Here is a 72,089-nt window from a genome sequence, read left to right as displayed (position 1 = left end):
CAGTTCCAGGAATTCATGGCAGGAATCGACGTAGAAGATTCAACCTTCTACAAACCAATCAAGAAGAACCGTATGGATTTTTTTGGTCAAAAACCAGCCTCTATAATTTTTTCCAAACAGAAGGTATTGCAGGATGAATGTCAACTATTCTCCAAACTGTTCATTTCATGCCAAAGCAGAGAATGTGACCTGAAGTAGTTCTTTGGTCATGAGAACCACCCTGCTCTGAGTGATGGGGGAAAGATTCACAGCTGCCAGAAATCCCAGCTTGCTGGCATACTCGAGTCGCTTGTTGCAATCCCTGACACTGAGCCTGAGGCAGATATCATCATTATTGATGGTTCAGCACTGGTATAAAGTCTTCCACCACGAGGCTCCAAGAGCTTTGAAGACTATGCAGTACGGGATTTCCTTCCCATGATCGAGGCATACTCTACCAAGTACAAGAGGACTGACATTGTGTTTGATGTCTACCCGCCCATGAGCCTAAAGGTTGAAACCAGGTCAAGGCGAGGACGTGGAGTCAGACGTAGGGTGACCAACAAGGGCAAAATTCCATCAAACTGGCAGAGCTTTCTCAGAGACAATGACAACAACACTGAACTCTTCCACTACCTCGCTGACAAAATTGCACAGATGTCAGCGCAAAATGTGGTTATTGTGACCAAAGAAGAAAACGCTCTAATGGCGCGTATCGTGGTTCTAGGGCCAGGAACAACCAGGCTGAGTCGGGCGTATGCTAAACTAGAGAGAGAATCGCTGGCAAGGGGGCTACAACTACAACAAGATGAACATATTTGACCGTGATTTAATTGTAATACACGTTTCAAAATGATGCCGAAGTAACAACATACTGATACCGGTTAGTAAAAACCATAAATCCATGCTTTGATGAGTCTGCAGACAGACGGCAGGCAAAAAACCTTTTAAAAATGCGTGTTTTCTAAATGGAGATTGGCTAAGCTAACGTTGTAAATGCTCCGACCGTCCACACTCACAACAACGGCCTATACAGACATAAATAAATCAGCGACTGTATTCGCCATGACACAGACAGTATGTGGTTTGTACTTGTTTAACTTTTGTCTAGTTTCTGAACAGATATGAGGAGCTGTGAGCTCTGAGTGCTAACAGCTAACGGCTGTGTTGTTTTTCTGGGGCTCTCATTGAAGATGACGTCACGGCTCCGCCTAAACTGTGTTACTATAGATACTACCCCAGTTCCTAAACTGTAATGGAGATGCGCCATAAAGTGATCCAGTCCTAACGAGGCCTAGCCATACCGAGCGAGGCTGAGCGAGGCCGTGTAGTGGAAATGCGCCATAAGAGGCTCAAATAACCTCAGCTCAGTGAGGTTAAGGCACAACCTGATATGATCATTATAGTTATAAAAAAATAAGATAATAAATGAACAGGTATAAAACAGGGTATCCGCTAGGATTTTTTCTCGCCGGTCAAATGTCCGGCAGAATTAATTTTACCGGACAAGTTTGAAACTTACCGGTCATGCTTCAATAATAAGAATAAGAATTGTGTAGCAGAGTTTCCGTTAGCAGGTAATTACCGGACTAAGACCGGATATGCTGATGTTGAAAACTCAGTTAATGGGAGTCATTTTTATATTGCTTCAGTTTATAATCGTAAAAGATTGAAAAATTCAGATTCATTTTTCAATAAATGATTCCAAAAACAATATAATTATTACATTCAAAGAAACTACTTGTAGTAGAAGAAGTACATTATTCAAACGTTTAAATTAATTTTGAATAATAACACGGGAGAAACGGATCCTCTCTTTTCCTCTCTCCCTCTCTCTCCTAACAGCCCGTCAGTTTCTCATGCAGCATGCTAAACAGTGGGCGGGGCTTCAGGTGATTATGCAGCAGCTGATCTGATCTCCCTATCACGTCCGGTTACACTTCACTCGCGTTTATCATATCGATCAGATCCAGCTCTCCTGATCGGCCTTTATAGAGAGCACAGATCAAGTTATTAAGAGTGAATATAAGCCGATAATGATCGGCGGCTAATCGATCGGAGCATCGGACATTTTGACTGGCAGGTTTTGAATTTACCGGTTTTTATTAAATTTGACCAGCTAAAAAACGGTAATTACCGGCTAACGGAAACCCTGGTATAAAATACTATGACAGTAACAAAAAAGTTGTTAAAAATGTAAATGTTAGTTGTTACAAATTTGAATTGTACAGTTTAAAAGGGAGTGATTTGTCAAATATCCATAAAGAAAAAGAAATGTGCTTACAGCTCTGTTTCATATGGGTGTTGTATGGGAGATGTATCTTAATTTTGCTCTCAAAGTGCACCAGATTGATGCTTTTAACTTCAACATTTAAAAAAAAAAATCTTCCTGGGGGAGCATGCCCCCGGACCCCCCAAGAGGATGTAAGGTCCACCCCCACTTAAATTTGCACAGAATGAAAAAAAGGCGAAATGAATGGGCTGTGATTTTACTTTTTTTAGGCAGAGGTTGAATTCAATAATTTGTACGGGCCCTCGGAGGATGTTTTAAACATTGAAATGGCCCTTGAGAGGAAAAAGGTTCCAAACCCCTGCTGTAAATAATAATAAAAAACCCTTAATTTATAACATCTATTTCTCCTATTGATCTGAGTATATTATAAAGAACAGCCAGTTAATTGAAGCATTATAGCACAGGCCTTTGTCAGATGGTATATTACGCTGTTTTTTTCTGCTTGGAATAGTTCTCTCTTTTTTCACCATACATGTGCTGCATCCCTGTATGTGATATATAACAACTAAGACCTAAAACGCAAATTTGTGGAACAGATTTGTTTAATCGATCTACGCGTTTTTTCCTTTTCCATCTTAGTCTGTAAGGGGCGATGCCTTTCAGTCATACTAAAGTGGTGATACCTTGTCAAGATATTGTTGTCATAGAAACAATAAAGAACCCAGCTGGGAACATCTTCTTGATGAAACATTGGGAGGAGGCTCCTTTATGCCAGAGAAAGACACACAGTGGACACAGGGCCTTCATCATTTGTGAGAAATCCATCCTTTGAGGGCCTTAATTGCTGCTGGACCTTTGGATCTGTTATATGTAACAGTAACGTATACATCTTTAAGAGACAACTGCATTTTAACTTTGTCTTCATCTGCCTCGAATGCGTCCACCAGATTCACTACGTCTTTAATTCGTTTTTTTAAAGATTGCATACTATCCGCCCAATACATAAAAGGTTTATACAAGAAAAGCAGGACTCTGGAGCTCAGAACACTCAAAATGAAAAGCATATGACATAATGTTTCTGGCTTTTTGTAAAGAGATAATCTACTGCAGGGGGGTGCAAACTGTTTTTACTGACAGCCACATACAGAAAAACATACCAAGGGCTGGGCTGCTCACTAAAGGTGAAGTATATTACGTCATAAGTTAAGTTATAAGTCAAATGTAGGCAAATTATGCTTGATACTTGAATATGCTTTAAGAAAAATAACCTACATCACAGCTCACCATAGGTTCCATGTATTCTGTTACAAACAGTGTTAGCTGCTCATTCTTTACAACAGAAGCCTCAGATTGCTATATATATATATTAATAAGGGGAAATGTGAAGGGTATATTTCAAGCTTACAATGTAAATAAGTTATTGGGATTTTTCTTTTCAACTAAGATTTGTTAGAAAATGTTTTCGGCTTTGAATGACTTAACATAACAACTAGGGCCGGGACTCGATTAAAAAAATTAATCTAATTAATTAGAGGTTTTGTAATTAATTAATCGAAATTAATCACATTTTTTATCACATATAAATATTTGACCTGAGAACAGTGAGAAGATGTCAATAAAGTGTGCCGTCACACAGAGGTAATTTGAATTGCTTACCGAGATCCAATGATCCCCAGTCAGGGCAACACATTCGGCTTTCTCCAATAAATTCTCTTTATCTTCCTTTTCATTGTCATAAAGCTGCTGGATTCTTTTTGTCACTGTCTTTCTGCATGGCAGCTCATATGTTGTGTCAGACGATGCAATCTGTAGTACCTTTTGCAAACCCTTATCTTCTACCATTCCAAGTGGTCTACAGTCGAGTGCAATCCAGTAAGCTGGTTATTTTTTCAGACTTGGACTTAGTTATCCTGGCCCTGAAACCAGTCATCTGGTTGAGTGTGGGTTGGGTGTGGGTCATACTTGTCAACCCTCCCGATTTTCGCGGGAGACTCCCGATTTCATTGCCCTCTCCCGGTTTCCTCCCGGGGTCATATTTCTCCCGATTTCCCAATTTTGCATTTTTAAATGCTCCCGATTTCTGAGGGCAAGTATGGTGTGGGTCCTTGTACTCGTAGTCGGGCTAACGTCCACGCTAGCTTCCACGCTAGCTGCTATATGTTTTGCATTGAGGTGATACTTGAGGCTTGATGTGCTGCGGAATATGCGAATTCCTTTATGCATAATTTGCATACAACCGTGCTCTTATCGACGCTTCCATCCGTCCGTTTTTTTAAACAAAATGTCCCATCCACGGGGCCAACCAAAGCGGTCTCATCAGCTTCTTCGTTCATGTTTGACTATTGTTCACTGTGGTTTGTTGTTGTCTGAAGTCATGAACGTTAGTTGGTGCTCCAGTATAATCGGTACGCCTGAAACTCATCCAGTGAGAAACGTTCCGCAGGGCAAAAATAAGTGCGATTAAAATGCGTTAATTTTTTTAACGCGTTAATGTTTGTGTAATGAATTAATCTTAATTAACGCGTTAAATGTCCCAGCCCTAATAACAACATATATATTTCAGAAGTACAATATGAGAAAATCACACATTTCATGTGTGGGCCATATGCCATTATACTTTTAGAATCTGCTGAGGGCCAATTCAAAATAGACAATGGGCCGCAGTTGGCCCCCGGGCCGTAGTTTGGACACCCCTGATCTACTGATATGGTAAAGAAAGCTTAGTGAATTGATTAGTTATGTTCCACCATTTAAAAATAAACTTCCATGTGGTCTATTGCCACTACTACTGTCTTCCTAACTCATCATTAATTTAGTTTATAATCTGTTCTTCTCAGTTGTTCATGTCCACATTTTAGTAATTATATTTTGTGTGCATCCAGACCCGGTGAGGACACTACCTACTGACTCAGCAATCACTGTAAGTTATATTCTTGTTTAAATAGACTTCTCTGTTTCATTTATTCTAATCTGTATAATTGTTCTGTAGTTATTGTAGCTAAAATGGCGATTTCTGAGAGATTTTAAATCTCAGATCTGCTCAACTCAACCTGTAAGACAGGTCTCAGTGGGTCACGCGCCTCAACCCTGCATTACAATAGGCAGGAACACTCTGCTGATTGCTCGAAGTGCAAAACAGCGTGAGTTAGTAAACCCTCAGCTAAAAATCATTTAAATACCGCATTTAAAATCAGAATAACTCAGTGTGCATCCAGACCCGGTGAGGACACTATCTATACTGACTCAGCAATCACTGTGGCTCTTTCCTGGAGCGTCAGCTTCAGCGTCAGCCGGACGAAGACTGACAAAGACATTGGAGTCCTGTTGGAGTCACGAGGGAGGCAAAGAGGAGGCAAATCCTACTTTGATTGAGCTAAGTATCACTGGTGTTTTCTTTTGTTTTATTCAATTCTCTTTGGTTCTCTAGCCCCTCATGCTATAATCATGTGTATTTTCTCCATTCCTGTTCATGTGTCCTCTTGCAATTATCACTGGCCCCGTGTATCTCCTAATCGATTTAACCGGCCTGCTCTTGTCTATCCCACATGCTCCACTGAGTTCCAACATCTCGTTTCAGGGGGCCTGTGGAACTGCCAGTCAGCTGTTCCTAAGGCTGACTTCATCTCTGGCTACGCTTCCCTGCAGTCTCTGGATTTCCTTGCTCTCACGGAGACCTGGATTACTCCATCCAACAAATCCAACCCAGCAGCTCTCTCCACAGCATATTCCTTCTCCCATACACCCAGACCCTCTGGCAGAGGAGGTGGCACTGGTCTCCTGCTCTCTCCCAACTGGAGCTTTTCCCTCTTCAAGCTACCTAACTTCACTCCTTCCACCTTCGAATTCCATGCCGTCACAGTAACCCATCCTATACAATTAACCATTGTTGTTCTCTACCGTCCACCAGGCGCCTTGGGGGACTTCTTGGAGGAATTAGATAATCTCCTCTCACACATCCCTGAAACTGGCCCTCCCGCTGTATTTCTCTGAGACTTCAACCTCCAGACAGGGAAGATAGATGAACTAACATCTCTGTTAACCACCTTTGCTTTCTCACTGTCTCCATCCCCACCAACTCATAACGCTGGCAATGTCCTTGATCTCATATTCTCAAGGAACTGCACTACTTCTAACCTCTCTGTAAACCCGCTCCACACATCCGATCACTTCTTCATTTCATTCTCTCTACCCCTTTCCAAACATAACAAACTAATCTCTTCTCATCCGGCACCTGTCCGCCGCAACCTTCGTTCCCTCTCCCCCTCTACCTTTGCCTCATCGGTGCTCTCAGCCCTCCCTTCCTCTGATTCGTTCCAACTCCTGCCTCCAAACTCTGCTGCAGAAACTCTCCTCTCTACTCTCTCATCTTCTCTGGACTCTCTCTGTCCTCTCACATTTCGGCCGGCTCGTCAGTCCCCTCCTGCTCCCTGGCTAAATGACGCACTGCGTGCTAATAGAACCATCCTTCGGGCAGCAGAGCGGAAATGATGGAAATCCAAACACCATGACGACCTCCTAACCTATCAGGCTCTCCTCTCCTCTTTCTCTGCTTCGATCTCACAGGCAAAAAGCACTTTATTTCAAGATAAGATCCAATCTTCCTATTCCAATCCTAAAAAACTATTTTTCTATTTTCTCCACCCTCTTGGACCCCCCCAAAGCCCCTTCCCCCTCCTCCCTACTGTCAAGCGACTTTGTTAACCACTTTGAAAAAAAGGTTGATGATATTCGCTCTTCTTTTTCTGACTCACCTTTACTCACCGCTTGGTCACCAGATCCACCGTTCACCCACACACTGACCTCCTTCTCCCCTCTCTCCCCAAGTGAGGTTCTTACCCTCATTACCTCTGCCCGTCCTACGACCTGTCCTCTGGACCCTATCCCCTCAAACCTCCTTCAGACTATCGCTCCTGATATTCTACCGTTTCTCACCCATTTCATCAACACTTCTCTAACTTCTGGTCACTTTCCAAACAGTCTCAAGAAGGCAAGAGTAAACCCTCTCCTAAAGAAACCCACTCTCAACCCGTCTGATGTTAGAAACTACAGGCCTGTCTCTCTCCTCCCGTTCCTGTCTAAAACACTTGAACGTGCTGTCTTTAAACAACTCTCCTGATATCTCCATCAGAACAACCTTCTTGATCCGCACCAGTCTGGTTTCAAGGCAGGTCACTCAACAGAAACTGCTCTCCTTGCTGTCTCTGACAAACTGCACACTGCTAAAGCAGCCTCCCTCTCCTCTGTCATCATCCTTCTGGACCTGTCTGCTGCATTCAACACGGTGAACCATCAGATCCTCCTTGGCACTCTCCAAGAACTTGGAGTTTCAGGCACTGCACTTTCCCTCCTCACCTCATACCTCAAAGACCGCACCTACAGGGTTACTTGGAGAGGGTCCGAGTCCGACCCTTGTCAATTAACTACAGGGGTCCCTCAGGGCTCTGTTCTTGGTCCCTTCCTCTTCTCCTTGTACACAAACTCGCTCGGGTCTGTCATTAGCCCGCATGGTTTTTCATACCACTGCTACGCTGACGACACCCAACTAATTCTGTCCTTTCCCCGCTCAGAGACCCAGGTCGTCGCACGCATCTCTGCTTGCCTAGCAGACATCTCTTGGTGGATGTCTGCTCATCACCTCAAGCTCAACCTTGACAAGACTGAACTGCTTTTCCTTCCGGGAAAAGATTGTCCCACTCTTGACCTAACAATCAACATCGGCACCTCTGTTGTTTCCCCGACTCAGACTGCAAGGAATCTGGGTGTGATCCTAGATAACAAACTGTCCTTCACTGCAAACATTGCTGCTACAACCCGCTGCTGCAGATACACGCTTTAAAACCTCAGGAGGATACGTCCCCAGCTGACCCAGAAATCAGCACAGTTTCTGGTCCAGGCTCTCGTCATCTCACGCCTAGACTACTTCAACTCCTTCCTGGCTGGTCTACCTGCATGTGCCATCCAACCTCTGCAGCTCATCCAGAATGCAGCGGCTCGTCTGGTCTTCAACCTTCCAAAATTCTCCCACACCACGCCGCTCCTCCGCTCCCTTCACTGGCTTCCAGTAACTGCTAGAATCCACTTCAAGACACTGGTACTTGCATACCATGCTGCGAATGGATCTGGCCCTTCCTACATCCAGGACATGGTTAAACCGTACACCCCAGCACGTGCACTCCGCTCTGCATCAGCCAAACAGCTCGCTGCAAACGCACTGCGAGGGGGACCCAAGTTCCCATCAGCAAAAACACGTGGGTTTGCTATCCTGGCTCCAAAATGGTGGAATGAGCTCCCCATTGAAATCAGGACAGCAGAAAGCTTACACATCTTCCGGCGCAGACTGAAAACTCATCTCTTTAGACTCCACTTCGAGCACTTGAAATGTTTGGCTCTATGAAACCTGATGTACTTATAAGATTCTGTTTTCTTCAAGGTTGTATCTTCCTGGTCGAATGCACTTATTGTAAGTCGCTTTGGATAAAAGCGTCAGCTAAATGCAATGTAATGTAATGTAATATTTTCTGATTCTAATATGCTGATATTCAATAATGTTTGCCATCCCTGAATGGGTTATGAACTTTCTGTCATTAACTGATCCTACAGTAAGTGAAGACTTCGTAGTCAATTACATTTGGATGGTTCCTCTAATGTGTGTATATCTTCATTTTCATGTCTTTACTTCATTCTTAGAAACTGATGCTAGGATCTCAAGCATTACACTGGTGCCCAGACGTCACACAGATACTCAAATCCATACTGGGTGATCCTGACTGTGTTGAGTTACCGAGTAGGAGTCGATCATTCACACACACAGAGTAGGAGTCCATCATTCACACACACAGACAAACACACACACTATCTGCTCCCTGGGACCCTTAAGTTTAGAGTTGCAGGGTATATGCCTGCCTATCGATAAACTGTGAGGAGTGAATTTATCAGTTGCACGAGGGAGGGGTCCTCAGGTTTACTTCATTAATATTTAAAGGCACAGCAGACAATTGACTGACCACAAAGTACAGAAGGCAGCAAGGTTTGGCAGACCATTCTCTCAGAGACACATTTACTACTCTCCAGATAAATATGCGATCAATATTATGGTGCTAAACTAGAAGTCTGTACAGAAAAATGAATGTCTACTATTGTGGATGGAAGGATGTTAAAACAATTAGCAGATTGAAAAGTTTTTCTTTGCTAACTGATGAAATTTAGTTCAGCAAAAATAACTCAAAGGTCAGTCGTCCACTTGTTTCATAATCTCTGTTTCTTCTCCTCCTAAAATCCAAACATGAAGTCATAATTCCCTTTTACACAGACTTACAATAACAAAAGATGAAACTTGATTGATCCCCGGTGGAAAATGTACAAGGAATGTACAAGAAGAAACAAGTCAAGAAGGATATTTAGAAAGGGAGTTTATAGGATTGCGGTTTTCCTCAAATATACTTTTTTTCCCTCTTCTCCACGTTACATATTCCTACCAGGTTTCATACACGTCGGACATTTGCAAATCAGCGGGTGGTGTTCTAGGTGGCGCTCTTGATCCATTTGACCATATGTGTAAAAACGCTATTAAATGTACATTTCCAACATATTTGACGCATGTTTAGGCCTTCAACACTGTGATTCATTTTCTGAATAATAATACAAAATAAATCAAATGTATTTAAAAATGTAATACAAATAAGTACTAATACCAATAATAATAATACAATTCCTGAAAATCCAATAGGGTTCTTTGACCTGATTTTGTCAATGGTCGGTTAAACGATTAATCGATTTTAAACCGAAATCGCGATTTGAAATGATGCGATTATCAGATTTTTATAACATTTTTTTTTTTGTTTTGTTCTTCTTGTGTGTCCGTCATCCACACCAATCAGAAGTGCTGTGCTCCACATGTACCAGCCATTGTTAACCAATCAGAAGTGGCCCATGATAGATAGACAGATTGGGAGTGATCTTGGATGCCAATTTGACTTTTGAAAGCCATATTAGAAGCATGACTAGAAAGCTGAAATATAACATTTCCAAATGTAAACATTTTAGGAACTCATTAACCATAGAAGCATCGAAAACCTTTTTGCATGCCATGATACTATCACATTTTCACTACTGTATAACCTGCTCGTCCCAAGCAACTAAGACTGCTATGAGACCACCTGAGGTTCTTTAAAAACAAGCCTTAAAATGTATGGACAGAAAGTCATTAAAACACCATCATTGCAATATACTGTCCATATACAAACTTTTCAGTTTTGATAGTCTTGTCTTTCCCGAGTTCAATTGGTATTCAGAATCATTCACAATTCTACAACAACACCGTTGAGGGGCTTTTTTCAGCTTCGCCGTGAGCAGATTTGCAGAAACTCCAGATCTGCATTAAATGCAGATCTAACCATCCCTCTGAGGCGCATTGCCTTTGGACGATCAGCATTTCCGTTTACGACCATCAAGCACTGGAATACTCTTCCAGTTGAACTTAAAACCTGTACTGATATTAACTTGTTTTCTTATGGTGCAAAAAAAATGATATTAAGCAACCAGTCATGCCAACATTAATTACGCTGTAATCTGAGTTTTTTTTTATTTGAACTGTATGTCATACTATATCTTAGATATTTTATTTAAAGGTGGGGTCAGGGCCGTGGGAAGTAGGGGTGCTGAGGGTGCTGCGGCACCCCCTGGTGGAGGACAGAGGATCTGCACTTCCACAAGATGTACCGGCGGGGATTGTTGTTAGCTTCTGCTGCGCTAACGGATATAAGAAGCTGTTTTTACAATAATGTGGAGAGAGAGTTCTGTCCTGTCAGACTGAGAGGCTCAGTGAGGTAAAGGACTCTGAGGGTTTAGATAGTTCACTTTAGTCTAAGTTATCTCAGTGGGTCTCAAACGTTTTGATCACAATTTATGTAAGCAAATACTTCAAAGGGACACCTTTATAATTATTAGGATAAATAAAAACAGGTTTGAAATCATTCCAATGTATATTATAGGACAGTAAACCAAAAATATTGTTTAAAACTGGAGAGATTTAAAAATATGCATAAATAAATGTTAACTGGTAAAATAAGATATAAATGAACCACAAAAATAAAACAAGTTAGCCTACATTTATTTGTTATTGGCTATGGTAGGTTATTGGTTATGTTCACATACAAACCGATCTTTTTCACATGGGTGTTTAGAGTTGTATCCCCTAGATCAGTCTCTAGTAATTGGGCGCTCAAAGTGCACCAGATTGAAGTATTTTACTTTAAAATGTTAAAAAAATCTTCCCGGGGGGACACCCCCGGACCCCCTTAGAGGATCTGAAGTCCACCCCCCAATTCAACATGTTCATGCAATACTAAATACATTTGAAGCCTTTTTATATAAGCTGTCCACCATATCAATACGTTTCTCTTTTTGTAGTGTATTAGTCTTTTGTAGAGGTTTTTCATTGCCAGCTAAAATCTTGCCTAGGGCAGCAAATTGGTCAAAACCGGCCCTGGTGTCATCCCCACAGCACCCCCCATTTGAAACATGTTCCCACGGCTATGGGTGGGGTAAGTAAGTTTGAGAAACCAGCTCGAGTGCGCTAGAATTTGAAAATACACGACATGACCAATGAGGGCATGAGATAAGTTTGTGCACAGATGGAAGGCTGACAGGCAGGTAGGCCATCCAGTTATTTTAGCCGGGCCGGCTCAGATGATTGGTCGTGCTTTTTACAGTACTACGGCTTCCACAGATGACATTTGTTTATGGATTTTTTGTCAAAGCACTTCAGATATTCATTGCTATCGGGATGTTAAGACCATTCCATGGAATATAACAAAAAGTGTATGTCGAGCCGGTTTCTCAAACTTACCTACCCGACCTTTAATTGTATTTGAAGTGTACTAAGCATTATGTTCGTAACCTGTACAGACCCTCACTGTAGTAAGAAGTCTGGTTCCATTACCTGGCAGCTTGAATGGAATAAAGACAGATTATGTTCATTTCAGTGTGAGAAAGGTAAGAGATAATCTTATGAAAAGCAATTCCAAATCTGTTTATGTTGGAGAGACCAGCAGGGATAACACTTTGTTGTCTGTTCACTTTCTCTTTCATCTGGAATCTTTGACATTTTTCTAAATAAATTATCTGTCTTTGTTCCTATCTTCCCGCATCGTTAAATCCCTCTTCCACATTTATCTTCTCATCTTCCACTCACACTCCTCTCTAAGTGTGTGTGTGTGTGTGTGTGTGTGTGTGTGTGTGTGTGTGTGTGTGTGTGTGTTTGTGTGTGTGTCTTATCAGTGTTTTTAATCTCAACCTTTCTCTCACCACCATCAAATAGTCTTCTGTGAGTGTCTTTGCATCAGTGACACACAATCTGCAATCAATTCGAACAGCAGACTGCCCCCCCTCAACACACACACACACACACACACACACACACACACACACACACACACACACACACACACACACACACACACACACACACACACACACACACACACACACACACACACACACACACACACACACACACACACACACACACACACACACAATTGCAGTCACAGACAAAGATAAACAGTTTCAGTCTCTTATCATCATGCACGCGCACTTTATCTTTATGTACTTTGATGTTTTTGTTCACACCTGGAAGTATATTTTACTACTTTTCATATTGCAAAATGTTTTCCCGTTTACACATGTTAGAAACAATAAAAACCACAAGTGTCCAATCAGTGGCGTTGCGCAATATTTCGGGGCTCCCCCGCAGGTCGGACAATGGGGCCCCGCCCCCTCCCCTAAATCAATAATAGAGTGACATGGGATAGACATCGCGGCAACTTTTTTAAATGTTTATTTTTTCAGGCATCTTTTGTAAACAGTATAGGTCAGTAGGAACTTTCTGTAGAAAGATACATCTGATTTAAACAGTATAGGGTCAGTAGGAACTTTCTGTATAAAGATACATCTGATTTAAACAGTAGGGTCAGTAGGAACTTTCTGTATAATATACATCTGATTTAAACAGTAAGGTCAGTAGGAACTGTATAATAATATCCATCTGATTTAAACATCATTGACAAATACAAACAAGTGGCTGTGTATTTTTTGTAACATGAAGGTATATTGTAGAACGTTATAGCCTATCATCATTGGAGTTCACACAACGGAACGGTTCACATATATATAACATTCTGTATAAAAGAAAGGTAGCCTACAAAAAACAAACAAATAAAACACATCCTATAGGCTACATAGAGGATGCAATCAGGAGCTGCTTTGTAGGCCTATTATGTTATACGAGCGCGTCTCCTGGCATTCTTCTGCGCAAAGTCCTGTATAACAGTCTTTAAATCTATACTGCGCGCGCGTCGGCTCTCAATACTAAGGACTGCTAACCCAGACAGTCTCTCTTGCGACATTGTGCTCCTCAAATATGTCTTTATTAATTTAAGTTTTGAGAAAGATCTCTCAGCACTGGCAACAGTCACGGGTATAGTTAAAAACAATTTCAGTGCTGTGGCAACATCGGGGATACTTGGCAAAATGGACTGATTTTCAATGAGCAGGGTTTGTGCAAGGTCTTTGATTGTTCCACGCTCAATTTTCTTTATGGTAGGCCTAAGAGCATTACGGAGGGACAGGATCTGGAAAGCAAACTCGGCTGACAGGTCGTCTTTATACTGGCCTGATAAAGCACTTGCGGACTCAGACAAATCCTTGTCGGTTGCGCGCAAAAGTTTGCGGGGAAGCAGAAAAGAAAATCGCTGTGCAACTTCGCTCATTCCAACAAATCGATTTTTGAGTTGGGCAACGACAATATCGATATTTGCGTAAAATACGGCCACTCTAAAATGCTCCCCTGGGTCTTGGAGCCGCTGGTCCTCGCAAAGCTCTGAAAAGTGCCTCTTTGTGCGCCTTGCGCGTCTGTCTTTGAAGAGACTGTGGACACCCCATGAGGATGCCAGGTCTTGTGCTTGCGCTTTTAAGCCATCAAACTCTCGGAGTTGGGCAAGTGTATCGGTTGCGTTACCAAGCATTGCTGTCGCCTGTAAGAGGTCCACGTCTTTGCGCTGGAGAGCTTGGGACACAATGTTGACTGTTTCAAGGACCTTGCCCTGTATTACAGTGATTAAAACAAACTCAAAGCTCTCCATGGCTTTTTTCAAGCCAGTCGCCTCGGCACGTTCCTCGCTTTTTTTGGAGAGCAAGTCTATCTTAGTTAGCGCTTGCATAATGTCAGCATAACGGAACCGCAATGATTGGACGGCGTCTTGTCTTGATGCCCATCGTGTCGGGCATAGTCTCTTCAGTGTAGGCTGGCCAGCCTTGGGCACTGAGAGGTGTGTTTCCAAAAGCTCCCATCGTTTGACGCTTCCACTAAAGAATACATATAGCCTTTCAACAGTGTCGTAGAAGTCTTTTATCTCAGGTATATTTTGGCATGCGTCATTGAGTATAAGATTTAAATTGTGCGCAGCACAATGAATGTACACTGCGTTGGGCTCTTTATCCCTTATGCGTTTTTGTACACCGGAGTAGACACCACTCGTATTGCTAGCCCCGTCATATCCCTGTCCGCGGCACTTCCCAAGTAGTATCCCCTTTCTCTCCATCGATTCGAGAATTTCTCTCTCTAGACCTGCAGCAGTTTGGTCTGTGACTGCATGGAAGCCCAAAAAACTTTCATTTATTTTCACCTCTGTAGGGTTTCCATTTTCATCATTTGCTATACTGTAGTAACATATCTGAACACTTGACTCAGTTGGTCTACTTTTGAAATGTCCTGGGTAGTATCCATTATAATCGAATAGAATTCTGCATTCTGTATGTCTGTAATGATTGTGTCCTGCACTTTTTTCGATAGCAATGAAATTATTTTGTTTTGAGTTTGAGGACTTAGGTAGTGCACCTTCTTTTTGCTTTGAATAAACCTTTGCAGAACTGGATCATAACGCGCCATAAGTTCCATGGTAGATAATAAATTACCATTATCTATATCACCTATTTTCTCTCTGTGACCCCGGAAACCAGAGTTGCGAGAGGCCAGTGTTAGTGCAACATCAGTTATTCTGGTTAGGACCTCGGTCCAAAACCCCACCTCTCTCTTAAACTCAGATGCTATTTGCGCGTCAATGGTCAGATTATTTTTCCACGTATCATACACGACACATGCTGCCAAATGAGAGTAGAGTGGGTGAAGGAAACTGTTTTGGTTTTTATGGGTGCAAGTTGGTCAAGGCAGGAGGACAGAATTTTGTTGTAGTACTCAGTGAGATCAGAGGGGCTATGGAGGTCCACAAAGGGAGTGGTGGATATTTTTTCAGAGAGGGAGGATGAGAGCGAGGTAGCTGAGACACAGCTTAATTTACGGAAGTTGATTTTGCGTTTTTGCTTTCGTGGTGGGGTGGGAATGTTGATGGTCATGGTGATGGCTAAGTGGTCGGAGAGGAAGAGGTCTGAGCCAGACAGATGGTGAAGGTTTAGTCCAGTCGAGCAAACAAGGTCCAGAATGTGGCCACGGTTATGGGTCGGGAAGTTGACATGTTGAATGAGGTTGAAGCAGTTAAGCATGTCCGTGAAGTCTGTAGTTATTGTAGAGTCAGTGGAGTCCATGTGGATGTTGAAATCACCAAGTAGGAGGACTGAGGTGGAGAAAGAACAGAGCTGGGTCAGAAATTCAGAGAAATCAGAGAGGAATGATGGGTTTGGTTTGGGAGGGCGGTAGACAACTGCCAGGACTGACTGTGTGTGACCAGAGAGTTTAAAAGCCAGGTATTCAAATGAAGGAGCAGATGAGATGGGGATGAGGCTGGTTTTAATGTCCTGTCGGTGTATTATGGCAATTCCACCACCTTGGCCCTCCGAGCGTGGCTTATTTATGTATGAGTATCCATTGGGTGTAGTGAGGTTGAGTGAGAGATAATCCAGAGGTTGTTGCCAGGTTTCTGTCAGACAGAGAAAGTCCAGTTTATTGTCCAGAATGAATTCGTTGAGAATGTGGCTTTTATTGTTGAGGGACCGGGTATTAAACAGAGTGAGCTTCATATTGCTTTGTGTGGTGAGGATTGACTCAGGTGTCATTGCCAGGGCTTGCAGACAGGGGGTGCGCTCGTCTGTATTGTTGTGATGACGTAGTCGAAAGGTGGGTGTGTGCTCAGCTGACCAGAGTACAGGGATGGAGTGACCTGTGTGAAAGTAAACAAACTTGCGACCGGAGCCTCTATTGATGTATCTGGTTCGTTTTAGAAGTTTGTGGTTTTTGATGACAGAGATGCATAACGGTGTGGAATGGTTGTTGAGTTGTAGAAGTCTCGCAGCAGAGTACCTCAATGCCATGCCAGGCAGGAGAGACGGAGCGTTGAGTGGACAGGTGAGCCGGGCAGCCGCTAGCATTAGCAGCTAGCGGGTATCCTGCAGCTTGATGACTGCAGAGGTGCAGGCAGCTAGCTCCAGGTAGTCCACGGAAGAGGGGTCCAGGCCAGCCAAAGGCAGGACACGTTTTGAGAAGTCCGGGAATGGGGTGGAGGCAGCGTTGGAGGAGCTAGGCAGGTGAAGCCGGGAGGATCAGAAGGAGAGCAGGTGGAGCGGCGAAACAGAGCCTGTGTTTTCAGATAGGAAAACACGGACACTTTCACACATCTCAGTGATCCAGGCAGTGCAAGATTGACATAGATCTTAACCGGACTGGTCGGCCAAAAAGCTGCTAAGAAATGTTGAGGAAAGAGTAGAAAAGAGTAAAAAAATCCAGACAGAGAAGCGGCGAGCAAACGACGCCAGCGTCCTCTCACATCCGGTCTCCCGGATGTGGTGTTGATGGAGACATATCTCTCTCTCATTCCATGGCCTGCATGCATGTACACTAGAGATGAACCAAACATTTATGTGCTTGCATAATATATGAGCAGTACTTCCACACCTGTGTCATCAGACCTCACAATGATGCTGGAATATGACACTGCAAGATGTATGGCATTGAGCTCCTTCCTTGTGTCTGTCTCCTCCTGATCACTGTACAGTGATGTCAAACTGCTGACTCCTGCTGTGCAGATGCTCTTCACCTCCTCCCCTTCGTCGAATCCTGAGTGTAGTCTCTGTGGGGCAGCAGTGACAATGTAGTTGCTCACAAAAATGCAGAGTGCAGTCTTGTTTCCACCCATCCTCAAGTACTTCCTGTAGTTTGGGACATTTGTTTTGCTTTAGGTTATAACACTTGTGTTATTCTTCAGAGATGGGTCCTCATTACAAATCTGCACTTTTGCCTAAACATTTGTTTTTAGGCCTTTCTTAAAGGCTTCAGTGATCTGGGGAGTCCTCAGGTGGTCTGGGGAGTCTTCAGGTGGTCTGGGGAGTCCTAAGGTGGTCTGGGGAGTCCTCAGGTGGTCTGGGGAGTCCTCAGGTGGTCTGGGAGGGAATTCCACAGGTGAGGAGCAGCTGAACAGAAAGCCCGATCCCCCATTGTGCTGAGTTTGGTCCTGGGGGGGGGGGCGAAGCAGATGGTTTGTTGTGGAGCGGAGGTTGCGTGTGGAGGTTTTTGATGTGAGTAGTTATTTTAGGTATGAAGGAGCATTCCCGTGGATGCACTGATGGGTGAGCAGTGAGATCTTGTATTCAATCCTGAATGAGACAGGAAGCCAGTGGAGGGAATGAAGAACAGGTGTGATGTGGTTGTACTTTCTCACCCTCATCAGGATCCTAGCAGCACTGTTCTGTAGGTATTGGAGCTTCTGAAGGCTCCCGCTAGGAGTCCCGATGAGGAGAGCATTACAATAGTCAAGCCTTGAGGAAACGAAGGCATGGACCAGTTGTTCAGCATCTGACAGGAGTTTTGCAATGTTTCTGAGGTGTTAGTAGGAGGTTTTGCACAGGTGTTTGATGTGGGTGTCAAAGGTCAGATGATGGTCAAATCTTACTCCCAGGTTGGTAACTGCTGTGGAGAGGGGTATGTTTTGGCCAGAAAAGGTGATGTGGGTCATGGGGGATGGCTGGACCTGGTTTGGTGTGCCAACTAAAATAGCTTCTGTTTTGGAGCTATTTAGCTGCAGGAAGTTTTGCTGCATCCAAGCCTTTATCTCCTCAATGCAGGTGTTAAAGAATGTTGATGGGAACGGTGATGATGATGGTGACAGTGAGGAAGCATGTGGGATAGGGTCTGTCTTTATATATAGCTGCGTGTCATCAGCGTAGCAATGGAATGATATTCCATGCTGGCTGATGACACGGCCAAGGGGCAGAGTGTACAGGGTGAACAGAGTGGGCCCGAGGACCGACCCTTGAGGGACACCACGGGTGACAGGGTGTGTCTGGGACGTTGCACCTCCCAAGGAGACGTACTCTGTTCTTCCAGACAGGTAGGACTGGAGTCAGCTCAGGGCGGAGTCAGAGAGTCTGATGGTGTGTTTGAGGCACTGAAGGAGGATGTTATGGTCGACAGTGTCGAATGCTGCAGTCAGATCCAGGAGGATGAGGAGAGATGTAGAACCAGTGTCAGCCGCCATCAGCATGTCGTTTGTGACCCTGACCAGAGCTGTTTCAGTGCTATGGGCGGAACGGAAACGGGACTGGAATTTCTCAAAGAGGCCGTTTAGGTGGAGATGGTTCTGAAGCTGGGCGGCAATTACATGTCTAACTTTCTACCAGCATCTCATGCACTCACTGGCTGTGGCACAACAAGTAGTTCGTACAGAATAGGAAAGACAACAGCATTCACCAATCTCAAGACCCACCTCAACGAGCTCAAAGATCTGGCTCATTTTGGACTCTCTGCCAGCTTGGAAGAGTATTTGCCAGTCGCAAGAGAATTGGCGCTTCTGCTATTTGGAAAAAAGGAAATTGGACTGATGTGCACAAACTTGGATGAACTGAGGTTCATAATTGCATCAACAACAGATGCAGCCTCAGAAAAGCTGCCGCCAACAGAGGATGTATTTCAACAACATGTACAAAGAGCAATGTTTCAGACAGCGATATGGTGTCACAGCCCAAACCCAAACCCTTGTTATGGAGTCCTGTTGGCAAGGGGTGGATTGTCGGAGATGGGGCCATTCAACCAGGGGAGAATTGACAGAATGTCAAAATGTTTCCCCTAACGTTTCTGAGGAACCTGACATTCAACATTATGTTCTAGTATCTATATACTTGACCTCTCATTGAATTATTTGATGAATTGTATACTGTACTTTGAATTAAGGTTCAAGTTTCAATAAAACCTGTTCTATTTACACCTATGTTTTAGAGGCTTGCAATTTAGAACTAATACACTTGATTGTATTGGGTTACTCTTATTTGGACTATTTGGTGATGTAGTTCAGCCACCTGGTATTCCCCTCTCCAAATATGATGACCATCAGAGTGAGCATTGTTAACTTATAGGCTATTGTGCCACTTATCCCCCATTCGGAATTTGACTGTCTCAGAGAAGAGGTAGGCCTATGTCTAAAGAAATCTCATTTGCAATAGAACTGTACCAGATATTTCCATACAACTACTGGTTAGTGTTCAATAGCACCCTAGACAAGTCAGTAATGCTATATTTTTTAGGGATTTCTGTTTTTCTGATAAATGAGAGAAAAGGTATTGAGTCCTATGTTCCTATCACCAAAAAGTACAATTTCCGTCTAAACTAAAGCTAAGTTTACAGGACTATAATTCAGTATTTCTTTAGTTAAATAATTGTCTGACTATTTAGTGATGTAGGACAGCCACCTGGTTCATACCTCAGCAAATCTGAAGAGGAAAAGAGTTGTCATTCTCAAGTTATGGGCTTTCTTGTCACCTTTCCCATATTCGGCCTGGTCTAATTTGGCTCTTTTTCAGGGTTTTTGGGTAGTTCTAAAGATGTTTTGCCCCAAAATAAAATTCGACAACAATCAATTTCATTATTGGGAGACCCTAAAGATAAGCAAAATCATTGTTGTCATTTGTTCTACCTCGGATAGGGGTATCTCAAAATCTGAGGGCCCTTCCTGCTGGACTATTAGCTTCGTCTGACTGACTTGCTAATTGTGCGCGCATTTTTTGAAGTAATAATAACAAATCAAAGGCCGGGGTCATTGGCCAAGAAACACACCAATCACCAGTGAGCACACTTCAGGCTGTGTTTTTTATTTATATTCTTTATTTCTGATTTATTTCACACAAAAAACATTTAGTGGAAACGTTTTCACTCATAATATGATAAATAAATATAAAAAACGGCAAAGTGGCAGGGCCTGCCTGGCCTGCGTTAGGGGGGGCTCAGTGACTCATTTCGGGGGGAATGGCCCGCGAATGCCCACCGATGATGCCGACCAAGCATCCCACAGGCCATAAGACTGTTAAACACCTGAACTTTTGAAAGAACATCCATAAACATTCATCTGTTTGCATCTTGTAAATTATTGATTTTTGAACTATTGAATATATTATATTTAATTTACTTGTATATAGACTCTTTTCACTATCTACACCAGGGTTGCCCATCCAGTCTATCACAGGGAGATTCCCAATTGACCGCGAGATGTGTCTAAAAATAGAACAACAATATTCTGTTTTATCGTTTATGTCCTTTAACATAATCTTCCTGTACCAGAATAACACACTTGAACGCATCACAGCTTTGTGATTGGCGTGACCCCATGTGTCGGGGCGTGGCTGGTGAGCAGTGGGCACTAGTTCGCTGACGTTGTCCGTGGCAACAGGAGTGACAGTCACACACAGTGACACACACAAGACCGCAATTATGGCAGAAGTAAAAAAGCCCAAAATATATCATTTTCATTCCGAGAGGGAGGATGATTATTTTTTTATCTATTCCATTTCAAAGTCCATCCGTCTTATCTGCAATGCGAGCGTGGCTTTACCGAAGAAGGGTAATTTAGAGCCGCATTTCAAAACAGTGTACAAACGCAACGAGACGGAATTCCCTCCTAATTCTGCCCTACGCTCCCAAAAGGTGAGGGACCTGAAAGGACAGCTAAATGCACAGCAGTCCATTTTCACCAGGCCCAACAACAAGAGCAAGGCTGCTACCATAGCGTCTTATCGTGTCAGTCACATTCTTGCGAAACACATGAAGTCTTTTCAAGACGGCTAAGTTGTGAAAGAAGCATTCCTGGAGGCTGCCGACGTGCTTTTCGGGGACAGTAAAAGTAAGGCGGACATCATGATTGCTATTAAGGACATGCAATTGTCCCGGAATACCGTTACACGGCGGTGTGAGTTGATTTTGGAGGACGTTGAGGAGCAACTGAAGAGGGACATTAGCGTCTGTGAGTGTTTTCTCTCTCTTTTCTCTCCAGTTTGAGGAGTCGACTGATATGATTGATGTGGCACAATTATGTGTTTTTATCAGAATGGTTTTTTCAGGCATGAGTAATAATAATAATAATAATGCATTTATTTTATAAGGCGCCTTTCAAGGCACTCAAGGTCGCCGTACAACAAGGTTAAAAACAATTTTTACAAACATAGTTAAAAGCAAAACACAGTTTAAAAACATAACTACTAAAAACATACAGCTTGCAGCACAGGTCAGCCATACGCTTGCCTGAACATGTGGGTTTTGAGGTGAGTTTGGAAAGTGGTGATAGTGTCCATGTTTCTAATATCAGGGGGGAGGGAGTTCCAGAGGTGAGGGGCAGAGCGGCTGAAGGCTCTTGACCCCATGGTGGAGAGACGGGCTGGGAAAACTTTGAGAGTGATGGAGGAGGCAGACCTAAGAGACCGGGTGGGAATGTTGACATGGACAAGGTCAGACAGGTATGGGGGGGCGAGGTTATGAATGGCTTTGAAAGTATGAAAGAGGATCTTGTAGTCAATGCGGTGTTTAATGGGAAGCCAGTGGAGTTGGTGTAGTACAGGGGTGATGTGACTGATGACAGGGGTTCTGGTGATGATACGGGCAGCAGCGTTTTGGACCAGTTGGAGTTTGTGTAGGTGTTTGTGGGGGAGACCATAGAGAAGGGAATTGCAATAGTCCAAGCGGGAGGTGACGAGAGAGTGGACCAGGATAGCGGCACTGTGGGGAGTGAGTGAGGGGCGGAGGCGGTTGATGTTTCTGAGATGAAAATAGGCAGACCGGATGGTGTTGTTGATATGGGTGTGGAAGGAGAGGGTGCTGTCGAGGACGACACCCAGACTCTTGACCTGAGGGGAGGGGGAAACCGGGGAGTTGTCGATGGTGAGAGTAAAACTGGGTTGCTTGGTGAGTGTGAGTTTTGAACCAATGAGGACTACCTCAGTTTTATCACTGTTGAGTTTTAGGAAATTTGAGGTGAACCAGGATTTGATTTCCTGTAAACAGGTACAGAGGGAGGGGGGTGGGAAGGTGGAAGAGGGTTTGGAGGAGACGTATAGCTGGGTGTCGTCCGCATAGCAGTGGAAATTGATGTTATGTTTACGGAAAATCTGTCCAAGGGGGAGGAGGTAGATGATGAAGAGGATGGGGCCAAGGACAGAGCCCTGGGGGACACCGGAGGAGATGAGGGAGGGATGGGATGTGAATGATTTTAACTGAATGAACTGAGTACGGCCGGAGAGATATGAGTGAAACCAGTCTAGGGGTGTGTCAGATAAGCCAATGGATGTAAGTCGGTCAAGGAGGGTGGAGTGGGAAATGGTGTCAAAGGCTGCACTTAAATCAAGGAGGATGAGGATGGATAATTGTCCAGAGTCAGCTGCTATCAGGAGGTCGTTTGTGATTTTAATGAGGGCTGTTTCTGTACTGTGACGGGGGCGAAAACCGGACTGGAACTGTTCATAAAGGTTATTGTTGGTGAGGTGTGTCTGAATCTGTGATGCCACTGCTTTTTCTAGTATTTTAGCGAGAAAAGGTAGGTTGGAGATGGGGCGGAGGTTGTTGAAGATGTTGGGATCTAGACCAGGTTTCTTTAATAACGGTGTGACAGCTGCAGTTTTGAGGGCTGAGGGGACAGAACCAGAGGTGAGGGAGGAGTGAATAATGGCAGTTATCAGGGGCAGCAGTGAGGGGAGGGAGGCTATAACCAGGGAGGATGGGAGGGGGTCAAGTTGGCAGGTGGATGGCTTGGAATTCCGGATGATTTTGGATAAATCCGCAGCAGAGGGGAGTTCGAAGCAGGAGAGAGGTAGAGAGAGGGGGGGTGGGGGACAAAAGGAGGTGGACAACTGGACGTGTGAGGGGTCAGTTGCTGGTGAATGGTGTCTATGTTTGTGTTAAAAAATGACATCAGGGAGTTGCAGTGGTCAGTGGAGTAAAAGTGTGGGGGGAGGGAATCAGGGGGGCGGAGTGATTTGTTGACCACTGAGTGCAGGGCCCTGGTGTTTCCAGCACCAGCAGTAATTTTTGCTGTAAAATATTGGGATTTGGCTGAGGAGAGGGCATCTTTGTATATGAGGATGTGGGTATGGTACATTTGTTTGTGTATGGTGAGTCCGGTTTTGCTGAAAAGCCTCTTCAGCTGACGACCTTCGGCTTTCAGCTGACGTAGGTGGGGGGTGAACCAGGGAGCAGAGTGGGGGAATGAAACAGTCCGGGATTTGAGGGGGGCAAGTGAATTTAACAGAGTCTGGAGACCATTGTTATACAAGAGAACCAGCTGTTCCGGGGTACATGGGGGGGTGATGGTGGGAAAACAGTCAATACCAGTTGTGAGGTCGGTTACATTGATGTTTTTGATATTACGGAAGGACATAGTGCGTGACAGTTTGATTTTGGACAGTGACAGACTTAAATTAAATGAAATGAGCATGTGGTCAGAGATGGGGAGACAGACAGCAGAACAGTTTAGGGGAGTGACACCAGCACAACAGACTATGTCCAGAATATGACCTTTCGAATGAGTAGGGAAGTCAACATGTTGTTGAAGACCAAAGCTGTCCAGGCATGAGATGAAGTCCTTAGTGAGAGAAAGATTAATTTTGTCCAAATGAATATTAGCATCACCTAACAGAATGATATTGGATGAGAGTGAACAAATGTGAGTGAGAAGTGTGGTGAATTCATCAGTGAAGTCCTTGTTAGGTTTGGGTGGGCGGTATATAATGACTAAAATAGTTGGAGTAGGTCCATTTAGTTGTATAGCCACGGACTCGAATGAGCGAGACACTGGCACGGTGACAGCTGAGACCTTCCAAGTCTCGCGGTGTAATATCGCGAGACCGCCTCCTCTGCCGGTGAGACGGGGTTGACAGGTGTAAACAAACCCAGGGGGAATTGACTCGTTTAACTGAGAATAATCATCAGGATGTTGCCATGTCTCCGTTAGACAAAGGAAGTCATACTTGCAGTCACGGAGGAGGTCCTGTAGAAGTAATCCCTTGCCAGTGAGGGAGCGGATGTTAAATAAGCCAAATTTGACGTCGGACTGCTGGTTGGAGAAGCCAACGTTAACCGACCTAGCCAGGCGAGTTAACGAGCTGTGATCCACCTTCCTACGGATGGTTCTCCGAGGGCGACGGCGGGTGGAAGACCAGATGGAGTTGATAGCAGTGGAGTCATCGATGTGGACACTTCGTCCGGCTCCGCGATGGGTGTACCTCCGATGAGGACGGCGGGCGATGTCCGGGAAGTAGTGCAGTACAGGCGGGGGATCAAGCCGGAGGAATCGAAACTGGAGGAGCTCCGTGCTCATATATTGGATCAGAGATGACGCTGGATAAATCACTATGGACAGGATAGTCCACAGGAGCACAGAGCTCACAGCGAGTTTGTAGATCCACATGATGCACGGGCAGATGTACGTTCACCGAACAGCAGTAGCAGTGGCCAGGTAACTCAGGTGAGTAGAACGCCAACACGCTAAATTTGAACAGTCTAGATCGTTTTGACAGTAGCCCAGAGTAGAGACCACCAGTATCCCGTTCGCCACAGATAGGTGATCTGCTGCAAGCTATACAGAGAATCGTAAAAACAATAAAAAAGGCAACCGGAGAGCAGCGGCAGCTAGTCGCGCCAGCGTACACTGATTGGCCACTTATGCGTGCAAAAGAAGAGCTGCTCACTATTTTGCCATTGAAAGGGCAAACAAGAGGCGAAGATATTTTCAATGTGTTCATGGATTTTGTTAAGAAGAGCCAATTGCCCCTCTTTAAACTCATCTCCATCACAACTGATGGTGCTCCAGCGATGGTGGGCCACACCAAAGGTTTCATAGCACTGTGCAAACCAAGTGAATCTTTCCTGAGCATCCTGAATTATCATTGTATCATTCACCAGCAAGCACTGTGTGGGAAGACTTTAAATATGAAAGAAGTGATGGATGTTGTAATGAAGATTGTATGCTCTGTTCGGGCCAGGAGTGTACAGAGGAGGTTGTTCCATGCTCACTTGGAGGAGACAGGTGCAGAGCACACAGACCTGCTGCTGCATACGGATGTTAGATGGCTAAGCAGAGGAACATTTTTGGCGAGATTCACTGAGCTTTTGCCTGAAATCAAAGACTTTCTGAAGCTTTCAAAACATGCAGAATATCCAAAACTAGATGACCACCAGTGGCTTTTGGATTTATCATTCCTCACAGATATCACTGGCCTGCTCAATGAGCTTAATTCAGAGATGCAGGATAAGGATAAAAATGTAATGAACATGATCAGTTCAGTGAACACTTTTAAAAGCAACCTAAAACTGCTGTTCAGTAGGCTGCAGCGCTGTGACCTGCGCAACTTTCCTCACATGCAGGCAGAACTTCAACGTCAGAGCAAAGACGTCAAGCAGCTTGACAGTACACGGTATAAAGAGCAAGTTCAGAGCATCTTGACATAATTTGAATGAGATGCTCACACTCTCAAATGATATTGAGATCAAATCCAGCACAACACCTGGCACCAGTGGACAGCTCTGGAACCTGCTCTTGGAACAAAAGTATCCGAACCTCAGAAGATGTGCCTTGAACTTGACAGCACTTTTTGGGTCCACCTATTTGTGTGAGTCTGCATTCTCTCAGAGGAAGATCCAAGTACAGATCTACGATGACTGATGACCACCTTGTGGCCTGCATACGGCTTGTAACCAGCTCTTACGGCCCGTCCACAGAGCGGCGTGCGTTAAAGCTTGCCGACGGGCGTGTCTGAAACTCGACCGACAGCCAATCACATGAATCTCCCGCCCGTGACACACAAGCAGCGGTTTGATTGGCTAGAGCTTGTACTGGCATATGATTCGATTGGCTGACGCTTCTGCCGAGGCTTCACAAGTTGAACATTGCTCAACTTTTGCAGCGAGCCACGCCAGCAAAGCTCCGCTTCGCTTCCCACAATGCAGTTCAGCGAAAAGTGACATCACCCCATTCAAAGTGAAATGTGAAGCTTTCAACGCACGCCACTGTGTGGACGGGCCGTTACTGCCCTGACTACGAGAAGCTAGCGGCCTCCTCCCAGTGCCAGAGGTCCAGCCTAGTGTCGGCAGAAAGTAATGCAAATAATGATTACAAAAAAATACAAAAATACAAAATAAAATAAAATATATTTTAAGATCATGTTTAATCATCTGATTCGTCTGTACATTGCTGTTTTAGTCTGTGTTCTTCTAATTAGTGTCTACAGTGCCGTTTTGAGCCATGTGGGACAAAACCCTCCCTCTCACTGTCTAAGTCAATGGTGACTCTAAAAAAGACACTGCGCATGCTCAGAGTATTTTTCAATTGAATGTGTGTGGCAAAAAAATAATGACCATAGGGGCACTGAGCTGCCATCCCCACCATACGTCATCTCAGATAATGTTGGGTTCAGAATTCCAGAAAAGACAGACAACTTCTAAGTTTAACTATTTATTGTAAAGAGAGCAAAATATATATTTTACTTGGCCAAGGACTCATCACGTCTTTGGGAATCACAGGCAGCAAAGCTGTAATCTGTAACCACCAAATCTGTCAAGAGCCTCGAACCTCGTGCGACAATACATTTTATTACACAGGGCGTTGCCCGCACATTTATGATTGGTCAAGACTAGCTGAAGAGATACCATGGTTTAGACTTGGTTCTCTTTGGTTGGTGCGCAGACTCAGATAGAGTCTCTTGGCAACACGATCCTCCAATCAGCATTCGGCCGGCCTGTGGAAGTCCCTCCCTACTCTGGCACCATCATACTAATTTGTTTTCTCTCACGTTTCTTCAGATATAGTGGGAAACCATAATGTTGCTTCCTAGCTTTGCGGGGAAGCGTGGCTCCCATACAAAGTGAAGGCCGGTGCGATGTGCTGTTCTGACTACCTCTTTGTGTTCTCTCAGTCTCTGCACTCGACCTTGCTACTTTCAATATTGCAAACTAAACTTTCTTCTGACTATTCCCCTCGTTGGTATCTAACCCATCAGAACCTGGGATTAGTGATTGTGTCTATTTATTCTATAGTCATAGCAATCTCATGAGCACAATAAGCATATAATGTAATAATAAGAATCAGTCTTGTAATGTTATATAAAAATAAACTCCACACCCCTGAAGCTGAAAGAAAAGCTAATCGCTCAGACCTATGACGGGGGGCCGTCATGAGCGGTAACGTGCGCGGGGTACAGACGGTGATGAGGGAGATGTACTCAAACGCTCAGTTTGTTCACTGCTACGCCCACCAACTGAACCTGACCCTGCAGCAACTGTGTTCAGCAAGGATGTGTTAGGCTCCTCGTAAAGAGACACAAAACTAGAACCCGTTATGCAAGAACACTGGGACGGTGACTTAGGTGAAGTGTCAAAAAGACTGGATTTAATAAGTCCACAAAAACCAGGCAGGGGACAAAGCAAGCTCTGAACAGAGTGGGGAGAACGTGGAGCAGGGCTGAGACGGAGGTAGGGCTGGACGTGGCAGGCAGGACGGAATGGAATGTGGAGTTTCTGGAACAGGCAAAAAACAAAACAGGATTATCATCCGAAAAAAATCCAACAGGAAGAGTATACAAAAGTACTAGTAAATCTAGTCAGCCGGAACTGGAGTTTACCACTGTGAGTATACGAAGAACTGGCGAAGTCTGATGATCGAACCGGGGTTTTAAGTAGCAGCAGGTGAGTGGTGGTAATCAGTGATGATGAGAAACAGGAGCGGAGGTGAGTTGGTGGAAAACGGAAAGTAGGTCAACCACGCCCAGCCAGGAAGACAGACAAACAGATAGACAAACAAACAAACAAACAGAAGGAGAAGGAGGTACAGCAAATCCTTACAGGATGAGCATCCTGAAGGTGTTTTTTGCAGATCTAACTGCTTTTTCCACTTTTTTCTCCGGTGCTCCAAAACGTGTTGCAGCTCTTGCAGAGGCAACACAGAGACGCATACCACGGCCACCGGCTGTGAGATGGAACTTTAAAAGCAGAACTGTGAACGCGGTTTGGGAGACCCGAGAAGCACTTCTACAATGTATGGAGCATATACGCACACAACCAGGATGGGACGCGGTCACCATAAGTGAGGCATACGGCCTGTCAAAGAAACTGCGGGACCGAGCATTTATGCAGCTCCTGGAGTTTTTTTCGTTGCCTAAGCCAGAAGTGGATGTTTTATACAACACTCTGCAAAAACGAAGCATCGATGCACCTGAGATCAACAGCGCGCTCTGCCCTTTCAAGGAAAATGTCCAGAAAATGAGGCAGCAAACTGATGCATTGGCCGCCACCGCTCATGATGGAACAGACGAGCCAGGCCGACGAGTCAGCAGCACAGCGCCGGTGATGAAGGAGGCTTGTGACACAGTCATCTCACAGGTGGAACAGAGGTTCTCACAGAGTGACCATTTGATCGCTGCAAAGCTCGTTGACAGCTCATTCTTCCGAAAGCATGTCCTGTCATTTCCTACACCTGAGCTTGACTGCGCTGTGAAATTGTGGCCTGCTTTGGGAAACAAGGTTGAAGTCTGACCTGACCACGCTCTACCGCCACAGTGAGCTTCACATTGGAAACACTGCCCTGTCTCTGTTGAAATCCATTCACGAGTACAACTTGGAGGATACGTTTGCTGAGACTGTTATTTTGGTCAAAATAATAGTAGCAACTCCGATGACGACATCCGAGTCAGAGAGAAACTTTTCCACCCTCAAAAGGATAAAGACTTTCAGTCGCAACACCATGGGAAAGCCGCGACTTAACGCATTGGCCATGCTTTCAATTGAAAGCCAGTTGATCCAGCAAAGTACACAAGCAGTACGAGGAACTTAGCGACGCACATAAAGAGGCGACATGGGGTCTGCGGCTGAAAAGAAAAACCTGAAAGTGAGACATTTGAGTTAAATCACTCAAGTGAGGTGTTATGTCAGTGAGAGTGGTGTTTAGTTTACAGCAGCCTGTGACTGCCAATAATACTTTAAATGTCTTCCTTACAATTGTAAGTAGTTATGAAATACCTGTTTGTGAAAGGTTATTTGTATTCTTTATTGTTCATATAGAAACCACACCACTGCTTTCTGCTCACTGGTGAGTTAGCCTATGAATGAGTGTTAAGCTCATCAGTCTGACAGTTGTATGGGCATTGCTCTATGGTAGGTACATTGTTAATCCTGGGCAATGCATCTTTAAATTGTTTAACTGTGAGGTGTTATAACATTGTACTATACTCTGGAGACAGAGAACACTACTACAGAGGACTTGTGAAAAGGCCTGTTTGTGAAAGGTCCAAGTGTTTTTTTTTAAGGTAAAAAATAAACACTATAATGGGATGTGCAGTACTAGCAGAGAGAACCAAATATGTGAAGCACTTTTTGTTAATTTATGATTTGCTGCATATAAGGAACAAAATCCTATGAGGGGCCGTACAGGCCGTAATTCATACTATGAGGGGCCGTGTAGGCCAAAATTCAAACTCACCTCACACACACACGACTGAAAACATCTGGCCTTGCACACACACTACTGAAATACTCTCACATTCACTACTGAACACCTCACACACACACTACTGAAAACATCTGGCCTTGCACACACTCTACTGAAATACTCTCACATTTACTACTGAACACCTCACACATACACTACTGAAAATCAAGCCTCACACATATCACTGAAAATTAACCTCACACACACACTACTGAAAACATCTGGCCTTGCACACACACACTACTGAAATACTCTCACATTCACTACCGAACACCTCACACACACACTACTGAACACATCTGGCCTTGCACACACACTACTGAAATCCTCTCACATTCACTACTGAACACCTCACACACACACAACTGAAAATTAAGCCTCACACACACACTATTGAAATCCTCTCACATCCACCACTGAACACTTCACACACACAAAAAAATGTATTCACCCATTGAGAATATCCAAGAATTAAAAGTGAAATTCAAGTGAACAAATATCGAGTTTAATTAATGTTGTATGTGTTTTGTCCTCTGAACCAAACTCATTTACGGTAAAAACTGATTGTTGGTTCCGGCGCGCGCCATAATAACGTGAGAAAGGCAGAGCACTGCCTGCAAAATAAATGATGGCTCAAAGTTCACTAATGAACTAATTAGTAATTAATTAATTAGTATTAGTATTAACTAATTCCAAGTACTGTGGCCTAACAACTGGTCGGCCAGCTCTGGTAGTCACAGTCTGTTGTGTGTCACACATGACTCTGTCAGGGGTTGTAACAGTTTCTGGAGTCGTGTGAGTGTCAACAGTCACCGTACGGGCTGTCACACTCGGTACTGTGCCCTGGTCCCGTCTCAGGTGACGTCGATTCCTCCTTAGAACACCTCCTTCTCCAGCTGCACTGTGTAGGACCTGTGGTCAACAGCCTCCACCACAGTAGCCGTCCTCCAGATCGTGTGTGGTTCGTAAGGCTGAACTCTAACCCTCTCTCCCTGTTTGAGCATGTCCGTGTCCTTAGCTGTCCTGTTGTAGTATGTGGCTTGCTTCTCCTGCCTGTCAATCCGCTCTCGTGTTGTCTGTTTCACCTCGGGTTGTAGGAGACTGTCCCGAGCAGGTAGTAGAGTTCTGGTCCTCCTGCTAAGCAGGGTCTGAGCCGGGCTTGTAGTCAGTCCTTGAGTAGGTGTGTTGCGGTGATCCAACATAGCCAGGTACGGGTCCTGTCCCGCCGCCTTAGCTTTCAGCATCAGTCGTTTTGCAGTTTTCACAGCGGACTCGGCCTTCCCGTTGCTCTGTGGGTATCCAGGAGACGACGTTTTGTGCTCAAACTCCCACAGCCGACTGAAACGCTGGAACTCTTGGGACGAATACTGGGGCCCATTGTCCGAAAAGAGAATAAGTGGAATCCCCTGACGGGAAAAGTGAGCTTTCAGCTTCCTAATCACAGTACTTGACTTTGTATCAGGTAGGTAGTCAACTTCCCAAAAGTTGGAATAGTAGTCCACTGTAATGAGGTAGTTCTTATCGTTAAAGGTAAACAAATCTGTACCAACTTTGGCCCATGGTCTGTCTGGTACCTCATGTGGACGTAGTGTCTCTTTTTGTTGTTTCGTGTCAACTGATCTGCAAATGTCACATTTCCCTATGAACGTTTTTATCTGTTCATTCATTCCCGGCCAGTAGACACATTCTCTGGCACGCCTGAGGCATGCCTCCACACCCAGGTGAGAGGAGTGGATCCGGCGGGTGATGTCCCTTTGTAGTGAATATGGGATGACAGCTCTCTCCCCTCTGAAGATGATGTCATCCTGTATACTCAGTTCCTCCTGGAATGAGTAGTAGTGCATAATATCTATAGGTGTGTCTTTCTTATGTTTAAGCCATCCCTTCTGAATGGTGTTGCTAAGTGTCTGGAGCGTTTTGTCTCCTTGTGTAGCAGAGCGGATTGTGCTCAGTCTCTCTTCAGAGATAGGCAATTAGGCCACCATATTGACCATCTCAATCTCAACTTCCACTGTTCCTGCAGATGAGCTCTCTGGTAAGTATGCTCTCCTCAATGTTATCTGCAAGTAACATGTCACAACCTGGGACATAAATCACATCAAAATCATATCTCTGAAGTCTGAGCAACATACGTTGGACTCTCTTTGGTGCACTTAACAGTGGCTTCTTGACAATGTTCTCCAACGGCTTATGGTCACTCTGTACTGTCACTTTCCGGCCATACGTGTATTGATGGAACTTTTCCATGCCATAGACAATAGCTAAACATTCTTTTTCTATTTGGGCATAGCCCCTTTCGGTTGGTGTCTATGCTCTGCTCCCGAATGCTACAGGTTTCCCTTTTTGAGTCAGTGCTGCTCCCAGCCCCGTTTCTGAAGCATCACAATGCAATGTCAGTTCCTCTTGTGGGTCATAGTACTTCAGTACTGGTGTTTTGGCTATATTGTCCTTGAGCCTGCTGAATGCTTCTTCGTGGATTTCTGTCCATTCCCACATATTTTCCTTGTGTGTGAGCTATCTCACAATCTCACAGTCATCTGACAGGTGTTTGTAGAATTTAGAGAGATAATTTACCATGCCCATCAGTCTCTGTACACCCTTCATGTCAGTTGGTCTTGGCATGTCTCTCACTGCCCTGATCTTCTCGGGGTCAATTTTAAGTCCATCTGCTGTCAGCAGGTGTCCAATATATGGCACCTCCTGCTGCCTCAACCTGAATTTCTCTGCATTCAGCTTGATATTCTTTTCTCTGCATCTGCTTAGAAACTGTCTCAATTTATCATCGTGTTCTTTGAAGGCCATTTCTTGTGTGTCACCTTCTCCTGTGATCAATACGTCATCAGCTATGATGTAGATGCGTGGCAGACCCTCCAGTGCTTGAGTCAGCATCCGCTGGAAAATCTCAGGTGCTGGGCTGATTCCCATAGGCATCTTGAGCCACCTAAATCTGCCAAACGGTGTAGAAAAATGTTGTTAGATAGCTTGACTCCTCCTCCAATTTCACATGCCAAAAGCCATGTTTGACATCACAGACTGTGAACACCTTCGCTCTCGACAGGTCTGGAAGGATGTCATCAATGGTAGGAAGTGGGAAATGGCTCCGCTTTAGAGCCTTGTTCAGTGGTCTTGGATCAATACATATTCTTGGCTTGCCATTAAGTTTCTGCACTGTGACAAGACTACTTATCCAGTCTGTGCTTTTCTCCACAGGTGTGATGATCTCTCTCCTTTGTAGATCCTGCAGCTCGATTAGCATCCCTGCGAAAAGCTGGCTGTTCTTGGCTTTGTCCTCCCCGGCCTCTTTACCAGTCACTGTCAGTATCTCTGCAGTGGTGACACTCAAGATGTCCTCATATTCCTCACTGTCCTGTTCAGTCACTTGGTGTACTTGTCTTCCTCTCTTGTCTTTATCCTGTGTGGTTTTACATTTGACCGCAAAATGATTTTCTTTACCACATTTTTTGCAGCGCTTTCCAAAGGCTGGACACTTGTTCTTGTCCCTCTCAAGTGTAATCCCACAGAATTTGCATGAAACTGTGTTTGTGTTCTTATCCTGCCATGCTGTCTGTTTCATCATGTGCACCTCCTCCACTGTATGTCTTGCAAGGGTTCTACTATTTTCACGTGACAGTTCTGTAGCCCTGCACAACTGTAGGCAGTTGTCCAATGTCAGGTTGTCCTCCCTGAGCAATCTCTCTCTCAGTCCTGAATCCATAATGCCACATACTATTCTATCACGAATGAGTGAGTCTCTTATTTGTCCAAAGTTGCATGTGCTGGCTAACATTCTTAGATCAGTGACATATGTATCAATGTTTTCATCCTGTCCCTGATCTCTCACAAAAAACCGATATCTCTCCACTGTTTCATTTACCTTGGGGTTGCAATGTCCATCGAATTTTTCAATGATGTTCTTCACTGTCCTCCTGGCTGTAGTCACATCACTCATCAGAGTTTCACAAAGTTCTCTACCAGTCTCTCCAATCAGGTAGTAGAACAATTTCACCTTCATTGTTTCTTCTGCCTCTGGCAAAGAAAGCTCCAAGTAAAGTGTAAACTCCTCTTTCCATGATTTCCATGACTTTGCAAGATTGCCAGAGACCAAACACAATGTTGATGGGGGTTTCAAACCTTCCATGGCCGACCGACGAGCGTCTTCCCCAGCCCACTGCTTGTTATTAGCTACAGGCTAGCTGGTTAGCTGCACAGCAAAAGTTTGTTTTCTTTATCTTCTTTTGTACTGCTCTCTTACTTCCAAGTTTCCAAGTTTCCAATTTACGCTGCCACCATGTTTCATTCTTGCCCCTCATATTACAAGAATGGACGGTTGAAGCACTTTTAGCTGCTTACACTTTATTAAACTTTTACATAGAACGTAGCATAACATTTACACCCTGACTTCATCCGCATGCCTGCTCCGGTGTGTGTTCCCCTCAACCGGGTCCGTGTGGAAACATATAACAACTATTGTAACATTTTCTATATTTATTTTTTTACAATTAGAATTTATTATCTTTTATGAATATATGTGGTTGTATATATTGCTCATTTTCCATAAAAGAAACAAATGTATTTGAGTTTGTGTTTTATTTGAGTTTGATGCATACAAATACTGTACTGTATATGATGATTGTTGAAAATGTACTTTTACCATAGAAAGCCAGCTCGACCATTTGGTAGAGGCTCATAAAAACAAAACTGTGTGGTCAGTCAAAAAAAAAAGAAATTTGATAAGAAAATGCAAAAGAATAATTTTTCCATAGCTTTTTTCTTGGTCCGGGAGTTAAAGGTTAAGACAGTACAAAGAATGCAGTCCGGGTGATGTTTTTTATGTGGGGTGCAGATGAGAGAGCTGTCCAGAATGACACCAAGATGTTGTGTTTGTGCTCTTGATAAGCCATTAAAACAGTAAAATACGTGTCTCCTGTTCACCAAAACATACCCATCTGTTATGGGGAAAGAAAGTATTCCAAAAGTATTCTAAAAGTAATCTGCCACCGGTACCGGCGGGGGTTGATGTTAGCTCCTGATGCGCAGAAGAAAAATCTGGCCCACCCTATTTTTTATAGGCCCACCCTAAAGTACATTTCTGCCTACGCTACTGCACCTCACAAACACACTACTGAAAATTAAGCCTCACACACACACTACTGAAATACTTTCACATTCACTACTGAACACCTCACACACGCACGACTGAAAATTAACCTCACACACACGCAACCCGGGCCGAGCGGTCTACACACTGAGACGGTCTGGTCTATGGAGGTGTTCTTGTTTACATCACCTGGCGCAGCTCGTGAGGTGGCCTAGCAACCCGCTAGCAACATGCACAGCGGCAATAAGTTAACAAGCTAACTAAGCCGAAATTGAGCCAGAACCTTTCCTTTTTTTGTTTTACCATTTATTGAAGTGATTGATATTTCAGGCTGAGAGGACAATGGCCTGTTAAATATGGTTGATTAAGCTGTGTACTTCTAGCCAACAGTTATGTTAGCATTAGTTAGTTAACAGTAAGTAAATATAAGACTAACCTATGTACAGTATGTACTCCAGCTAGCCGGCTAACCTACATCTGTTGCTCCCGGTCTGCACGTTTTACGTTGCTTAAGGTAAGTGAACATGGGTTTGGCTGGAGAGGACTGAGGTGGAGTGGTCTTTCTCTGGGAGGAGGACCGGGCCTCATGGAGGAGGACCAGGCCTGATGGAGGAGGACCAGGCCTGATGAAGAAACCCCCTAACTGCATCTGTGAGTCCATACTGGGCACAGCTGTCAAAAACAAATGATGGTCCTGTTTGACTTTGTGTTCACAATAAAAGAGTAGTTTCTGAGTGAATGTCTTGTATTGGTCTTTAATCTGATATCAGCTTTACATTTTCTTCTTCCCCCTCTGAGAAAACGGTGAGGCAGTTGTGTCCTTCAGGTATGTCCTTTCCTAACAGAAATTACAAGAAACATAAAACATGACATTATTGCAGAGCAAGTGTGTTATTTATGAAAGAGGTGTTTATTTATTTAGCGGCTTTTAATTTTAATGTGTTTTTTAAATTCATCACTTTGTACTACTAGTACAGCGGATAAGCACAACAATTGTGCATTTTATGAGAAAAGCATGACATTTCTAGCATAGTTAGTGCATACCATAAGGTTTATTTTCAGATGTGGAGGGAAGTCAGATTTGACCTGTGAGGACCGTGAGAGGTCAAATCCAAGATGGCCGCCAGTCTCTCGGGTCAAATGTTCAAACACGCTTAATTTTGGAACCAAACATTGTAGAAAAACATTTAAGGTGTCATATCCAACCTGGCCCACCCTATGATGCCCAATCATTTGGTGATACTTTTGAGATCGCCAGAATTCACGAAAATGCATTTAGGTGAAGATAAAGGTAGAAATTGACCAAAAATAAGCTGTCAATCAGTTGAAATTTGCAAATAATTTATCTTGTGTGTGTGCTGGTGGCAGATGTGGCGCAGTTATGTATTGTTTATATCCATGCTTCAACTAACTGGGTATAGATGCATTCTCTATAGAGTTCTATCTGATCGTGGTGTCCTAGTGATTGGTCAGGGTGGCTCTTCCACCAAGTCAGTGACACCTCTGCCATCAGCCTACACAATTGTGCCACCAGCGGCCCTAAAGACAAAGGTCTTCAGTGCGCCGGCTGTACAAGGTCCTGTGAGACCACCCAACCTCCTGACTGCTGCAGCTGCCAAAGAAGATATGTATGCATGGCTCAGCAAAGTCAAGAAAGCTGTTGAAAAGTCTACCATGGATGGCTGGATATCGTGGTCTGCCTACCACGCTGATGCGCACCAAGCTGTCATCCCACCTGCAGCAATAACCGCACTATTGCCTCTGTTTCTTGACAATGCACACTCAGTGGCAATGATACGTCACTCCATGGACATCGTCAAGGCAGCAGTTCAGCACGTGAACCCTGGTCAGATTCCTGTCCTTGCAGCTGACCAACCACTGTATGCTCTTGCTAAGGAAGTCCAGTGGACATGGCCAGCCACTTATGGAGAGGATCACATTGTGATCATGTTCGGTGGTCTACACATTGAGATGGCCATGTTGAAGTTGCTGGGAGACTGGCTGGAAGACAGTGGCTGGACGAACACCCTGGTACAGGCTGACATTGCAAGTTCCGGAACAGCAAATTCCTTCATACATGCCAGCCATGTCCCAAAGACCCGCCATGCGCACCAGCTCACAGCTGCAAGCCTTTATACACTCCTCCAACAAGCTTACAGTGAAGACTGCACACCTGATGACTCTAATGCCATGCAACCTGATAGTCCGCCTTTTGAGGAGTGGTGCATACAGCGAGCAAAGGCCAGTGTCCATTTTGACTACTGGCTAAAGACCCTGTCATTGGAGCTTCTCTTGCTGCGGTACATCAGGTCACTTCGTGAAGGTAACTTCCAGCTGTACGTGGAATCCCTGACACAGATCATGCCCTGGATGTTTGCCCTAGATCCCACACACTACTCCAGATGGCTTTCCGTACACATCCGTGACATGATGACTCTCGCTGAAAAACATCCACATGTCCTTGCAGAATTCAAGTCTGGACATTTTGTGGTGCACAAAACCAGCAACAAGTTCTCTGCCATGGCACTCGACCAGTGCCATGAGCAGAACAATGCAATGGTGAAAGGTTCTGTTGGGGCTATTGGACTGACTGGCAATCCAGGAGCACTTAGACGCTGGATGGTAGCAGGGCCAGAAATGTCCAGGATCACTACAGAGTTTGATCTACAGCATAGTGCTAGTGACACTTTCATCACGACCAGCAACCTGGCGTACAAGCAGCATTTCTGAAGGAAGTTAAAGCACTTGTGACAGTGCTGGAAGAGATGGGAAATCCATTCCTAGAACACAGCCAAGATTTACTAGTCATTGACACAAGGGACATCATGGACATCAAAGTGGCTGAAACTGTGAGAAGGATCGAGACCCTTGGTGAGGAGCAGTACACCACGTTTGTGAAAGAGAGGCTAGAACAGTGTACAACACCTGTCACACAAACACTTCCAAAGAACAAGTTGCCACTGTTCAGTAGGCCACCGGTCAAGATGAAGTCGAAACAAAAGGCACAGCTTGCAGCACTGAAGAGTGACTGTGGTCTCTTTTCGAGGCTGTACATCTCCTGTCAAACACGAGATGGAGACATCGACAATTTCTTCTCCCATGAAAACCAGGGATCCCCACCAGCTCTGTCAACTGGAGGCAAAATTCGGATTGGGGTTAAAGCAGATCTACTTCGCTGCCTAGAATCAGATCTGCTTGAAAACAGTAGTGTACCAATGGCTGATGAAACAATTTTCGATGGTGCAGCTGTGGTTCAAATGTTAAATCCTGGAACATCAAGAACATTTCAAGAGTATGGAGATAGAGTGTTTGCACCATACATCTCTGCTCAACTTGAGAAAAGCAGCCGCATTGACCTTATCTGGGATGTATACCTACCTGCCAGCCTGAAAACCTCAACCAGACAAAAGAGGGGAAAGGGCATCAGGAAAAGGGTGGCTCCTTCTACTGTGATGCCAAAGAACTGGAAGGACTTTCTTCGATGCGATGAGAACAAAACTGACTTGTTTGCTTTCCTGTCTCGTAGAGTTGTTCAACTTCCTCTCGCAGAGGGCAAGGAACTGTATGCAACAGATGGAAGTGGAGTCCTCTACTCTCCTGCTGAGTCTTACTTAGGGCTGCAACGATTAGTCGACATAATCGACGACGTCGATCATGAAAATTCGTCGACGCGGAATTTTAGTGTCGACGCGTCGTATAAAAACAATCAGAGAGCCGGTAACGTTAATTCAAAACTGCGCAAATGTTCATTTGTAACTGCAATGCACTACAGGAAGTGCTGGGGGCAGTATACTCTCCATTGTCTGCCATGACTGCATTCTGTACTAACAACAAAGAAGAAAGAATACGAACGATGGCGGAAAGGAGAGAGAATGAGGGTGATGAAGAGCTCAAAAAAGCGAGACCGAGAGTTTCGAAAGTGTGGGAGTATTTCACAGACGACAAGCCAAAGAAGTCAGTGAAATGCAGAATTTGTAAAGGGGAATTGGCATTCCACGGCAGCACTACAGTGATGCACGAGCATTTAAAACGCAAGCACCCTGGAACCGTGAGGACTGCTACTTTGGATCATGGGTAAGTTTGAGCAAGTTAGCCATAGTCATGTTTACGTTAGCTTACATGTTGGAAAACAGAACGTCTCATGGTTAATGCTTGCTAAGCAAACGCTATTTCAGTTATGTTGAGGCTGCGTGTCCACCAACGAGCTGCTAAACAGCGCCAAGCTTACAGCGTAGTAGAGCACACTAGAGCTTTATGGACGCTGTAATTAATTCCAAACTTAAAATAATAATTAACAAGTGTCTGCGAAATGACAAGAATAAAATGCGATTGAATTTGTATTATTTATTTTGTTTTCATTATGATTTTTTTGTATTTATGTTATTCAAATACATTTGATTAAACAAGTTCAAAGTTCAAATTCAAATGTTTCATGAGTCATTATTTTAATTTTCTATGGGATCATGTTATGTTAAGGCAGAGGGACTGGACAACAGGGTGACATTCACAGGTGTGCAGACTTGAGGTAAAACATGCACTGGAGCCCGGAAAAGGAGCCGTGCCCACAGGAAGCAGAGATGGAGGGTGTGACAGAAATAATCGTTAGATTAGTCGACTAATCGAAAAAATAATCGACCGATTAGTCGACTACCAAAATAATCGTTAGTTGCAGCCCTAGTCTTACTTAGCCTGCCTTGCCCCGTGTTCTCAAGAGGAGGCTGACACTCGTCTACTTCTGCATGTGGCAGATGCTGTGCAAAAGGGGTGTAAGAAGGTGACCATACGTACAGTTGATACCGATGTGGTGGTACTGGCTGTGGCTTCATTCAGCAAAATAGCTCCTGATGAGCTGTGGGTTGCCTTTGGTGTTGGATCAAGCTTTCACTACATAGCTGTTCATGAAATTGTTGCCACAATGAATCCAACAAAGTGTCTGACTCTCCCAATCCTTCACACTTTCACCGGGTGTGACACCGTCTCTGCCTTCGCTGGCAGAGGGAAGAAGACTGCCTGGGTGATTGGTGCTTTCAATGCATGCCAAGTGAGGTCAGTGAAGGATCAATGTTACTGCTGGAGCTATTTGTGGTGCTGATGTACGACCGAACCAGTGAGAGCATGGAGGTGAATGATGCCAGGAAACAGCTCTTCACACAGAAGTCTAGATCTCTAGAGAACATTCCTCCAACCCAGGCAGCACTGAAGCAGCACATCAAGCGCACTTACTACCAGGCCAACTGTTGGAACCAGACATTGGTCCTGGATCCAGAGATGCCAGAGCCGTCTGACTGGGGCTGGACAGAGGAAACAACTGGGTGGCAGTCACTTTGGACCACTCTACCTGAAGCATCAAAATCGTGCCATAAATTGATCCACTGTCGCTGCCAGAAAGGGTGCACTGGACGATGCAAGTGTGCCAAAGCTGCACTGAAGTGCACTGTACTATGTTTCTGTTCTGGAGACTGTTAGATTTCATTTCAAACCTTTATTTATACAGATGAATCCCATTGAGATCATTGATCTCTTTTTCAAGGGAGACCTGCTCAAGTAGTTCCACATGAAACCTAAAAACATAAATAGAACAACAAAAGAACATCATACAGCATCATTTACATAATTATCCACATAAACAGGTACCAATAGCTTCCGATTGAGTAGCATCCAACCGAGCTTTAAAAACATTTAGTAGCACCAGATTGTTCAGTTTCCATTTAATTTGCAGACTATTCCATGACAGTGGAGCTGCACATCTAAAAGCTGTCTTCCCTAAGACAGTCCTAGCAGTTTGCACATTTAATAAAACCACAGCATTCGATCTCAGGCAGTAGCCACTTACAATTTTCCGTGAGATCAGGGAGCAGATATAAGATGGAAGTTTCCCTAACATGGCTTTTAGATTTAGATCTGTATTATTATCATCATTAAAATAGACTGGCACCATGGGTCTATTATTTTGTATTATTATCCCTATAGTTTCAAAATTGAAGCACATTTCACTATATTGCATAGGTCGAATCCAAAAGTTTTTAATGTAATTTGACCTTGTCCTTGATCTAAATTAATTGTCTTTAATTCTGGCGATCTCAAAAGTATCATCAGATGAATGGGCATCCCCAATTTAGGTGGAAATGATACATTAAATGACACATTATTTTCTACATCGTTTGGTTCCAACATTTAAAAAAACGTGGACATTAAACACAGAGGACTGGTGGCCATCTTGGATTTGACAGTTACTTTGATGTCATGTATCTAGCTGATGATAAGTTGATATCACACACACTAAATAATTTGCAATTTTGCAAATTTCAACTGATCGACAGCTTATATTTGGTCAATTTTGACCTTTATCTTCACGTAAATGCATTTTCTTGAATTCCGGCAACCTCAAAAGTATCACCAAATGATTGGGCATCCCTAATTTAGTTGGATATGACACCTTGTTTTTCTACAATGTTTGGTTCCAAAATTAAGCGTGTTTGAACATTTGACCCAAGAGACTGGCGGCCATCTTGGATTTGACCTCTCACGGTTCTCACAGGTCAAATCTGACTTCCCTCCACATCTGAAAATAAACCTTATGGTATGCACTAACTATGCTAGAAATGTCATGCTTTTCTCATAAAATGCACAATTGTTATAATATGAGAGCTTATCCGCTGTACTATACAAAGATAATCAGATTATGAATGAACAGTCTGCAGTTAAATCCACATTAAAATATCTTATTATTAAATAATATTCAACAGCTCGGTGGTCTCACTGCAAGAACCACTTTTACCACGTCTTTTACAGACAATATGTAGAGACAAATGGTAGCAATTCTCAAAATGTAAAATAATAATTGCCTTGAATACAGTGAAATGTGAAAGCTGATTATAGTTGTTACTTGATCTATTTAAACCAGAACGTTTCTCGATTCTTTGTACAGTATGAAAGGGGTCTTTGTACCTTTGAGTCCATGCGGAAGTTCACTGATGTTAGGAATAGGTCTGTCTCTCGTGGTCAGCATCCTCTGGTCTGTCTGCATCACCTGGAAACTTTAAACAAACAGATATATATATATATGTAAAGTAACAATGTGTTGGTCACAGACTTTTTTTACATGCAAATGTCATGTGATAATCTTTTTGTTATCCTTAAAAAAAGTGCTGGATATCACAGCCCTTACTGTATCTTATCAGTTGGATTGTATAGTTGGGGTCCTTTTTGTTTTACTGTTATTTTGGAATAGTTTTTCATGAGACAGTCAAATTAAATGTGTCCTATGCCATATTCACATTCATTTGTAACACACACGTAAGGGTAAAAGACAAACATCTTCAACACATGTAATGCAATGAATAAGCTTAATTGTCACAGAAGCACACATAACGTCATATCTAATATTTAAACAAATCATTTCCTTGTCCCTAAAGCATTGACTGAGCTATTTTTCGTCCTTATAGGTGGGGTAGGTAGGTTTCAGAAACCGGCTCGAGTGCACTAAAATTTGAAAGTACACAGCCAAAAAGAATCCGCCCCTTCCTTCAGACTTCCTTACAGAGCACCTCCTCCGCGAGAGCAGGCTGCAGTAACGTTACATATCAGGCAAAGCTAAACACATCTAGGTTAGCAATACTACACAGCCAAAGCAACTCCGATATTGACTCTGGTTTGCCTTCTCCTAGTTTCCACTTTCTTTTTGTTCTTAATTTGCTCCGTTACATTTTTTCTTTTGCGACCAGTAGACGATGTTGAACCTAACTCTGCCATGGTGAAAGTGGCCGCCTGTTGCTGGCGAGTCATTGAAGTACTGCTGCAATGCACGCCCAATGACGGCACGCCCAATGAGGGCACGAGATACATTTGTGCTTGCACGAGATGGAAGGCTGACAGACAGGGCGGCAATCCAATCCAGCTAAACGGATTGGTTGTAGTTTTTACAGTATTACGGGTTCCACAGATGACATTTTTTAATGGATTTTTGTCAAAGCACTTAAGATATTCATTGCTATCGGGATGTTAAGAGCATTCCATGGAATATAACAAAAAAATGTATCTCGAGCCGGTTTCTGAAACTTACCTACCCCACCTTTAAATGCAGGCATTAAGTTACATGTTCATGTTCTGCTGCCACAATAAGTCGGTTTCTCCAGTGTAATGATAATAAAATGCTTAGTAAGTATTGGTAATAATATTAATAAAAACAACAACGTTTGGGTTCGTTCGTTTAATATGATGAACGTTAACCAGTAAGCTTCAATAATCAACTCCAGCTCAACAAACCATATTGCAATATCTACGTTAACGTTATTTCTGGAACCAACTGGAAATGTGAGATTCATATTTTTCAGATAGCCTACACAGATCTTATAGTGAGGTTAAACTCATACAGTACTCTGCTCTTCAACACTAATGTGACGCTAGCTGTCTGCATCGTCGAGCATAGCTATTTTAAATTAACAATAACAATGCATAGTTACCTAACTAGCAAACTAACTAATGTACAAGCATGACCTTATTTTACCAACCTCACAGAGAAGCCTTTTGTTCTACAGTATAATCTTTCTTAATGTTTTACACTTCTCTATTATGTTTGAACTTGTATGGGGATAGCATCGTTAGCACAGATGTAGCTTCGTCTCGCTTGTTAGCTGAATAAAAAAACAAGTAAGAAATAAAGTGCTTGAATTTCACTTAGCGAATAAACTGCATTCATGGACGGTCTGTTTGAACTGCAGAGCCATAGAATAAGTGCGATATTTTAATGAAGAATACTCCATCAGTTATCAACACAACAAACACGTCCGAGTAGCAGCCTGGAGCTAATGAAGCTAACGGGGTTAGCAAAGAGACAACTAGCAGAGCAGTCTGGTACTTCCGTTTCATTACAATGACTTCCGTTACATAACAATGACTTCCGTTACAGCAAGAATCCCCTCACATACACATAGGTGAAACACATGCACATTCCCTACTGAGAACCTTTCAGTAAAATGTTTTTCAGGACTGTGTGTGTGAGTTTTTCAGGAGTGAATGTGAGAGTATTTCAGTAGTATGTGCGTGAGGTTAATATATAGTTGTATGCGTGAGGTTTAATTTTCAGTTGTGTATGTGAGGTGTTCACTAGGGAATGTGAAAGTATTTCAATAGTGTGTGTGAGGTTAATTTTCAGTTGTGTGTGTGTGAGGTTAATTTTCAGTTGTGTGTGTGTGAGGTTAATTTTCAGTTGTGTGTGTGTGAGGTTAATTTTCAGTTGTGTGTGTGTGAGGTTAATTTTCAGTTGTGTGTGTGAGGTTAATTTTCAGTTATGTTTGTGTGAGGTTAATTTTCAGTTGTGTGTATGTAAGGTTAATTTTCAGTCGTGTGTGTGTGAGGTGTTCAGTAGTGAATGTGAGAGTATTTCAGTAGTGTGTGTGCAAGGCCAGATGTTTTCAGTCGTGTGTGTGTGAGGTGAGTTTGAATTTTGGCCTATACGGCCCCGGCCCTTCATATCATACTGTTCCTCTCACGTACATATAGGCCTATTCTCCTTATACATACATATATTTTCACTCTTACACACATATATTCTCCTTTTACATACATACATTTTCACTCTTACACACATATATTCTCCTTATACATACATATATTTTCACTCTTACACACATACATTCTCCTTTTACATACATACATTTTCACTCTCAAACACATATATATTTACACTCACACATTCATACATTTTGCTCTCATATTATCATATTTCAATGCACACATTCATATATTGTCACTCACACATTCATGCATTTTGTTCTCATATTCATATATTTTAATGCTCATATTTATACATGGTGCTCTCATGCACATTCATTAAATGTTTACATTTAATATTATAAATAATATATGCATGTATGAAGACTATATATGTATGCAAGAGAAGAATGTATGTATGTATGAAGACAATATACTGTATGTATGCAAGAGAAGAATGCATCTATGTGTGAGAGAAAGTATAGTGGAAACGGAAAGAGTATGGTTGAAATGGAAGGCAGGTCATTATCGCGCTGTGATTGGCTCAGAAGGTCGAGCAGGGCGGGCTCATGTTCAGAACTTCTGATTAAGGCCCATTCCCAAACCGCCCCCTACACCCTTCCCCTACACCCTACCCCTCCGTTTGCGCGTTCACGCGGAGGGTCCGCCATATTGTGGGCTGTTCCAAACCAACGAGTGTTGAGCGGTGTGGAGGGGGAGTGGGCTATCAAGCCCTCAAACAGCGAGTCTGCAGCGGTGCTGACTTGAGACCGGTCTCTATCTGACCGGAGTCACACTGTGTGTGTCCGTCAGGAAACACACTGCTTACAAGTAGTTCCAGCAAACATCCACTGATAAACTGCGATGTTAACAACCTCATGATAACTCAATATGTTTTTAACTTAGGATCATACCTGTGTTTAGTCTAGAAAAAGGTAAATGTGTGCATTTTATTTATAAAGTTTTATTTACAGACTGTTGCAAAAACTAAGAAGCTTATAAACATCAGGTTTAAAACTAAAAGAGCTTTGCAAAAAAGTAACACAATTAAAAGGTGTTTGGAGTTTTATTTGAGATATTAATTTAAAAAATGTTGTCTAAGAGATGCTGATTTGAAACCGTTGTTACATACAGTGATGGCATTTCCTGTTTCTGCAGGAGAGAGGGGAGGCCGTCCCAAAGCTTGCTGCTGTATTTACTCCCTCCATCTGACAGGAGGGAGCCTCGTTGAGATGCGAGTGTGGCTACAGACGGACTTCACTCCGTCACGGAGGGGCAGGGTCGAGGGAGTGGTTTGGGATTGGGCCTCAAATCAACATGATGGAGGGAGATTAATCCGTGTATCTACGGACCATTTGTTTTTCTTTATTAAAAAAGTAAACAGAAGAGCGTCTGAGAGGCGTTTTTGCCCTTTTGCTTTTTACCTTACTAAATGGTCTAATCAGGGCTGCCAAGTTTCAGTAAAAAGTAGGAGTGAGACTTTTGGGGGAAGATGTGTTTGAACACATTCACACATTCACACATTCACACATTCGCATTTTTTGGCCTTTTTTAACGTCGATTTAGAGGAATATTTGAATTTAAATTAACATTAAGACTGTTGTGATGTCTCTTCACCCCCATGCCAGCTGCTCTCCCTGCACTGTCGGCCTCCTCATGCTTATATAGTGTTAATAATTGACCAGCACAAGTAGAAATGAAAGCAATTGTAACAAGAAAAAGTTTGACAAATAAAATACATTTATTTATAAAATGTCAATATAAAGAAAACATAGCAACCTTTTAAGAAACAATAGCAGCCTTTTCCTTGAGTGCATATTTTTTTTAAGTGTAACAAAATTAGAACCAGAATAATATATATATAATATATATTATAAAAAAAGTGCATGTCTTTGTTTGTGTGTTTTGGTTTACATGACATGTCTCATGTTGTAGGTGTTTGTGGCAGATTTTGATACCTTGATGACAGAGGGAGGGGGCTCCCATTTGAAACACTGGCTCAAGGTTTGCCATCTTCACAGTCATGATGGATGATAGAGTTCCATCAAGAGCCAAACTGTTTCGGTTTTGTTCAGTCCCACCACAAAGAACACTCGTTCAGCATCAGCATTTGAATGTGGAAGTACCAACACCAACTTGGCGATACGAGAGAGCCTCCCAAATCTGCTCATACCGGTCACCTTTGAAAAATGTACATAGGAAGCCTAATTACTCTCAAGTATTTTTGTATAGAATTAAGTTGATTACGTCAATGGGTATTTCAAAGGGGGCAGAATAATTCTTACCTTATTCTTCATTGATGCCATGTTCCCCCAAAAGCTCTCAATGTCGAACGTGTCTGGGTCTTCGGGTATGGCAATGTCCATGGACTGGTAGTCCAGAAACTCCTCACTCAGTTTGTCACGCTCGTCAGGTCCGTTGTATGGGAGAAAAGAACACAATGTGCACTGATCTGGTAAAGTAATGTAGCTGAAACGGGTTGTTTTTCAGGGTCATTAAACGTTACAACCTATTAAGAAAATGTTAAGAAAATGTGACAAGAGCCAAGAGTCTACCTGATATCTTTCAGACTTTCAAACTAACAGACAAACATCAGACAGAAATCGAAGTATACAGTTAAGGAATGAATGATCCAGTCTCAAAAGATAGCTACATGTTACGGTTTGATTAATTGAATATTTTATTAGACAGAAATGCAAACAGCACAGGTACAGTACTGTAAATTCCCTTAGCTCATAGTAAATATCCATTAGCTCACACACGCAAATACGTGATGATTTAACTAACACTGCTATTAGTCAGTTGAGTAAAGTTGGAACGATATTGGCAGATTCGGATTTCACGGATCAATAAGTCATGAACAAAACGTTGTTCAGACACAAATTACGTCTCCTAAGTACCGTGGTAAGGTTGACAACAAACTACAATCACATGTTGATAAAAAAAAGCCAATATGCGCCGTCCTCCGAGCTGGACACATTCAATTGGTCTCTTTCCGCAGCCGGAGAAGAAACGAGTGCTCAGGGACCGTCTGCAAAGTGCAACTCCGAAAAAAGAGAATACAATAATATTCAATCACTTCACTATTATACAGTATATTTCTACCAAACTCACTACACATATCAATAGTCTCCTGTTTGTCATACTACAGCAGAGAGTTTGGAAGAATATGGTTTTGATTAATTTTGGTGAATATTTATAATGTAAAATCCTCAATAAATATGGCATCATCTTCAATAACGTTACTATTATACAGTATATTTCTCCCAAACTCACTACACACATCAATAGTGTCCTGTTGGTCATACTACAGCAGAGAGTTTGGAAGAATGTGCTTTTGATTAATTTTGGTGAATATTTATAATGTAAAATCCTCAATAAATAGGCTATGGCATCATCTTCAATAACGTTACTATTATACAGTATATTTCTACCAAACTCACTACACACATCAATAGTGTCCTGGTGGTCATACTACAGCAGAGAGTTTGGAAGAATATGGTTTTGATTAATTTTGGTGAATATTTATAATGTAAAATCCTCAATAAATATGGCATCATCTTCAATAACGTTACTATTATACAGTATATTTCTCCCAAACTCACTACACATATCAATAGTGTCCTGTTGGTCATACTACAGCAGAGAGTTTGGGAGAATGTGCTTTTGATTAATTTTGGTGAATATTTATAATGTAAAATCTTCAATAAATATGGCATCATCTTCAATAACGTTACTATTATACAGTATATTTCTCCCAAAATCACTACACACATCAATAGTGTCCTGTTGGTCATACTACAGCAGAGAGTTTGGAAGAATGTGCTTTTGATTAATTTTGGTGAATATTTATAATGTAAAATCTTCAATAAATATGGCATCATCTTCAATAACGTTACTATTATACAGTATATTTCTCCCAAACTCACTACACACATCAATAGTGTCCTGGTGGTCATACTACAGCAGAGAGTTTGGAAGAATATGGTTTTGATTAATTTTGGTGAATATTTATAATGTAAAATCTTCAATAAATATAATATAATCTTCAATATCTTCACTATTATACAGTGGAGTGCTACCAAACTCACCTCAGACATTAATGGTCTCTAACTTGCTACACTACAAAAGTGTATTTGAAAACGTATTTTAATGGTCGTTATGTTATTTTAAAAATAAAGTGTATTGTTAAGTATAAGTTACTGTCAAACAGGAGACCCCTTAATTTTAACCAGAAGCTATTGAAATTTAACTCAAAAGAAGATCTCCTATTTATTCATAACCATTGCACTGTTTTATTGTTCTTTCATTAATTAACTTACAGACTGAATATATACATGGTATCACCTACATCAAAGCAAGATCCATCAAAAGTAGAACAGTCTTTTAATCATCAATAAACTAGACATCACACACATTGATATATACATATATATGTTACACATTGTATATATAAATTAAGACATGAAACAACTTGTTCATTAGCTATGAAACAGTAAAATAAAGTTAAAATTGAAAAAAAAAACATTTCAGGCTTTTCACCTATCTTACTGTACAATATTAATGAACAAATCTACAATGTAATGTCTGACATGGAAAACATCATGAACATCTGTGACTAATTTAATCTGTAAAGGAAAATATATTTAACATCTTAATTAAGAATATAAAAATTTAAAACTATGGACAGGTGATTATTAATCATTACTTCAGTTGCCCAAAATCTTTAGCAAAGCTTTTTTCTGGATTTTTGTTTGTTTTGTACAAAATTCAGCTTTCATTTTGCCGAATTGAAATCACTGGCTGGGCTGGATTTCCCCCCACATGCCGTTTATAAGCGCACTAGTTCTATTGTGGTAGTTCTAACTACAAGCCTTACCTCCCCAAATCCTGGTACCTCTGGTAAAAGTTACACAAACTCTTACATAGCCTCTTTAGTTAGGGATGATACACAACACACAATACCACGGGGTATCTTTTTTTGGTATTAGTGCAGCAGTCATTCCGAGGCACTGCGTGTGAAACCATCTTCCACAAGTTTCACACTGAATCTACATGGGGATAAATACAAGAAAGATATTAAGAAAATGTCAAGTTTAGGACACTTGTAAAGCAGGCATATTCATTTATATTTTATAGAGATTATACTTTTTTTTTTAATATAAATACTTGTTGTTATTCAGGTTTCTCTGTACTGTGCTAAAACTTTAACAAATTATAAGAAAAACAAAAGGAAACCTGTAATGCATAAAAATATACAAAATGTCATTACTTTTATGTTATTCCTGAAATCTAACTCCAGATGATCTACATATTATCTATTATTCAGATTATCTTCTGGAGTTTCAAAACAATTCATCATTTATTCTCACCCAAACAGCATCAACAGCAGTTGTGGGCAGGTCCTCAATTCCACAGAAGGAACAGAAGTCATCCTTTGAAACTGAAAAAATAACAGGTGTATTACTGTTCAATTTACAGGAAGGGATCCATATATTCATTTCATATTTTTGGCTAATACCTGATCCTTTGAGAATTTCTTCTGCCATGTCTCTTCGTAGATTTTGAAGAGATTGTTTTGATGAGTTGATGTGAAACGTCTGTGGTATTTTCGGAAATTCCTTCACTGTCATCTTGGCCATCTGGACAGATGGTAAAAATAACATGACGTTATGACGTGTGTTTGAATTTCCCTTTAAAATAAAATGCTTTATTATTAATGAACACAACATGTTGCATTGAATCACCTGCATGACAAAGGATCCACAACTGGTGGCATCTTTCTGGAAGGTGTGGGTTATCTTTCCAGGCTGCCATTTAATGCTCACCCAGTCCTCTTTTCCCAGTCTGTTCCGGCGCATCTTGAAATACTCTCTATAGAACAATAGGAACATTTTTTACATTTGCGCTTGCTCTTTGCCTTTACCAAATGTGCGTTTAACCAATGTATTTCCTGTAGTATTATTTTATATTACCCAAATTTATAACCAGCCTTTCTGGAGTCCTCAACTTCATTTGACCCTTGCAGAGGATCAACCACATAAATGTGGTTTGAAAGGGCATGGAGGTACTGTTTTAAAAAGTAGCATACCGTATAATTAAACCAAACCTTTTTCAATATGTCAGCAGTAACAATAATGTATCAGCTTTTCTTCAAAAATGAAAAACAAAGTTAACTAATAGATTCATATTATTAAAATCCCTTCAACTTTTTAGAAAAGCTATTAAAAGTAATACTAAAATAATAACTACCCATTTTAAATGTGTATATTTAAAGACTTAAAAGTATTGAAATAATTAAAGATGTCAGATCAGATGAAAGAAAGTTGCACAATTTGGGGTCAGAAGACTCAAATCTTTAGTGGAGAAGTAGCGACCACCAATGACAAATGGTTGAATGAGTACTTATTTTGGACTACATTTTATATTGTTTCCCTATGATATAGATGAAGAACTTGAAGAAATTAAAACTAAAAGAAGCATTTTTAAATCAATCATGAGGCAAAGATGCATTTCCAAAATGGGGCTGCATGAGATACACATTTTAGTCTTAACTCTGTCACAGTATCTGAGTAATGTATTACAAAAAAATAATGCATGCTGTAAAAAAAACATACATGCTGTAAAAGCAGCTACAGTATAGCTGTATACTCACCACAAACTTCCAGTGCACATTTCTTATATTGACAAATCCAATGGCTCCATCATATAGATCAAATGTGACCTGAAAAAATTAGGGAATATGTAAACACAAGTGTTATTTTCTATAATATACAGGTGCAAAACAATAATTTCATTTACACAGTATTAATTTATTATTTTTCTCAACAGGAACAAGAAAAAAAGGGAAGCTTATATTCTAAATGTATTCGTTAAAAACAACAGAAATGGCTCCAAAAACGACATACATGATTATAATAACGGTGGAAGGTGCCTGTAGACACAGTTCAGTCTCCTTTCTCAAGCCTACAATACTAAAGGGATGAAAATACTTTGAACAATCAGTTTTACTCACCTTTTTTAGCTCTTGCCTGGCCATCTGCTCTCGTGTGCCGTGTAGGATTACACCCATGGTGTAGTGATCCAGGTGGTATAGACGGCCAGCATTATCCTTCAGGTTGAGGATGCCTCTAATGTAACATTCTATTACCTTTTGGATAAATTGTAGGGGAAATAATCATACAAAAATGCCAGCTAATATAGAGGCCAAAGTCGGTTTTAATCACATCATTGTCAGATCATTTTAGAATGGATCAATTATGCAAAACCTTTGCTAAAACTGGTCTATCTAAAGATGGACTGGCCTAACAATTTACTTGGATATCATTTTGTGTAGCACAAATTACATACTTTTTGTCAACAATTGAATCATTAACATATGGCTTATGTGAGATGAGCAGTCCGGTACAGCATAAGTTTTAATAAATACTTGCCTCGCCTATGATGAGTTCATCAGGTCTCAAACTCTGAAATTCTCTGTGCCTCAGGGTGAAATTATGCTTCTCTTCAGCATGTCTTACAACAGCCACAACAACTTCAGTTGGTTTGCATGTCCAAAGGGCATCAACCTAAAATGAAATGAACAATGGTATCATAATAACTTCGTACAGCATTTGCCATTAATTCAATTTTAAATACTTTTAATGCACATTATACTTTCCTTACATTTCATTATTTTAGATTTTGTACGTTTTCTATGAAAGATTGCCTCATGCTAAAACGTTTTTAATGCTTTCTTAACATTGTTTTTATAGCTCGAAGAATTGCTTACTTGTCAAATTAATTTGTATCTGTTTAAAGCATACATTTTAATATAGAAAAACAATACCTCTGTTGCAGGCTTGGATCCTTTACTTGTGGGGTCATTGCTGCTGTTCTTCACATCTGTGCTGCTCTGAATATCTTCGCCAGTGTTCACAGTTAACTTTGCTCTTTTTGGAACTGGAAGAATGTCTGGAGTGGTGTAATATTTGGAGCTGGCAGTGCGAGGCTTTACTCCATCTCTCTTTGCCCAACCTTCCTTGGATTGACTGATGTCTCTTGGTAGCAATGTTTTGAGGAGTAACTGCTCAGATAAGTGATGTGCCATTATGTGTTCTCTGTACCTCCCCTGTAGAGAGCCATACATTTTTCTGATGTATGTCGCTGGCCTCAGTCGTCTCTGCTTTTTTAGAATAGAATGTTTGACTATTCCAAACCATCTCTCCACATGGCAGTTTGTGTCCCTTGTTTTACTTTCTTAACCCTTGTGCCCTCCTTGGGCATTTTTTTACATTTTTCCTGACTTTTTTTTTGGATTTGGTGATCATTTCAGCTGTGTTACAGCTTTTGGCATGGATTTTTGCAAGAAGTCTTCTTTTGAGTAACATTTTTGAAATCCAATGTCGTTTACTCTTACATGTTTTGTATACTCTCGTGATGCATTTTGCACCCTCTGGACCCCTTCCTGGCAAAAATGTACACGCCCATAAAAACTGCAATTAAATTATCATACATCAACATTCAATAATTTTCAGGATTTTAACCCTTTAAACGCCTGTTTCATTATTTGAATTATTTCATTTCTCTCAAAAATGCCTCATTGACTTCCATTCAAACCACATTTTTTGATCTCACTGCCATTGCAATATAAAACCATGCATTTTGTAATGTCAGCATTTCATTTAGAAGAAAAGTAGTGATATTTGATATTTCTACTCTATTCCAACAGATTAAACCATTTTCCCACTGTAGTCCGATGCATGAAATTCTTACATTTTTGCCAGTTATATTATGGAACCGTGTGACTAACAGGGGGCCCCGAGAGTGGTGTGTGTGTGTATGTATGTATGTGTGTGTATGTATGTGTGTGTGTGTGTGTGTGTGTGTGTGTGTGTGTGTGTGTGTGTCATTTCCAGCAGCAGACCAGCAGGTCCTGCAGCATGTGACCTGGTGCTCTCTCAGGTGATAGAACAACTATTTTTTAGGCCTGTGCACAACCAGCACACACCTCTCCTCCCTCTCCCTGTGTGTCTGTGTGTCTGTGAGAATCTGTAAGCATGCACGGATCATTTCATGGGTAAAAAAAGGCCATCTTTTGAGGGATGTGTTTGATGTGTCTTTGAAGAGCTGCTTGATTACAACTGTTATTGTGTTTATGCACCTGGCTGCCAAATAGAAACATGCAGTTTGACCAAGGGCTTATTTCATTAGTGAGCAGAGAAGGAGAAAGACCTGGAGCAAAGAGAATAGGAACTAAAATGAAGAAGCATGTCAGTGCAGAAGAGACTTCAGAAATAATCTTGTAGCCTTCTTCTGCCAGCGAGCTTCAGGACTCATCTGAAGAAGACACAAGGTTCGAGGGGGGTCTGACACAGAATGCTCTCTGGTGTCCAGCATTTCATCAACTCTCTGCTGTAGTATGACCACCAGAAGACTATTGATGTGTGTAGTGAGTTTGGTAGAAATATAGTGTATAATAGTAACGTTATTGAAGATGATGCCATATTTATTGAAGATTTTACATTATAAATATTCACCAAAATTAATCAAAAGAACATTCTTCCAAACTCTCTGCTGTAGTATGACCAACAGGACACTATTGATGTGTGTAGTGAGTTTGGTAGAAATATACTGTATAATAGTAACGTTATTGAAGATGATGCCATATTTATTGAATATTTTACATTATAATTATTCACCAAAATTAATCAAAAGAACATTCTTCCAAACTCTCTGCTGTAGTATGACCAACAGGACACTATTGATGTGTGTAGTGAGTTTGGTAGAAATATACTGTATAATAGTAACGTTATTGAAGATGATGCCATATTTATTGAATATTTTACATTATAATTATTCACCAAAATTAATCAAAAGCACATTCTTCCAAACTCTCTGCTGTAGTATGACCAACAGGACACTATTGATGTGTGTAGTGAGTTTGGTAGAAATATACTGTATAATAGTAACGTTATTGAAGATGATGCCATATTTATTGAAGATTTTACATTATAAATATTCACCAAAATTAATCAAAACCATATTCTTCCAAACTCTCTGCTGTAGTATGACCACCAGGAGACTATTGATGTGTGTAGTGAGTTTGGGAGAAATATACTGTATAATAGTAACGTTATTGAAGATGATGCCATATTTATTGAATATTTTACATTATAATTATTCACCAAAATTAATCAAAAGCACATTCTTCCAAACTCTCTGCTGTAGTATGACCAACAGGACACTACTGATATGTGTAGTGAGTTTGGGAGAAATATACTGTACACTAGGAACGTTATTGAAGATGATGCCATATTTATTGAAGATTTTACATTATAAATATTCACCTAAATTAATCAAAACCATATTCTTCCAAACTCTCTGCTGTAGTATGACCACCAGGAGACTATTGATGTGTGTAGTGAGTTTGGTAGAAATATACTGTACACTAGTAACGTTATTGAATATTATTGTATTCTCTTTTTTCGGAGTTGCACTTTGCAGACGGTCCCTGAGCACTCGTTTCTTCTCCGGCTGCAGATAGAGACCAATTGAATGTGTCCAGTTTGGAGGACAGCATGTATTGGCTTTTTTGGATCAAAATGTGATTGTAGTTCGTTGTCAACCTTACCACGGTACTTATGAGACGTAATTTGTGTGTGTACAACGTTTTGTTCATGAGTTATTGATCCGTGAAATCCGAATCTGCCAATATCGTTCCAACTTTACTCAACTCTATTAGTCACGGTTGTTTGTTGTTAAACCCACCGCAGCAACCTGCCACACTGCTCGCCAGCAGCCTGTGTGACGTTACGTCTCACGTAGTCAGACCCACCGTTGACTTCATCAAAATAAAGATATTTGTAAAAATAATGTGTTTGTAAAAATGAAGTGGTTACCTACCGCTTGATCTCCCGCTTCAGATGAAAATGTCAGTCACGGCATTATTGAGGCGCTGACAGACATCTCACGTTTACTTTTCGATTTCTCCGCCATAAGTGTTGTTCTCATAGAGTTGTCTTCATAGGATAGAGACGCAATGACTAAGCTGCCTCGGATTGGTTTGTATACGTGGTGCCTTTCGTTGGGTTGGTTAGATTTAGCCTCGAGGGCTGATGATTGGTTATCACATATCTCGGTCAGCCAATCGGGGGCAGAATAGGGCGGGCTCACCCTGTCCCTGACTCGAACTACGGCAGGCCTCAAGAAACAAGTTATGGAAATATATCATTAAATAAAAAAAATAATTATAAAGTAGTGAGAGGGGGAAAAAAGCGTGTGAGATGGCAAGTGTGGCGTGAGGCGTGTGAAGAGGTTAAATTGCGTGACTCTCACTCTTAAAGGGTGAGACTTGGCAGCTCTGGTCTAATGGTCATTGGAGCGAGGGGGGGGGGGGGGGGGGGGCCGCGAAACTCGCGAAACTCGCGGAAGTGATTTCAAAACAAAAAACACTCGTTTGCTTGGAACGGTGATATTATAAACAAGGGGAAACTAGGGGAATTTAGCGATCACAACGAAAACGGCCAAGACACACATTGAGCCCATACTTGTCAACCCTCCCGATTTTCGCGGGAGACTCCCGATTTCATTGCCCTCTCCCGGTTTCCTCCCGGGGTCATATTTCTCCCGCATTTCTCCCGATTTCTGACAAAATCAGATTTACTCAGGACTGTTTCCACTTGGACATTAATACAGCTACACCATTGTTTGGTTTCCATGGTAACACGTCTCTTTAGTAGCACGCAACTGAAAGTCTGAGAGGGTGAAGCAGATAGTCACAGAAAACAGAACAAAAATCGACAACTCCTCTACTCTCTGCTCACTCCTTTCCTGCCCACACATATGCTCCATCAAGGATGGTGCTACAGGCCGCAAGGCATTACACTTGAAACTACAATATAAGCATGTTAATAATGTTGATCTAACCGCTCCGGCGATCCACTAGCACCCTCCCCCCCCCCCCCCCCCATTTTGCATTTTGAAATGCTCCCGATTTCTGAGGACTCAAGGTTGGCAAGTATGATTGAGCCCAGAAAATGAATGTTATTAAGGGCTGTACATATAATAAGCCTGTGTCGTAAATGGACAACATTGTTAGGAGATTTAAACTATACAGCGGTTCTGCACTGCGGTCACCTCAGCCGTCTCTCGAGTTTGTTTTTCAAATCAGCAGCTCTTTTTCCCCCTGCTATATTTGATGATCGATACAAATATTTGTTACGTAATCTTCTCTGGTCCCCTCCCCAATCTGATCAATGATGTATAGCCGCATGTCATCATTTCAGCGCTGGTTGTCTTGGTGGTGCCCAGCAAACAATGTGGACTTCGTAAATAATTGGACAGCCTTCTGGGGAAAACCTGGTCTGATTAAGAGAGACGGCCTTCATCCTACTTTGGAAGGTGCAAATCTCATTTCGGCAAACATTTCAGGGCTTTGTGGACTTAATCCATGACAAACTGGAGTTGAGACCAGGAGGCAGAGTCGCAGTCTTACACGCTTCTCTGCGCTCTCTCCTAGGCAGTCATCCATAAGAATCCCGAACCCAATAAAATACCCAATATTAACGGTGTGTGTGTCTGCCCAAGGACAATTTAAGGTAAAACCTAATAGAGGTGTCATACATAATAACCAGTGGCGGCTGGTGGAAAATATCTTTGGTGGGGCTGTTGATATAGTGAGTAAAAACATTTTTTTGGGGAGAAATGAACCCTTAAATTGGGACTTCTGGTGATGTAATGGCCCCATACAATCGTGGTTCTAGGGCCAGGAACAACCAGGCTGAGTCGGGCTGAGTATGCTAAACTAACTGCGGTCAAGCCAGCCTCCACTCGGGAAAACCTAGTCAAGCCAGCCCTCACGTGATATTGCGGTGCGCGAATATCCTATGCATTACGGTAGAGTAAAAAAAAATCATCCCTCTGTGTTTAGAATGGAGGCTGGCTTGACCGCAGTCTAAACTAGAGAGAGAATCGCTGTCAAGGGGGCTACAACTACAACAAGATGAACATATTTGACCGTGATTTAATTGTAATACACGTTTCAAAATGATGCCGAAGTAACAACATACTGATGCCGGATAGTAAAAACCATGAATTAAGGCTTTGACAAGTCTGCAGACAGACGGCAGGCAAAAAACCTTTTAAAATGCGTGTTTTCTAATGGAGATTTGGCTAAGCTAACGTTGTAAATGCTCCGACCGTCCACACTCACAACAACGGCCTATACAGACATAAATAAACCAGCGACTGTATTCACCATGACACAGACAGTATGTGGTTTGTACTTGTTTAACTTTTGTCTAGTTTCTGAACAGATATGAAGAGCTGTGAGCTCTGAATGCTAACGGCTGTGTTGTTTTTCTGGCAGCTCATTGAAGATGACGTCACGGCTCCACCTACACTGCGTTACTCGATACTACCCCAGTTCCTCACGAGTCTAAAAAACAACTCACGTCAACGCACGTAAGCAACGTGGGCGCCGAGTGAGCGCCCTCGTGACCAAAATATTTGACGGCGCTGATTGGCTGAAATTATGTTTCGGCGGCACAGTTTACTATTGAGACTTTTGCAACGTGCGGGTTGCTGCTGTTTGGCTCGGGGGCAGCGCCCCGTAATGATAAACTAATGCCAAGGGCAAGGCCAGGCAGGAAATATGTGACTTATCAGTAACTTTAGACATCGTAACACAATTTTAAACAAGATTTTATTGTAGATTATACATTTTACTGATACCAATTGTATGATATTTACCTTGTTCATTAAAAATAAAAAATATAAAATATATATATTTTTTTATATATATATTTTTTTATATATTTTTTTAAATTTAATATTTTTTTAATATTTTTTTTTGTATGTGGGAAGAGGTGGGGCAGCGCCCCTAGCGCCCCTATGGGCCGGCTGCCGCTGATAATAACCTAATAAAAGTAAATGTAACAACTACTACAGTGCAACAAAACAGGAAGATTAAATGTAGTCTCTTAAACATAAGATCTCTAGCATCTAAAGCAATATTGGTAAATGATTTAATATCATATTATAATATTGATATATGCTGTCTCACTGAAACTTGGTTGAGACATGAAGAATATGTCAGCATAAATGAGGCCACTCCACCCAGCCATATCAATACTCATATTGCCCGAGGCACGGGCCGAGGAGGTGGAGTTGCAGCAATCTTTGACTCAAGTTTACTTATCAATACTAAACGAAATTTTTTAATTATACCTCCTTTGAAAGCCTCGTTTTTAGTCTTACGCATCCGACCGGGAAAACTTTGCAGCCAATCTTATTTGTTACAGTGTACCGTGCACCAGGTCCTTATTCAGAACTCTTATCAGAATTCTCTGAGTTTTTATCAACTTTGGTACTTAAAACAGATAAAGTAATTATTGTAGGTGACTTTAATATTCATGTTGACGATGATAAAAATAGCCTTACTGTTGCATTTAACTCTATATTAGATTATGTTGGTTTCTGTCAGAGTGTAAATAAACCAACCCACTGCTATAATCACACTCTCGACCTTGTTCTGACTTATGGTATTGAAATTGAGCAACTATTAGTCGAACCGCATAATCCTGCTTTATCCAACCTTTTCTTAGTAACTTTTGAAGTACTGTTACGAGACTACAAAGCATTAGTCAAAAGCTCCTGCAGCAGAAACCTATCTGTTAGTGCTATGGCCAAATTTAAGGAAGACATTCCACCAATACTTAACTCGATAGCATGTCTGCATGTAAGGGAGGAAACTTATACAAAATGTACACCACCGAAAAATTGATCATGTTGTTGATAGTGCTACAGATGTGCTGCGAATAAAATTAGACTCTGTTGCTCCTTTGAAAAAGAAGAAAATAAAACAACATAGATTAGCTCCATGGCATAATGCCAAAACCCACAAAATAAAGCAAAAGTCGCGACAACTTGAAAGGATATGGCATTCCACTAAACTTGAAGAATCTCGTTTAATTTGGCATATTACTCTCAATGAATATGAGAAAGCTCTGCGTAAAGCGAGAGCAGCCTACTACTCTTCATTAATAGATGAGAATAAGAATAATGCAAGATTTCTTTTCAGCACTGTAGCCAGGCTGACAGAGAGCCACAGCTCGACTGAGCCTTCTATTCCCATAGCACTCAGTATTAATGATTTTATGTGCTTTTTTAACGATAAAATTGTTACTCTTAGAAACAAAATCAATGACCTCTTGCCTTTGACCAGTGTAGTATTATCAATAGATCCCGGAAACGTAAGTTCTAATATTACACTAGATAGTAAACTAGAATGCTTTTCAGCCATAAACCTTGAACAATTAAATTCAATGATTCTCTCTTCGAAACCATCAACGTGTATCTTAGACCCGATTCCAACTAAGCTGTTAAAAGAAGTTTTTCCATTAATTAGCACTTCTTTATTAAATATTATGAATATGTCTTTATTATCAGGCTATGTTCCACAATCATTCAAAGTAGCAGTGATAAAACCGCTTCTTAAAAAGCACAACCTCGATCCAGAGGTTTTAGCCAACTATAGACCTATTTCTAATCTTCAGTTCCTCTCAAAAATTCTTGAGAAAGCAGTCGCAAAACAGCTGTGTGATTACTTAAAAAACTATGATTTATTTGAAGATTTTCAGTCTGGCTTTAGAACACAACATAGCACAGGACAGCTCTGGTTAAAGTCACAAATGACATTCTAATAGCCTCAGACAAGGGACTTGTCTCTATTCTTGTCTTGCTCGATCTTAGTGCTGCATTTGATACTATCGACCATGATATCCTATTGCAAAGACTAGAGCACTTAGTTGGCATAAAGGGAACTGCTTTAGGCTGGTTTAGGTCCTATCTATCTGAACGCTCTCAGTTTGTACGTGTCAACGATGAATCTTCCATGCAAACCAAAGTTAGCCATGGAGTGCCACAGGGCTCAGTGCTTGGACCTATTTTGTTGACACTATATATGCCTCCGCTCGGCAATATTATAAGGAATCATTCTGTAAACTTTCATTGTTATGCGGATGATACTCAAATATATTTATCAATCAAGCCTGATGAAATTAATCATCTAAATACAATTCAAGACTGCCTCAAGGACTTAAAAACGTGGATGACCTTAAGTTATTGTACTTGGCCCGAAGAATCTACGAAACAAATTATCTAAAGATATACTAGCTATGGATGGCATTAATTTGGCCTCCAGTGAGACTGTAAGGAATCTTGGTGTTATATTTGATCAGGATTTATCCTTTAACACCCACATCAAATCCATTTCAAGGACCGCCTACTTCCATCTACGTAACATTGCAAAAATCAGGCATATCTTGCCCCAAAACGATGCAGAGAAACTAGTCGATGCATTTGTTACTTCAAGGCTGGATTATTGTAACTCCTTATTATCAGGGTGTACCAAGAAGTCAGTCAAGTCGCTTCAGCTGATTCAAAATGCTGCAGCTCGTGTACTAACCAGAGTTAGGAAAAGGGACCACATTACTCCTGTTCTGGCTGCCTTACACTGGCTCCCTATAGAACACAGGATAGAATTTAAAATTCTTCTTCTCGCCTACAAAGCCCTTAATGGGCAGGCGCCATCTTACCTTAAATAACTCATTATACCCTACTGTCCTACTAGGGCAGGGGTGGGGAACCTTTTTCCTCTCAAGGGCCATTTCAATTTTTACAACATCCTTCGAGGGCCGTACAAATTATTGAACTCAACGTCTGCTTAAAAAACTCAAATCACAGCCCATTCATTTTCGCGTTTCTTTCATGCTGTGCAAAGAAAAAGCAACCTCTTAATCCAGATATTTGACCATGACCCGCGCATTCATGCACCGTGGCATGACCACCAAAACAGAAAGATATGGACACAAGATGTGTGCAAATGTATTTAGTTTCATATCCATGTGGACATGATTTAAGTGGGGTGGGGGGGGGGGCGGATCTAACCTCATCTAGGGGGGCTTGGGGGCATGCACCACCATGAAGATTTTTTTTAAATGTTGAAGTTAAAAGCATCAATCTGGTGCACTTTGAGAGCAACATGAAGAGATCTATGGATACATCTCTCAACACCCATATGAAACAGAACTGTAAGCAGATTTGTTTCTTTATGGATATTTTACAAATCAATTCCCTTTTAAACTGTATTCTTGTTTATTAATAACAACTTTTTAATGTCATATTAGTATTGTATAACTGTTTACTTTATTCTCTTATTTTTCTATAACTATAATGATCATATAAAGATGTGCCTTTACCTCACTGGTTGGAGAAAAAGCTTCTTATATTCGTTAGCATAGCTAGCTAACCAGATGCTGATAACAACAACGTTATTGACTGTATGATCAGTATGACAGATGAACAGATCGCCACTGGGCTTTCAACTAAAGACACAGCCACGCAAAAACTGCGACATGTGTACAGCTCCTTATGGGTATTGCAATTTGTGAAGTCCCGGCCCGGAGCCGCGTTCTGGTGCTCTCCGTTAGAACTACACTCCAGTCAGACGAGACATATACCACGTGATGACACGTTAGGCTCGTGTTGTGTTCAAGGACCCTGACCTTGGCCAGGAAAAACAAGCTTGTTTAATTATTTTGCGGTCTAGATTTCTTGAATTTTTTTCTTTTTTGCGTGTGTTTATAAATTACCCCGAGGGCCGTACCAAATGGTCTCGCGGGCCGTATACAGCCCGGAGGCCGGAGGTTCCCCACCCCTGTACTAGGGCATTGCGTTCCAAGAATGTAGGGTTGTTGGTTGTTCCTAGAGTATCTAAAAGTACAATGGGAGCCAGAGCCTTTTCTTATCAAGCTCCACTTTTGTGGAATCAGCTTCCAGTTTGTGTTCGGGCGGCAGACACCCTATCCGTTTTTAAGAGTGCGCTTAAGACCTTCCTTTTTGATAAAGCTTATAGTTAGGGCTGATTAGATTCAGCCCCTAGTTTTGCTGATATAGGTGTGACCCATACAAAGTGTGTGATCACAATGTTATGTTTATATTTAATATCATTTTAGAAACCTGTTTAACAATGGACAGCAGGGGGCAGTAGATGGCAGGGTAACACTGCCGTAAAGGGGTTTGTTGTGATTTGCACCTGCCGTAAACAGACTGATGTGGAGACGGTGCTGCCGTTGGCTTGCCATTCTGGCAAGAGCCGCCAAACGAGCAGCTAAGGATTTTGTTGTTCATCATTTCTCCTGTTTTGCAGGTCAGTTTTGTATACATATTGTCACAAGTGTTATACATATCCATGGTAGTGTTGTGTCACGATGTCCTAGTTTTTGAAGTGGTGCTTGGACATTGTTTATAGTCTTCAAATCTGCGTAGGAGACTGTCTCGTGGTTGCTGTGTGCTGTGTGTGTAATGGCGGTCGCTATTTTAATGTAGCATAAGCTCTTTGGTCAAAGTGAATGCAAGTACATGTAATTGTTTATAGCTCCTGTACATTTTGTACTTACATATTTTCTGGGTTTATATTCTAAGTATTTTGTGTGTGTGTTTTGTATTATCTGTATGTGTTCTATGGTCAGAGTTAATACATAAATGCTTGTGGGATGTTAATGCTAGCACAGATTAGATTCTGATGCGTTTCCTGGGAAGGTATTTAAAAGGGTTTGATTACAACATCAATATCTGAAGAGAGAAATTCTTAGTTTAAGTCATGGTGTTTATTTCAAATATATTGAAGACATGTGTATATATATATGGACAAGTGTATATATTGAAGACAGAAAAGGGCATTAACAATTGTGTGTGTGTTGTGTCAAATGGTTATGGACATTAACAATTGTGTGTGTGTCAAATGAATAATAAATTCTGGCAAGACCCGCCAAACGAGCAGCTAAGGATTTTGTTGTTCATCATTTCTCCTGTTTTGCAGGAATACTATCTGTCATCGCGCCCTGCATAGCGGGGCCTGTTACAGATTCTTGGGGGCTCGTCCGGGATTAGCATCGTTTGAGACGACCATATGCAGATCCAGTGATATTGGACCTAAAGGACCGGACTGACGACGTGTTGCCGGAGTGGAGGTGCTTCCAGTTAACGACTCAAGAGGTAGAGAGACCAGATTAAAGGGGATCTACGCCTAGGAGTGCAGAACTGTTTGCCACAGTTGCCCACAACACACAGGATGGCTAACAACGAGAGGAAGAGACTAAGCTGGTCCATCAAGAAAGGACTTCATCAGCTAACAGCAGATGAAGCGTATGAAGTTGCCACACACCTCGATCCAGTGGAAGAACTTGACTCATCAGAGCTTAACAGGGACGACGAGGAGGGCTGTGTTGAGTATATTGCTGCAAATATGAACAGTATGACTCTACTAAACCTAGAAGATGAGGGAATGTCAATGTTGTTGTCTCTACAAGATACTGTTGATTTGATTATTGCAAACCGTAGCAGTGGTACAGTGTGTTCAGAAGAGGGTGAAATTGATACTTCTGTTAAGTCACCCATGATGTTATTTGCTACTGTTAACGCTAATCAACAACTTGAGCCATTAGACAATCGAACTGAGACTGGCATTCATGACACAGACATACAGAAACTGTTAAGGGGCTTAGGGGAGGTGCAAAACAAACTTCAACACAGTGTCACCACACCTAGTTCAGATACACCGCAACCTCACTCTAGCCAACCCATTAAGCAGCATACACCTAACTCACCACCTACATTTACAGAAGGACTCCCTAATCCCACCCGAGAGAGCATGATTTCCCTTAAAGATCTTTCCCTTCTGCATAGAAGGGAGTTTAAGATTCATGGAGGGCAGATAACTGACACTTCATCAGACATTAGCTTTAACAGCTTATGTAAACAGATTGAGGAAGGCTGCAGAGAGCAACACACTGACGACGAGATCATTAGAGCAGTGTTACGCATAGTAAAGGGTGGAAACTTTAAAGACATGCTGACAAACAAGGAAGATCTTACAGTCACCGAGTTGAAGAGTTTCCTGCAGTCCCACTTTGGCGAGAAGAGCAGCACAGAGCTCTTCAAGGTATTGATGTGTGCTAGACAGCATGAAAATGAAGCTCCACAGCAATTCCTATACCGCATGATAGGACTGAAACAAAAAATAATGTTCACCTCCAGGCAGGCAAATGCACTTATTAAGTATGATGCATCTACACTGCAGGGTGTGTTTTTTGAATGCAGTCTATCAAGGCATGGGAGAGAGACATGAGGATGTCAGATGGGAGCTGAAACCACTGCTTGCTGACCCCACTGTGTCTGATGAAGCTCTGTTAAGGCAGGTTATCAAGACTACGATGGAAGAAAGTGAAAAAAAGCGCAGACTGGGACGCAGTTCCAACCGCAAGTTAACTGAAGCACACAGCATACTCGCTGAACCTGAAGAGATACTCAGCAGTGTGGGAGAGACAAAAATCAAAAGTAAGGATAATATCATCCAGAGATTGAGTGCTCAGGTTGAGGCTTTAACACAGGCAATGGAAACACTGAAACAGCTATCAACAACGACCCAGGTGCCTGAGGGGCGACATCAAACCACCCACCAGTGTTGCTCTGACAAAACCAGACCAGAGAAGAAGACCAGGAGACCGTATGGGTGCCCACAATGCATAGCTCAGGCTCAACCAAACTAGCCACTGCTTTTTCTGTGGGGAGGAGGGTTATCGTGCTGTAGGCTGCTTGAAAAGACAGAAGCAGGCGGGAAACGGGCACCGGTCAGGGCAACTGGACGACCACTGACCGACCCAAAGGACAAGTCCCACCCCCAGGAGGTTGCAGCAGCAAGACAAAGCACTGGTCATACACCTATCAACACGCAGAAAAATAACGAACAACACCCAATCAAAAAGATAGCTCCGTTAATTGGCCGAAAGTCGCTATTGAGATGTAGCATGAACGGTTATGCCATAACCGCTCTTTTAGACCCTAGGGCCAATGTGAGCATAATAGACAGTGCTTGGAAAGATAGATACTTACCTGGACAAGATATTAGACCCCTCAGTGAACTCATGGAGGATGATCTCTACGTGACGGCTGTCACAGGAGATGCAGTACCTTATGAAGGATGGATTGAAGTGGTAGTAAACCTGCAGGGAAACGATGATCCAGACTTATCTATTCGAGTGCCTTTCCTAGTGAGTCGAATAAAGATAGACAGACCAATAGTTGGTTTTAATGTCATCCAGGAACAGGGCCGTGGGAAGTAGGGGTGCTGAGGGTGCTGCAGCACCCCCTGGTGGAGGACAGGGGATCTGCACTTCCACAAGATATAATTTAAAAAAACGAATTTTCAGCCTTGATGTGACAACATTCATAATTAAGTAAAGATAACACCCTTTTCACCCCGGTTACATTTTCCATTTGCCCTGTACGATGGGCGCTGTAAGTGATGAAAGTGGGGGATGTTGGCTTAGCAGGCGCCCGCAGCTCACAGACAAAGTGAGAGAGATAGAGAGAGGGATACCGCGGTACCGGCGGGGATTGTTGTTAGCTTCTGCTGCGCTAACGGATATAAGAAGCTGTTTCTACAATAATGTGGAGGGAGAGTCCTCTCCTGTCAGACTGAGAGGCTCAGTGAGGTAAAGGACTCTGAGGGCTTAGATAGTTCACTTTAGTCGAAGTTATCTCAGTGGGTCTCAAACGTTTTGATCACAATTTATGTAAACAAATATTTCCAAGGCACACCTTTATAATTATTAGGATAAATAAAAACAGGTTTGAAATCATTCCAATGTATACTATAGGACAGTAAACCAAAAATATCGTTTAAAACTGGAGAGATTTTAAAATATACATAAATAAATAAATGTTAACTGGTAAAATAAGATATGAATGAACAACACAAATAAAATAAGTTACATGTATTTGTTATTGGCTATGGTAGGTTATTGGAAATGTTCACATACCTACTTATTTGATTAATAAAATGCAAACCGATCTTTTTCATATGGGTGTTTAGAGTTGTACCCCCTAGATCAGTCTCTAATTGGGCGCTCAAAGTGCACCAAATTGAAGCATTTTACTTTAAAATGTTAAAAAAATCTTCCCGGGGGGGTACCCCCGGACCCCCCTCTAGAGGATGTGAAGTCCACCCCCCCAATTAAAACATGTTATAATATATAATACATTTGAAGCCTTGTTATATAAGCTGTCCACCATGTCAATATATTTCTCTTTTTGCAGTGTATTGGTCTTTTGTAGAGGTTTTTCATTGCCAGCTAAAATCTTGCCTAGCAGCACATTGGTAAGAACCAGCCCTGGTGTCATCCCCACAGCACCCCCCATTTGAAACATGTTCCCACGGCTATGTCCAGGAACTCTTTAGGAGTCATGAAAGTAGACCCAAAGTTATATCTATCCTTGTCAACTTGCTTACTGGTGCTTTGGGGATTGACAATGCTATGGCAGAAGCTATGGTGAGTTTCATAAAGACTGAGCAAAAACAGGAACAACAGAATGCTGCAGTAAAGATAGGCAGGAAAGAAGTCACTATTTATCCTGGCCAGGTAGCTTATATTAAGTGCAGGGTACCAGTGGATATTAGTGAATCTGATTCACTTGTGCTTTTCGAACCCAATCCCGAAGCTACACCACTGGCACAGCTGAGTGTTGGAGAAGGACTAATGGCGATCCAACAGACAGAGAGACCTTTCGTAAAGGTGCCTGTGTCAAACCATTCCAGAAGTGCTGTGACTCTGCCCAGCTGTACTGTTCTAGGCAACATCGAAACCATTGATAGAGTGATAGAGACAGACAACCCAAGCAGCAAGGAAAATCAAGGCCAGGCAAATATAGCCAGTTCTTCCACATCACCACACTCTAACAGTGACAAACCCACCTCTGCACTGTGGCACCCACCGGTGGATGTCAGCCACCTGAGTGATGAGCAACAGATGAAGGTGGAACAGATGTTACACGAGGAATCGGCAGCCTTTGCTAAAGATGATGGGGACATAGGCTGCATTCCCAGCCTGCAAATGTCCATCAACTTAAAGGACAACATCCCAGTTCAGCGCACATACAGTGCAGTGCCCAAGCCCCTTTATAAAGAGGTTAAAGAGTACATCCAAGACCTGCTTGTAAAAGGGTGGATAGTTAAGTCCAAATCTCCGTACTCAGCTCCTGTAGTCTGCGTCAGGAAAAGGATGGGTCCCTAAGGTTATGCATCGATTATAGAATGTTAAACCAGAAAACAGTACCAGACCGTCACCCACTGCCTCGTATCCAGGAACTCATCGACACCCTAAAAGGCCAAAGCTGGTTCAGCATTTTAGACCAAGGCAAGGCCTACCACCAGGGCTACATTGCTGAAGGATCCAGACACATGACGGCGTTCATCACCCCTTGGGGGCTGTATGAGTGGGTGAGGATACCTTTTGGACTCTAGAACGCCCTTGCTGCTTTTCAGAGCAGCATGGAGGAAATGTTGGACTCTCTGCGTGACAACTGCTGTATCCCTTACCTCGATGACATCCTCTGCTACTCCGACTCCTTCACAAGCCATGTTGAGGGAGTACGTCAAGTCCTGAGAGCCTTGCAGTCCCATGGTGTCAAGCTTCGACCAACAAAGTGTGAGCTGTTCCAGAAAGAGGTCAGGTATGTTGGGAGGCTGGTCTCTGCAGACGGTGTCAGGATTGACCCAAAAGACATTGATGCCATCATGCCCCTGAAAGAGAAGAGGCCAAGCACAGTTGGAGAAGTGCGGAAGTTACTGGGTTTCTTAAGCTACTATAGAGCCTATATTCAAAACTTCTCAAGCATTGCAAAACCAGTTTATGATCTGTTAAAAATTAAAGGAAACTTTACCGTGACACAGGGGAAACATAAGGTTGGAAAAGGAGCTCAGCTGCCCTCAAGGGCACCTGTCCTGTGGACTGATGATCACCAAAGGATCCTTGAACAGCTGATTGACAGGCTTTCACACCCACCTGTGTTGGCCTATCCGGATTTCGAACTGCCATTTGTGCTTCACACTGACACCTCTCAGCAGGGACTCGGCGCTGTGTTGTATCAACGAGAGGATGGAAAATTGAGAGTCATTGCCTATGGTTCAAGAACTCTGTCTCCCGCTGAGAAGAATTACAACATGCACTCAGGGAAACTGGAGTTTCTTGCTCTTAAGTGGGCGATATGTGTGAAATTTAGGGATTACCTGTTCTATGCACCCGATTTCACAGTATACACTGACAATAATCCCCTCACATACATGATGAGTACGGCCAAGCTGAATGCTGTGGGCCACCGATGGGTAGGTGAGCTAGCAGACTTTAGGTTTGATGTCAAATACAGGCCAGGAAGAGTGAACATAGACGCAGACACGCTCTCTCGTCTCCCTCTTGACATTGACACCTACGTCAGAGAGTGTACTGAGGAACTCACAAGAGAAACCATCCAAACCACATGGGATGGTTGTGAGTCTGCAAAGAGGCAGGATGTTGCTTATGTTGCTGCATTGGACCTGGCTTCATGCTCAAAGTCACCTGTGAATGTGTCACTCCTTACCATTGACCACAGTGAGCTCGTCAATGCCCAAAGGAAGGACAATGCAATCGGTGAACTTATCAAACTTAAAGAGGCCAAGGCAGTATTGACCAATGAGGACAGGAAGAGAGCCAGTGGTACACTCAGAAAGCTCATGCACGAGTGGGGAAAACTGCACATGGAAAATCAACTGTTGTACCGGACAGCCAGTCAGCGGCAGCAGCTCGTCTTACCATCACAATACCACCCCCTGGTACTAAAGCATCTCCATGACGACATGGGACATGTTGGGGCTGAAAGGGTCATCCACCTGGCTCGAGACCGTTTCTACTGGCTTTTCATGAAAAAGGACATTGAAACCTATGTAACCAGAAAGTGCCCCTGTATCAAACAAAAGAAACCTGTGACACACGTCAGAGCACCAATGGGCAGCATCACTTTATCTGCACCACTTGAGCTTGTGTCTATAGACTATATGCACCTGGAAACTAGCAAAGGGGGCTACGAGTACATTTTAGTAGTTATTGACCATTTTACCAGATTCTATCAAGTCTAAAATTAAATCTGACAGAACAGCTGCTGAAAAAATCTATAATGAATTCATTCGAAGATTCGGCTACCCGGCCAGGTTAAACCACGACCAAGGCAGAGAGTTCGAAAATGACCTGTTCAAGACCCTGAAGCATCTGGCTGGAGTTGCTCATTCGAGGACAACCCCATACCACCTCCAAGGAAACCCAGCTGAGGGGTTCAATAGAACATTGCTCCAAATGTTGAGGACCCTGGGAGAAAAAGAAAAGAACAATTGGAAAGACCACTTATCACTGGTGGTACATGCATACAACTGCACCAGGCATGAGGCAACAGGCTTCTCACCCCACTACCTCATATTTGGACGGCACCCGTGTCTCCCAGTAGATTTAATGTCTGGTCTGTCAGCCAAAGGTCAGACTGAAACAACACAGGGCTATGCTAAGAAATGGGCTCTGAGAATGAAAGAGGCTTACCGGATTGCATCTGAAAACAGTCAACACTCCAGTGCAAGAAACAAGAAGTACTACGAATATAATTGATGTATTATGCTATCTTTGATGAGAGATAAAATGATTTTTTGCAATAAGTTCTACATGAATATGATACTGTTGGACTCTGTACTACTTGGATTATTACCACAAGTACAATCAAGTACTTTTACTGTGTACTTTTTGATTAATCCTTTGTCAAACTCCACCCAGTACAATAATGCATGTTTTCTGCCATCTTTGATGAGAGATAAAAGGATTTTTTGTACTCATGGGTGGAGTTTGACAAAGGATTACTCAAAAAGTACACAGTAAAAGTACTTGATTGTACTTGTGGTTCTAATCCAAGTAGTACTGAGTCCAACAGTATCAATTTTATGTAGAATTTATTGCAAAGATAGCAGATTACATAAATTTTTGTACTCAGGACAGGAGTTTAAACGAGTATTACTCAAAGAGTACACAGTAAAAGTACTTTATTGTACTTGTGGTAGTAGTCCAAGTTGTACTGAATTAAACAGTACCAATTTTATTAAGAACTTATTGCAAACAATCATTTTATCTTTCGTCAAAGAGGGCAGAAAACATGCATTATTGTACTCTGGAGGGGAGTTTGACAGACTATTACTCAAATAGTACACAGTAAAAGTACTTCTTTGTATTTGTGGTAGTAGTTTAACAAGTACTGAGTCCAACGGTACTAATTTTATTAAGAACTTATGGCTAAAAATAATTGTATCCCTCATCAAATATAGCATAAGCTCTTGTAGGCCTACTACCGTCAGCGCCGCTTCTATGCGATTACCGTAAAAAAGCTATTAATCGCGCACTCAAAAATGAAGGGCTGCTCATTTGACCAAACAAATGCGAGAGACAGCTGAGTTGACCGCAGTCAATATCATTAAGAACTAATGGTCAAATTGTCTTTTTATCATTCATCAAAGATAGCAGAAAACATGCATTATGTAGGCTACTATGGAGGGGACTTTGACAGAGGATTACTCATAAAGGACACAGTAAAAGTAATTCATTTTATTTTTGGTAGCTGTCAATTGTACCAAGTCCAACAGTGTCACTTTTATTAAGAATTTGTGGTAACAAATATTTGTATCGATCATCAAATATAGCAGGGGAAAAAAGAGCTGCTGATTTGAAAAAAAAAACCCCGAGAGACGGCTGAGTTGACCGCAGTGCAGAACCGCTGTATAGTTTAAATCTCCTAACAATGTTGTCCATTTTAGACACAGGCTTATTATATATACAGCCCTTAATAACATTCAGGGCTCAATGTGTGTCTTGGCCGTTTTTGTTGTGATCGCTAAATTCCCCTAGTTTCCCCTTGTTTATAATATCACCGTTCCAAGCAAACGAGTGCTTTTTGTTTTGAAATCATTTCCGCGAGTTTCGCCCCCCCCCCCCCCCCCCCGACCCCTCCAATGACCATTAGACCATTTAGTAAGGTAAAAAGCAAAAGGGCAACAACGCCTCTCAGACGCTCTTCCGTTTACTTTTTTAATAAAGAAAAACAAATGGTCCGTAGATACACGGATTCATCACCCTCCAAAATGTATGAATGTCTGAGTATAAATATATACGTGTGTGAGAGTGAAAATGTATGTATGTAAAAGGAGAATATATTTGTGTAAGAGTGAAAATGTTTGTATGTAAAAAGAGAATGTATGTGTGTAAGAGTGAAAATGTGTGTATGTAAAAGGAGAATATATGTGTGTAAGAGTGAAAATGTATGTATGTAAAAGGAGAATATGTGCGTGAGAGGACCAGTATGAATTACGGCCTGTACGGCCCCTCATAAAATCCTCTGTCGTACCATATTGAATTGTATCATTATTTTGCATTGTGTTAAATCGCATCATATCGAAACAGGGGTGAATTATATCACATCGCCCAGTGCTTCAAATGTATCGTTAATGTATCATATCGTTGGCAACGTATCGAGATGCGCATCGCATAGTCCTCAGTGATGGAGATGCACATCCCTACTGTACATGTACAATACAATTGAAAACATCTCGATGTGAGACTGGCCTTGATGACCAGGCTATGACTTCATGTCCAGGTCTGTGTCACTAGGG

The 72,089-nt window shown here is 42.2% G+C and overlaps 1 protein-coding gene and 1 long non-coding RNA gene across 6 annotated transcripts; both read right to left on the bottom strand.

Moving 5' to 3' along the window:
* Positions 1 to 34,739: 34,739 nt before the first annotated feature.
* Positions 34,740 to 55,545, bottom strand: LOC307040959. Of its 2 annotated transcripts, XR_013808640.1 has the most exons (5): positions 55,421 to 55,545; positions 46,822 to 46,983; positions 46,495 to 46,716; positions 41,993 to 42,081; positions 34,741 to 35,882 (listed from the first exon to the last, which is right to left on the bottom strand). It is a non-coding gene; the product is annotated as an uncharacterized lncRNA (long non-coding RNA). The 2 variants fall into 2 exon arrangements; XR_013808641.1 differs by lacking the exon at positions 55,421 to 55,545 and having other exon boundaries at positions 34,740 to 35,882; positions 46,822 to 48,105.
* LOC307039946 (uncharacterized protein) lies at positions 48,808 to 54,172 on the bottom strand. Of its 4 annotated transcripts, XM_079682406.1 has the most exons (9): positions 52,365 to 54,172; positions 51,970 to 52,104; positions 51,552 to 51,686; positions 51,192 to 51,260; positions 50,512 to 50,606; positions 50,284 to 50,410; positions 50,058 to 50,178; positions 49,909 to 49,979; positions 48,808 to 49,587 (listed from the first exon to the last, which is right to left on the bottom strand). In XM_079682406.1, exons 1-9 carry the CDS (start codon positions 52,662 to 52,664, stop codon positions 49,471 to 49,473), a joined length of 1,170 nt encoding a protein of 389 aa, XP_079538532.1. In that variant the 5' UTR covers positions 52,665 to 54,172; the 3' UTR covers positions 48,808 to 49,470. The 4 variants fall into 4 exon arrangements, with proteins under 4 accessions (XP_079538532.1, XP_079538530.1, XP_079538531.1 ...); XM_079682404.1 differs by having other exon boundaries at positions 50,058 to 50,410; XM_079682405.1 differs by having other exon boundaries at positions 49,909 to 50,178.
* Positions 55,546 to 72,089: the final 16,544 nt, after the last annotated feature.

Source organism: Notothenia rossii, assembly GCF_949606895.1.
Source record: "Notothenia rossii genome assembly, chromosome: 5".
Lineage (NCBI taxonomy): Eukaryota > Metazoa > Chordata > Actinopteri > Perciformes > Nototheniidae > Notothenia > Notothenia rossii.
Note: the sequence above shows the minus strand (reverse complement) of the source record. Positions and strands in the feature narration are given on the sequence as shown.

What these genes read in the sequence shown, in the direction of transcription:
- LOC307039946 (XM_079682403.1), bottom strand. Translation starts at nt 52,664, where the DNA reads ATGTATGGCTCTCTACAGGGGAGGTACAGAGAACACATAATGGCACAT. An exon ending in GATCCAAGCCTGCAACAGAG is followed by an intron (nt 52,105 to 52,364) that starts GTATTGTTTTTC and finishes ATTTCATTTTAG; the next exon opens with GTTGATGCCCTTTGGACATG. An exon ending in ATGTGCACTGGAAGTTTGTG is followed by an intron (nt 50,607 to 51,191) that starts GTGAGTATACAG and finishes TTTTTAAAACAG; the next exon opens with TACCTCCATGCCCTTTCAAA.